Source organism: Squalius cephalus (assembly GCF_949319135.1).
Source record: "Squalius cephalus genome assembly, chromosome: 22".
Lineage (NCBI taxonomy): Eukaryota > Metazoa > Chordata > Actinopteri > Cypriniformes > Leuciscidae > Squalius > Squalius cephalus.
This window is the reverse complement of record NC_137143.1, coordinates 12,956,756-13,028,844: the sequence shown is the minus strand read 5'-3', so window position 1 is coordinate 13,028,844 and position 72,089 is coordinate 12,956,756. Positions and strand designations below refer to the sequence as shown.

Sequence of the window (72,089 nt, the reverse complement as noted above, 5' to 3'; positions counted from 1 at the left end):
GAGGGTTACGGTCCGGAGGAGAGAAGTTGGGTACCTGCTAGAGACATCCTGGATCACTCCCTTATCGATGATTACAATCGACAGGTAAGGTTGGCTGGGGACGCCAGGAGGCGTCCCTAGGGGAGGGGGTACTGTCACGGTTCATGAATCGGCTGTCTCATTTCTGATGTGTGTGTGTGTGTGTCTGTGTGGGTGTGGTTACTCATTGTGTTAATTATTGTCGCCAGCTGTGTTCAATCCCCGTTCCCTTTATATGTGCAGTAATTCCCATCTCATGTTGTCAGATCGTTGTGGCTTCCCCGGTGTCGTGTCCTGTTCCCTGTGTACTGCTCTCATCTCCTCGTGTGGATTACTGTCTTCGTGGACCCGCTTCGTCGTGTTTCACGCTGTCTGGATTGTTTATTGTTCCTGGTTCCTGAGCACGCCTTCACCGCACACCATCACCGGGTTGCCCACTGAAGTCCCTGCGTCATCTCGCCATCAGAGTGTTTGTTTCCCCGACCTGTGTATCTCTGACCATCTTCATTAAACATTCTTTTACTTGCAATTGTATCCGTCTCTGTTTCACTACACTGGGGCTCAGGTCAGGAAGCAGACAGACTGGTTAACCGACCGTCTGCTAGCTGTCTCACGTCACCCAGGTCAGATAAATCCCATCACATAGAGCCTCTTTCACCTAGATATCATCATATAGAGACTGTGTCTGTTCCCCGAATTAGGACATACAAAAAACTTCCAAACCCATCTAAGGGTAAAAATTGAATTGATGTTCAACAAATAAAAAACAGATATAATACAAATGAGCAAATGATAAAGCTTGGGTTGCTGAATATTAGATCCCTTACTTCAAAAGCACTTATTGTTAATGATATGATTACAGACTATAATCTAGATGTGCTGTGTTTGACAGAAACCTGGCTAAAAACAAACGATTACATTACTTTAAATGAGACCACCCCGCAAGATTACTGTTATAAACATGAACCTCGTCTGAAAGGCAAAGGGGGAGGTGTTGCTGTAATTTATAGTAATATTTTTAGAATTACTAAGAAGTCTAGTTTCAAATATAATTCTTTTGAAGTGTTGGTGCTTAATATAGCAGTATATAGTGTAAATGATAAATCACGTTTGAGATTTGTGCTGCCTACTGTATACAGGCCACCAGGGCACCATACAGACTTTATCAAAGAATTTGCTGACTTTCTATCAGAGTTAGTACTGGTTGCAGATAAAGTCATAATTGTTGGTGATTTTAATATATGTAGATAACGAAAAAGATGCATTGGGATTGGCATTTAAAGACATTCTTAACTATACTGGAGTTAGACAACATGTGTCAGTCGTAATCATACCCTAGATCTAATATTATCACACGTAATCAATGTTGATGCCGTTGAAATTCTGCAGCAGAGCGATGACATCTCAGATCATTATCTAGTCTCGTGTAAACTTCATTTAGCCAAGGCTGCAAAGCCGACTCTGTGTTACAAATATGTTAGACCTATCACTTCTGCCACTAAAGATTGCTTTATTAATAATCTTCCTGATCAGTTTCATCATCTCAGCATCCAAGATATCTTAGAACTCGATATTGCGACAAAAACTTTTAACTCTCTCTTTTCCAGCACTTTTAGACACAGTTGCTCCGTTGCGCTTAAAGAAGATTAAAGAAAATAGTCCAACGCCGTGGTACAACGAGCACACTCGGGCCCTTAAGAGAGCAACCAGAAAAATGGACCGCAACTGGAAGAAAACAAAACTAGAGGTATTTCGCATTTCATGGAAAGAGAGCTCGATTGCATACAAAGCTGCTTAAAAGGCCTTAAAAGCTGCTAGATCCACTTATTTTTCAACCCTATTAGAATAAAATAAACAAAACCCTAGGTATTTATTTGAAACAGTGGCTAAACTAACAAAAAATAAAGCTTCAAGCCCAGAAGGTTTCCAAGCAGCACAGCAGTAATGACTTTATGAACTTCTTCACTTACAAGATTGATAATATCAGGGAGAAAATTATAACTATGCAACCGTCTACTACAGTATCGCATCAGGCAGTGCATTGTAGTGTCCCTAAGGAAAAATTTGATTCATTCATTGTCCTGTCTGCTTCGCTGCCTGCTGTGAGTGTGTTTGCTTCGGTGCTGTAAGCTCCGTCTTAGCCTCGTATTTCCTTGTTTTGAACCATCATTTACTACAATTTCTAGTTGTTTATACTACTACTAAATACAGCTTACCCAACATCTCAGATTAACCTGACATCGCTAGCTTCCGTTACTACTAGCACAACACGCTACACAGTAAAAAACACAGTGTCAAATTAACACTTAAAGTGTTCATTTTAACACTACTCCGGATCATATATGGTCCCAATCTATCTAGTGTAAAAAGTACACTGTTTGTAGTGTTGAATTTAGAGTGTTAATTTAGCACCTTTCAGTGTAGAAAAATTACACTCCGAGTGTAAAGTGTTACACTTACAATTGTTGTTCAAATTTTACACTATGGGGTTTTAACACCCCTGGTGTTGATTTAATTCCATTGGATTACACTCATTGCATTACACTATAAGTGTTATTATTAAAGTATTCTGTTCAGTGCAAAAAAAAATTACACTATTATATATCAAGAGTCTTCAGACAGATGTATAAATCCAAAGTTTATTAACAAATGGGCAAAATGGCTCCTTTAAAACATATGCCAGATGTGTAAAGGTCAAATTATCACATTCACAAGGTGTTGCACAGAAGGAAAAAAGTCAATAAAACGCAAAAAATAATCAAATTTGCCTAGACATGAACAAATATGACAGGTAGATTTGAACAAGATTGCAGAAAAATACTTGTTGACAGTTGTGTAGCATCCATGAATGCAGTTTTCCACAATACAATCAACCCAAATGGCAATATTTTTAGGCAGACAATAGGTCCAAATTTACCTTTTTGATGATGACAAGGTGTTGTTCAGCTTGAAATGAGGACATCTTTCCAGATCTCTTGCAGCCTTGTGGTGATGGTGGAATCCAATCAAGGAGGAGACAAAATGATGCAAGATCGCTGCCCCATTCTAAATAACAGATGTGACAACTTCAGCAATAGATAATCTTATTCTGAACTATAGTCTAACCTGAATCATCAGTTTCATCACCTTTTACAGCAGATTCTGCAGTCAATCAGGTCCTTGAAGGTCTTGGGAGAAGCCTTTCCAGGAACTTAGCTGAGGTCTTCCAACCAAAAAAATCAAAACAAACAAAACAAAACCATCATCAAACAGTTACATAGCATAATGACAACCATATCTCTCTCAGGAACCATTCTGTTCAGATGATTGTGTAGTCACACAGTAGTGCCGGTCACACCTGGCATTAACATTCATCTTGGGTGAGGCACAAGTGAACAACTCGAAGTACAGGTGTAAACGCACCCAAGACACATTGAGATTCAATTGTTCTGATGAGGTCTAGAACACATTCTTTTATTAAAGGGTTAGTTTCACTCAAAAAAAATTTATTCTGTAATTTACTCACCCTCATGTCGTTCCAAAACCTGCAAGACTTTCTTTCGTCTTTGAAACACAAATGAAGATCTTTTTGATGAAATCTGAGAGCTTTCTGTCCCTCCACTGACAGCTACGCAACTACCACTTTGATGCTTCAAAAAGTTCATCTTAAAATTAATCCATATGAACCAAGCAGTTTAGTCCACATTTTATTTTTCTTCTGTTTATGTTTGTTGATTAATGTTTATATGCGAATAAAAGTCTAAATTCAATCTCATCACAAAGCGATTGAGTCTCTTCCGAAAATTTGGGCTAAACCGCTCAATTCATATGGGTTATTTTTTATGATCTCTTTATGAACTTTTTGAAGCGTCAAAATGGTAATTGTGTGGACTGTCAATAGAGGGACAGGAATCGCTAAGATTTAAAATATATTCATTTGAGTTTCGAAGATAAACGCAAGTCTTTTCATGACATGAGGGTGAGAAATGACAACAATTTTACACTTTTGGATCAACTAACCCTTTAACTTTTTGTTATAGTGATTGATGTGTCATCATGAATTATGGCAATCAAGACACATCAATCATCCAAGACACATGTAAATTCCAGGTCTGAACAAAGGCATTGTGTGGTTGCCCAGTTAGGTTTAAATTTGTAAATTAAAATTAAATTTTACATTCGTCATGTAATAAAATTTGTACTAAACAAAGAATAAAATATAATGACACTCACAATTCTGGATTCATCTTCAGCATTCTGTTGCTTTCGTCTTCATGTCTGTTGGTTGCTTTCTGTTGCAATCTCATGAGAGGCGCTTTCTTCACTTGACTAGTCGAGGCCAAATCTATTGAAAAAAGATTTGAAAAAAATATGTCAGTTGAGGCTAATATTTCCAAAATTCAGTAATGCAATACAATTTAAATTATGGCTGTAAATATGGTCAAATAATTGTGATTACCCTTTCTATAAAGCATGGGTTAATAGCCACAAAACCTTGTGCATTGTTCACATGGAGGCCTGAAACAGTTTAAATATGCATTTAATCTGATTATTAAATATATTTATATAATTTGAGTAAATTGAGTGATAAGGCATCTTAAATTGAGCTTGGTGTACTACATTAGATTTTAAGACATTTAGAATTTATTTTACCCATAATTTATTAATGATATTCATAATGTGAACAGAAAATACAGATTCATAATAATAAAATACAGACAGATAAATAGTTAGGACATAATTTATCCCAAAATAACATGCAGTATGAATTGATAAAGAATGATTTCAAGCTTAAGTAAGTTACCTGTTTGCTCTGCCAGTGCTTTCGCAAAGTAGCTTACCTGTAAACTGAATTGGAAGACAGACGGATTTTTCACAATGTTTGAATTTAACAGTCATAAAAAAACTTGATGGTAGTAGGTTTGTCTTGACTCTTGATGCAGATATGACGACATGATATTCAGTGCTAAGAACAAAATAGAGATTATGTAATTCACACTTAAACAAAGGGGGAATAAAAAGTTTTTAAACGCTTCCCCACCTCAGTCTACAAAAAGACACTTAACGTAAACAAGCTGTTAATAATGCGCATGCGTCACAAAAACGGAATTCTTAACGCGTTCATGTATAACACAGCCACTTTTATACACACAAAACAAATATAAAATTACCATTTGAAGAATTCTCTCATCTGCGCAGAAAAATAGCCCAAATGGTGCTGCTTCCTCATGAACTTCAGTGCCAGGCTTGTCGTAAACCCAGGCCTCGCCGCGACTGGAGGCGGGAATGCTTAACGTTACTTTCATGAAGGCTGTCAACAAACCAAAATGAAAGAAGCTAAACATATATATAACAAATTATAAGCACATTCCAACACATTTATTTTAAACGTAAAATCACCTTCATCCAGGAAATCAAATCGGCATGAGAAACTTTCACATTCTTCTGTAACGTTACATCTCTGCATCTCATGAACTTGACGAGCTTCCTTAGTCCTGACAAAAATGCGCAGTTAATCATTTCTAAATGTGTTCACCACCATATTTTACTAAAAATGTTGACAAATGTATTAACAATTTAATTTTAGAAAGATAAAAGCAATTCAACCTACAGTCTCGGTCGCATGAAGAAAAAATGGCGTCGTCGTCTTGTGAGGCAGCAGTCATCGAGGGGCGGAGTTAATATAATTTGGCGCGTTCTTTTGCACTTTCAGTGTACAAATAAAATGACACCCTGTAACTACACTGAAGAGGAGTACTTTTTAACATTGTAGATTGTTAATTTAACTCTTTGGGAATTAATAACTTTTAACACTGCATTTTTTACACTGCCGATTTTACTGTGTAGTAATTCGCTAGTCTGTTAACGCGCCACCCGTGCGCTCAGCTATTTTTATTTATTTATTTATTTTTCTCTTGCGCGCCCGCGCCTTTGAGTTCATAAAAAGCTCAGGTGAGTAAGAATCACTCAACAAACACGGTGAGTAATGTCTTGTCCTGTTATTGTCACCTGCACTTCATGTCACATGTTTAGCATAGCCTTCTCTGTTGGCAATATAGGATTTATATGTGATAAATGCAAGGAGACAGTTAGGCTAACGGAGAAGATTTCAGAACTAGAGACACGCATCCAAACTTTAATTGAGGATAGTAAGAGTGCTAGAGCTTTAGATGCTTTGGATGCGCCTAGCATAGTGAACTCTTTACATGATTCGGTTCCAGCTGAATTAGTGCCTGCGCAGCCAGGCAAATGGGTGACAGTGAGGGATCGCTCTAGTCGCGGATCAAAAAACCACTCTTCCGTTCCGATTACCATAACAAATCGATTTGCCCCGCTCAGTGAAACACCCACTGAGAGTTCTGTTGATTGTGCCCTAGTTATTGGCGATTCTATTACATGGAACGTGAAAATAGAGACACCAGCCACCATAGTCACATGTTTGCCGGGAGCCAGAGTGCCTGACATCAAAGCAAATTTAAAAGTGCTGGCTAATGCTAATCGTAAATTCTCTAAGATCATTATCCACGTCGGCACAAATGATGTTCGACTCCGCCAGTCGGAGATCACCAAAATTAATATTAAAGAGGTGTGTGAACTCGCAAGTACGATGTCAAGCACTGTAATTTGCTCTGGCCCCCTTCCTGTTCGCAGGAGTGATGAGATAGTTAGTAGATTGTGTTCTCTTAACGGTTGGCTGTCTAAGTGGTGTCCGCAAAATAATATAGAATTTATAGACAATTGGAAAAGTTTTTGGGGCAAACCTGACCTGTTGAAAAGAGATGGTATTCATCCCTCCTGGGATGGTGCTGCTCTTCTCTCTAGTAATATGGCACATAGTCTTAGAGCTCAAACATGACAATCTGGGGCTCAGGTCAGGAAGCAGACAGACTGGCTTAACCGACCGTCTGCTTGCGGCCTCGCGTCACCCAGGTCAGATAAATCCCATCACATAGAGCCTCTTTCACCTAGCTATCATCATATAGAGACTGTGTCTGTTCCCCGAATTTGGAAATCCCAAAAACGTTTAAACCCATCTAAGGTTAAAAATTGAATTGATGTTCAACAAATAAAAAACAGCTATAATACAGATGAGCAAATGCTAAAGCTTGGGTTGCTGAATATTCGATCGCTTACTTCAAAAGCACTCATTGTTAATGACATGATTTCAGATAATAACCTAGATGTGCTGTGTTTGACAGAAACCTGGCTAAAACCAAACGATTACATTACTTTAAATGAGTCCACCCTGCAAGATTACTGTTATAAACATGAGCCTCATCTGAAACACAAAGGGGGAGGAGTTGCTGTAATTTATAGTAATATTTTCAAAACCACTAAGAAATCAAGTTTTAAATATAATTCTTTTGAAGTGTTAGTGCTTAATGTAAAAATATATAGTATAAATGATAAATCACGTTTGAGATTTGTGCTGGCTACTGTATACAGGCCACCAGGGCACCATAAAGATTTTATCAAAGAATTTGCGGACTTTCTATCAGAATAAATATTGACTGCAGATAAAGTACTAATTGTTGGTGATTTTAATATACACATCGATAATGAAAAAGATGCATTGGGTTTGGCATTTAAAGACATTGTAAACTCTATTGGAGTTAGACAACACGTGTCAGGACCTACTCATTGTCGTAATCATACTCTAGATCTAATATTATCACATGGAATAGATGTTGATGCCGTTGAAATTCTGCAGCAGAGCGATGACATCTCAGATCATTATCTAGTCTCGTGTAAACTTCATTTAGCCAAGGCTGCAAAGCCGATTCCGTTTCAAATATGTTAGACCTATCACTTCTGCCACTAAAGATTGCTTTATTAACACCCTCTGGGGTTCTTCGGGTCCAAATGGACCCGAAGCGTTTAAATAAAAAAATGTAAAAAATCATAGCTTCATCGGAATGGTCCGAAATTTGGTGACTTTGTTGGTACTTGGTATATGAACACCCAAAAAAATTGGGGACAGGATTTGAATAGTCTAAGTGGTTGTAAAAAAAATAGTCACACTCAGGACCTTCGGGTCCAAATGGACCCGCCATAGGAAATGAATGGGAAATTGGCAAAAATGTGACAATACAGAGTTTTTTTGTGCGTACAATCTACAAATCAGCCACGATCCAGAAAAAAAGCACACAACAGTGAAGGGGTGAATCTATAAAACATCAAGAGTGCAAAACAGACACATCCACACACACACACAAACACACTTTTATACACATACACACTAATAAATTCAGATTACAAAAATCTGTTTTGAATTTTTAAAAATCACAGCTTCATCGGAATGTTACGAAACTAGGTGACTTTTATGGTAGTAGGTATGTGAACACACAAAAAATATTGAGGTAATGATCCAAGCATGCTAAGTTGTCGTCACACTTCTGCTCTTTGGTCAAAAATGACCCCATAGGAAATGAATGGGAAACTGTCAAAAATATGAAAACACAGAGTTTTTTTGTGCATACAATCTACAAATCAGCCAGGATGCAGAAAAAAAGGACTAAACAGTGAAGGGGTGAATCTCTAAAACATCAAGATTGCAAAACAGACACATCCACACACACACACACACACACACACATACAAACACACTTTTATACACATACACACTAATAAATTCAGATTACAAAAATCTGTTTTGAATTTTTAAAAATCACAGCTTCATCGGAATGTTACGAAACTAGGTGACTTTTATGGTATTAGGTATGTGAACACACAAAAAATATTGAGGTCATGATCCAAGCATGCTAAATGGTCGTCACACTTCTGCTCTTTGGTCAAAAATGACCCCCATAGGAAATGAATGGGAAATTGTCAAAAATATGAAAACACAGAGTTTATTTGTGCATACAATCTACAAATCAGCCAGGATGCAGAAAAAAAGGACTCAACAGTGAAGGGGTGAATCTCTAAAACATCAAGAGTGCAAAACAGACTAAATCTGTTCAGGCAAAAATCACTAGAATTCGCAAGCCTTTCTACAGAGAGCTGTAAATCCACTAGTGGTAAAAATGTGCTATTGCGTGATAAAAATGCTCAGTGTGTCCACCAGTTGGCGCCCATCTCATTTCAAAAATTGCTTTCATGAGGCCTAGGCTTGACTCTAAAATGAAATACAGCTTTAATAAAAATAAAATAAAAATTATATATATATAAAAAAATTATATTATATTCAATGGGAAAAAATGGGTCATAATTATTGCATAAATATTAATTATAAATCATAAAATTATCTCAAAACACCAAAAAAGAAAAGAAAAAATATTATAAAAATAAAGTAAATAAAAAAATATTATGATTTTTTTTAATATATATTAATCCCGCCCTCCGGGTCCATTTGGACCCGAAGGTCCCAAGTGTGACTGTTAAACGAAGGACCCCAGAGGGTTAATAATCTTCCTAATCAGTTTCATCATCTCAGCATCCCGGATAGCTTAGAAGAACTCGATATTGCAGCAGAAACTTTTAACTCTCTCTTTTCCAGCACTTTAGACACAGTTGCTCCGTTGCGCTTAAAGAAGATTAAAGAAAATAGTCCAATGCTGTGGTACAACGAGCACACTCAGGCCCTTAAGAGAGCAGCCAGAAAAATGGAGCGCAACTGGAAGAAAACAAAACTAGAGGTATTTCGCATTTCATGGAAAGAGAGCTCGATTGCTTACAGAGAGGCCTTAAAAGCTGCTAGATCTGCTTATTTTTCAAACCTATTAGAAGAAAATAAACACAATCCTAGGTATTTATTTGAAACAGTGGCTAAACTAACGAAAAAGAAAGCTTCAAGCACCGAAGTTTCCAAGCAGCACAGCAGTAATGACTTTATGAACTTCTTCACTTACAAGATTGATAATATCAGGGAGAAAATTATAACTATGCAACCGTCTACTACAGTATCGCATCAGGCAGTGCATTGTAGTCTCCCTGAGGAAAAATTTGATTCGTTCGTTGCTATAGGAGAGGAAGAATTTACTAAACTCGTTAAATCATCTAAATCTACAACATGTATGTTAGACCCTATACCGACTAAGCTACTGAAAGAAATACTTCCAGAGGTCATAGATCCTCTTCTTAATATCATTAATTCATCTTTGTCTCTAGGATACGTACCAAAAACCTTTAAGCTGGCTATGATTAAACCGCTTGTTAAAAAAACGCAACTTGATCCTACAGAATTAGTCAATTACAGGCCGATCTCGAATCTACCTTATCTGTCAAAGATATTAGAAAAAGCAGTGTCTTCACAACTGTGTTCCTTTCTTGAAAGAAATGATATCTGCGAGGATTTCCAGTCCGGATTTAGACCGTACCATAGTACTGAGACTGCCCTCATTAGAGTCACAAATGATTTGCTCTTATCATCCGATCGTGGTTGTGGATCTCTATTAGTGTTACTCGATCTTAGTGCTGCATTTGACACTATCGACCACAACATTCTTTTAAATAGACTCGAAAATTATGTTGGCATTAGTGGAATTGCACTAGCATGGTTTAAATCATACTTATCTGACCGTTATCAGTTTGTAGCAGTAAATGAAGAGATGTCTCATCGATCACAAGTTCAGTATGGCGTACCACAAGGCTCAGTACTAGGACCGCTGCTGTTCACTCTGTACATGCTACCATTAGGAGATATCATTAGGAAGCATGGCATTAGCTTTCACTGTTATGCCGACGATACTCAGCTGTATATTTCTTCAAAACCTAACGAAACTTACCAATTCACAAAATTAACAGAATGCATAGCTGATATAAAAAATTGGATGACTCGTAATTTCCTACTTCTAAATTCTGAAAAAACAGAGATTCTAATTATTGGACAAAAAACTTCCTCACGTAATAACCTAGAATACTATCTAACACTTGATGGCTGCTCTGTTAAGTCTTCGTCGTCGGTTAGGAACCTGGGTGTGCTCTTTGATACCAATATTTCATTTGAAAGTAACGTGTCTAGTATCTGTAAAACTGCATTTTTCCATCTTAAAAATATATCTAAATTACGCCATATGCTCTCAGTGACAGTTAGTTCATGCGTTCATGACCTCAAGGCTAGATTAGTGTAATGCTCTACTGGGTGGTTGTCCTGCACGCTTAATAAACAAACTACAGCTAGTTCAAAACGCAGCAGCTCGAGTTCTTACCAGAACCAGGAAGTATGACCATATTAGCCCTGTTCTGTCAACACTGCATTGGCTCCCTATTAAACATTGCATCAATTTTAAAATATTGCTGATCACTTACAAAGCACTAAATGGTTTAGCTCCGCAGTACTTAAGCAAGCTCTTAACGCATTGTAGTCCTTCATGTCTATTGCGATCTCAAAATTCTGGCCAGTTGATAATACCTATAATATCAAAATCGACTGCTGGCGGTAGATCCAGCTCCTATTTAGCACCTTAACTCTGGAACAGTCTCCCTAACATTGTCAGGGAAGCAGACACACTCTGTCAGTTTAAATCTAGACTAAAAACATCTCTTTAACCTGGCATACACATAGAAAATTATACATTCCTATTATTTAAATCAGTTAAATAATTATTAGGCTGCATAAATTAGGTCAGCCAGAACCTCGAACACTTCCTATAACACCCGATGTACACGTTACATGGCATCTACACTAATTAGTGTAGATGAAGAATGGCATCTAGACTAATGTTAGTCTTTCTGCTTATTCCGAGGTTTACTGTAATCAGATGGATCCAGGGGGGTATCCAGATCAGATGGTGGACCTGCACCTTGACACGACCACAACATATGATGTAGTCAGCCGGATCCGGGCCGTATCCAGATCAGATGGAGGACCTACGCTTAGACACGACCACAACGCATCCCTGAATGTCAGCAGAAATTGTGTCAACTAGACTCTCCCCTGTGAAGGCACTGATCCTCAACAAACCCGTCTCCACACCCACGTGATGACTCCGATCTTCAACCAGATGGAACTGGATAATATTCTGATTGTTCCAAATCCAGTCTGACTTCTGACCTTTAATGCTGCCTGAATCATAATCATACTCTGTTCGCCCTACTGAGCCTGGTTTCTCCCAAGGTTTTTTTCTCCATTCTGCCACCTGCTGGAGTTTTAGTTCCTTGCCACTGTCGCCTTTTTCGCCTTTTTCCGCCTTTGTTGACATTGGCTTTTGGCTTGCTTAGTTGGGGACATTAAGTTTAACATTTAAGTTAATATTCAATAATAATATTGATCTGCCTGAACTGACACCATTATATGAGAACTGAACTGAATGATGATATCACGGTTTTCTCCAGACAGGCTATACGTATAAATGAACTAAATTAATAACTTTTTTACAATAAAAATGAAACATCACTGAACCTACTCAAGCTGGACTGTGACACTATTTTCTTCTGGAAACAAACTTTGTTGCATTATTTTCCTGTTATCTCTGTAAAGCTGCTTTCAAACAATATGTATTGTAAAAAGCGCTATATAAACAAATGTGACATGACTTGACATGAAAGACACAAATAGCAGAATTACCCGATGGTACTTGGATGCAGCCCTTTCGATTTGTTGTACAATACAGTGCTATGCATAAGTTTAGACACCCATGCTGAAGTTGACTAAAAAGAGGAATAAAAAAATCATCTTTTGGAAATTGAACTTAATGCCTTAATTAAAAAAAAAAATAGGAAAAATCCAACCTTTAAGGACATCAATTTTCTTTGTGAATGAATAATGTATCGTAAATAAAGAAATAAATAAAGAAATGTTCTTCCTTAAAATACAGGTCTCAAAGCACAAACCGGTCTCAAAGCACAAACCGCCTCCATCAGCCACGCTCAAAACTTCGCACCATGGGAGACCGAGCCTTTTGCACTGCTGCCCCTCACATCTGGAACTCCCTCCATGAACATCTGCGAGAACCCCAGTCTGTGGACTCTTTTAAAAAAGAGCTTAAAACTTTCTTGTTCAGGCAGGCGTTTTTAAGCTGTCCTTAGGCTTTACTAATTTTGCCCTGCTATATTTTAGTAGTTTTCTGCCTATATATTTTAGCACTAGTTATTTTATTTTTGATTTTAATTAGTTTAATACGGTCTCTGTAGCACTTTGAGATTCTTTTATGAAAAGTGCTTTATAAATAAAATGTATTATTATTATTATTATTATTATTACTACTATGCATCAGTGGCGGATCTAGAAAATTTTGCATGGGGGGGCAAAGGGGTGGCAAGAGGTCTTGGCAGGGTGGCAGGGGTACATGGAATCCCTATATATGAATTGCTTTAAAAAAACAAACACAAAAACACTTTTAAACTACAGTAGTTATTGTTTAATCATGCCCTTACACACTACAACGTTTTTTAATTCACAACAGGAATAAAGCCCAGTGTTCAAACAAAACAAAACTGTGCATCTTTTAAAAAGTAAAAGTATAAAAAGCAAAATGAAAATATAAAAAAAAGTACAATAATTGTGTCCAAGATGTCCAATACTCAAATGACCCATGATTACCCATCTTTTTTAGGAAAGCTTAAGGCGACGGTTGGTGTGCTTTGCAGCGAAACGTTTCACAAACTTATCTAAATCTAGTGCTTTTGCACGCTGTTTCTCAATACTGAGAACAGCCAGATTTCTCAGACGGTCATCTGCCATGGTTGAGCGCAGGTGAGTTTTACAAGCTTTAAAGTTGAAAAGCTTCGCTCACACCCAGCAGTACTCACTGGCAAAACAATAGCGATCTTGCACAGGCGAAAAAGCTCAAAGAAAACCTCTTTAAAAGGCACCAAGAACGTCACAAACTCAGTCAGACTGGACGGGTTTACTTTGCCATTTGCTCTGTTTCTTTCAAGAAGTCTTTTTGCCTGGTGTATCTCAGTTTTCAAGTCTTGCAAGTCAGAGCCATATTCCTCAGCCACTAACAAAACCAATTCTTCCTTTAAGAAGTCATTGTTTCATGGATTTAAAGCTTGTATACCCCTCATTATCTTGCTGCTAGAGTTTGAAAAGCGCCTGTCCACTTCACTGATCACTGAGTCTATGATGGGAATGAATATACCTATTCTAAAGGCATCTTTGCTGTCAACATGTGTTTGCTGTCCAAGTGTAGATGTTACAAGAGTATCATGTAGTCTCCTAGATGTGTGTTTGGTTCTTTTTGATTTGACAATGGTAGAAATGTTGCAACCATTGCATGTGTCAATTGCTGTACTCCACAGTTCATTAAAGCTCTCCTCTTTGCGATAATCTTCCAATGTCTGTCTGAGGGTTTCAGTAAGGTCAACTGCTTTGGTAAGGTCCACATTAGTTGACTGGAGCATCTCAGATAAAAACTTGGTTTCACCTAGCACTTTTCTGAAGACTGCAAGGAGCCCTATGAAATTAAAATCAATTTGAGAACGTAGTCCTCTTGCATCTACAGCTCTCTGTGGATTGGCCTCATCTGAAATTTCATCCAGCACTCTTATTACTGCAGGCAGCCTGTCCATAAGGTTTCTACATGCAGCATAGCGACAGGCCCATCTAGTGTCACTTAGCCTTGGAAGTTCTCGTGGTGCCCCACCACTGAACATTTCTTTTTGAACATCCATCCACTTAATGTGAACATATGAGCCTGACATGAATGTGTACAGTCTTTCCAGCAAAGTGAAAAAAACATGCAGCTTCTGGGACATTTTTTACACTGTCCACAATGACAAGATTCAAACAGTGTGCCCTGCAGTGAACATAAAATGCATATTTGGCAACTTCCTTAACCCTTGTTTGGACCCCAGAGCACCTGCCACTCATTACTGCAGCCCCATCATAGCCTTGGCCCACCAGATTCTCTCTGTATTCCAGTCCATACTTTTCCAGACATGAAATAAGTTTCTCTGTCAAACTGGCTGCATCTAAGTGCTCTGCTTTCTGGTACTCAAGGAAGCTCTCCTGAACCACACCATTATAATAATATCTTACGACCAGAGACAGCTGCTCCTTTTTTTGAATGTCTTTAGTCTCATCCGCTAAAATAGAAAAGTGCTCACTTTCTTTAACCTCTTTTATAATTTCCTCTCTAACCATTTCTGCTAAACACTCCAAAATCTCTGAGTGATTTTGCTTGTGTATTTAGCATTTCTGGGACCCTGTGACAGCCGTTTTTTCACTAAGGCATCATGTTTACTCACAAGATCTAAAATCTCCAGAAAATTTCCCCTGTTTTTTGAGTTTTCCCGATTCATCATGGCCACGTTGGGAAATATTCTGAGTGGCTGTCAACAGCAAGGTTTCAGCCAAAGTTTTAATGTACTTTTGATTTTCGATTACTTGTTTCTGATTTTCATCTCTCATCATTCCCAAGACAGTTGTATTTTGCTTGGCCATTCTTTTGAACTCACTCCATGCAATCATTGCATTCACATGTGTGTCTGATCTGCCATGTACACTAAACCCACTGTCTTTGGAAGTGGCCTTCTTCCAGTTAGAATAGCCATTTTCTGATGTGAATACACTGTTTTTTAAATGTGCAAAATGTCTGCATGCAAAGCAGTAAGCTGCATCTTTAGACATGGAATATTCAAGCCATGGCCAAGAACTGTACCACTCCCTGTGGAAGCTTCTTTTTGCTGCTCCATGTTGTGTCTTTGGGAATGTCTTTAAATCAGGCTGCACTGCTGCATCACCTTTGCATTTTGATATATCTTAAAAAAGAAAGAGGAGAGTGCCAAATATAATTATCTAATACAATTGAACAGTACATGGACATAGCCAATGCATATAAGTGGCATTACATATTATCCTACTGAACGGCAATTTATATGGAATAAGAATAAAAACATACCATGTGGTCCAGGGGTAATTGCAGGTCTACCCTCTTCCTCTCTATCATCTTCCTCCTCCTGATCACTCCCTGCCTCTGTCCCTCTCTCTGAATCTGGAGCCTCCTCTTCATCCCTCACTGATTCTTCTTTTTCCTCATCTCCTTCACTTATTTCCTCTTCTCCGTCACTTATTTCCTTGTCCCCTTCTGTCTTCTCCTGCTCTGACCCTCCTGGTCTCTCCAGTTTACTGCCTTCTCCTTCATTTCCCTCACGCTCTTCCTCCTGTGTACTACTTTGAATTTTTTTTGCAAAAAAGCTGGCAATATCCCCACTTTTAGCCTTCCTTTTCATGGTTAGGCTGAGGCTCCAGCTACTTTCTTCAACTACTCTTGTCTGCAAACGTCAATATGTGAAAACCTCTGGTTATCCTTGTATTACATTACAGTACACTGTAGGGCCATGTAGTTAATAAGTAGCCTATATAACAAATATAAAATCAGAAAGATTTATCACACACACCAGTTATGTTTAGACTACTTAATTCTATTGTATTTGTTATTTCCCCGGTTGTAACCTGGTTTCATTGCTGTGATATCTGAGAGGAATTGGATTTAATAGGACGGCTTAGGCTTAGCTAATCAAATGATCGATCTCCTAACTGGCACTGTATTGTGTGTTGTAACGTAACAGCCCAAACTAAAATTGGGTATTTTTATTTAAAGTAATTAATTAATTATTAAAGCGATTTAAGGGAATAAAGAAAAAGAAAGGCTTGTTGTATTAGTGAAATAATTGTAACTATTTGCAACTAATATTTTATTTTTAATTTACATAAATGAATCAAGGAAATTATAGCATATTTTCAATTCAAAAAGGCAAAATTTAATAAATAAATAAAAAAGTTGAACTTTTCTATTGTAAAACAGTCAAATATTAAATTATCTACTTACATTTTACCAGGCATTTGTTAACTTATTTTATAATTTTGACATTGATGAGCTAGACCGCTGAACTTTTAGTCTTCCTAACAACAAACAGAGCGTTGCGTAATGTAGTGCATCAGAGCAGCATCAATAATAATATCAAGTGAATCTCTTATCTGCATCTTAAGTTTATTGCCAATAATAATGACAGGTTTGCGAACGTGAACTCGGTGAGCTCGCGCAAAACACATCTTCAGCACAGCGACTCATTTAAACGCCTCTGATTGGCCGATGTGATCAACAGACATGTCTGTGATTGGCTACAATGCTCAACGTTGCAAAAGCACGTCAAAAGTACCTTCAATGCAAAGGGAAAAATATAAATAAAAATGTAATATGCACTGTTCATGATTAGTTAATCGCGGCCGCTGTAATCTTATTCACATTTTTTTTCTGATGAATTGTTTTGCTCTGTGAGAAAGACAATTTAACAAAATATTCGGGGCTTTACTAAAAACTTTCGGGGCTTATAAGCCCCATTAGCCCAGCCCTAGCGCTGCCCCTCAATATTTTATATTTTTTATTAAGCTGTTCTTGTCTTTACTAAAATCAAAATCAGGCTAATCAAAGGGAAGAGTGCTCTTACAAATCACGAAGGAGCGATTTGACCGCTGATTTTGCCTAACGTAATAGACTCGCTGTTTTTGCTGATGCTGAATCGTCTTTAGCATTTACATTCATTACAAATGTAACTTTAAGTTAAACGTGTGTTTAAACTACACCTGGGGAAACTCACTTCACCTTCAGAGGATCTGTCCGGGGCAGCTCAGTCTAGTCGGGTTGCAGGGCCACCGCACCGTTCTGCAGACTCGCTGTGTGTATGAGCCAGACTGAGCGAACGCCGCTCTGCACGTTTGAATCAAGGACGTAACTAAGTATTTGAGGGGCAGGGGGGAGGGGCGAATAATACATTTAAAATTAAAAATTAAATTGTTCACTTTTGGTAAATGTATTGGACATAGTGGTGGGTTGTTTTTGTAAGTAGCCTACAGTTTTTGGATCATCAAAGTTAGGGGGGCAGCTGGGGGGGCAAGGCTCCAGAGTGGGGGGGGCACCTGCCCCCCCTTGCCCCCCCTCCCCTCCTAATTGCGTAACCAGGTGTTTCTGATCACCACACCTCAACGGTGCGAGAGGACAGCTGCCATCCTGATAATTCATTTGATATAGCCTAATTGAGTAAACAGCTATGGAACCAGAATTGGCTATTGTCATTTTTATGTTTTATATTTTACTGGAGGACATGTTGAGGATGTTTCAGCCCCAACGCTGCCGGATCGTATTTTCGGTTTAGCCCGGTTTGAATATAAAACCCAATTGAATATAAAAAAGTCCAGTATTTCTCTTGCTCGTCATCGGCAGCTGTCACAGTTGCCAGGCGACAAGAACAATCCTCCGTAGGCTAGACTGGTCCGAGCGCTTCAGATGCGCCCTTTGATATGGGACGGAGCTGTAGTTAGCAACAATTTGTTAATATTGTGACAATAGACCTACATTTTGTTACTTTTAATTTTCGGAGTGAAAACAGTCTCAAAACCTTCCACAAATGATGTTTTATAAACAAAGTTCGGGGGGTACTCTGGGTTCGGGCCGAATACCGAGCCTGGAGCCCTCTCCTCGGACAGCACGCCAAATACGCATTTATTCTAAATGACTTATTTAAGTGTGAACTAGTGAAATGCACGCGAGAGATTCTCTCTCTCACACACACACAGCGATCCACGAATGCACGCGAGAGATCCACATGTGTGCGCAGCAATCCACAAATGCACGTGAGAGATCCACACACACGTCAATCATGCATTATTGTCCTTACTCGCATTGCTTTGCTCACAACACAATCCACAACTTTGCTTTATCTGTACCTGTGATTTCAGAGTCTTTTGCATTGGTGTTCTGCCTTAAGAATGCCCCTGAATATGCGCTTTTGTATCTGTGGAATCTTTTGAGACAGTCGTTCCGCGGCCCTGATTCACAAATGCACACAAGCCTATCTGTACCCAACTACCCATTAAGCTGCAAAGATGCTATATGGTGTCTTCCTCCAGAGGGCGCTAACCGGCCTTCGAGCTGAATCTCCCAAAGGGCTGGATTCATTTTGTTTTCTGACTTGGCGAGACAACTGAAGTATAAAAATGTTTCACTAAATATCATACTGAAGAGTAAAACCAAAACCCTTTTTTATTCTTCAACGTGAAATCAGAATAGGCTATATAGCCTATTAAGAAAACCATTCAGATAACAGGAAAGCTTTAAAGTATTTCTGTAACTGTTGGCAAACTACAAGGCTGTATGTTTTCTTTTGTTTATATTATTGTAGTTCTGAATGTACTTTGTGGTAATGTAATAACCCCTCCCCTCACACACATATATTAAATGGAAATTAATATATTTTCAGCAATTACCTGTGTAATTGTCGCAACATTATAATAATGTATAATTTGTTTTCAACCAATGTCATAATTTAGAATTATAAATCGCATTTAGTATTATTTAGTGATTTATTTGGTAAAAGTAAAGTGCTTTTATTTAGAAGTTTTCCGCGCAAGGTTTCACGTGTGTGAGAGAGTCGGCAAGCTAACAGCAAGTGAAGCACGGACAATTTAATGCTTTGATAAAAGTGTTAAGGTTGTTATAGTGGATGTCAGCGATCTAAGGAAACCTTTATTCCCTTGTGTACAGCATGCAGCCAACGAGGTATGCTGTTTTGTGTCTGTATTTTACTTTGGTGAATGTTATTTTACATGCTGCGCATGTCATTGTATGTTCATATTAAGCTAATGCAGTCTTTATTTCCTTGTTATACTGTATGTTTAGTTTTCACGGTGGACATGGAGAATAAGCTTCAAATAAACCTGTTGCAAGAAAACCACTTGTGTCTGCCAGTGCTTCGAGGGAATTACAACCTGTATGTTCTTTCCTTATTTTTAAAGAAAGGATGAATGCTTCCACATAATTTAACCAACAAAGTAAAATATTTCTTTCAAAAGAATCCACAAGTATTACCCTCAAGTAAACAATTCTCATGCAAACCATTACATGCAAAAGTTTGAAAGTGAGATTTGCCTCAGTTGCTCCTTTTGTGGTGAATGAGATGAACCAGTTGTTCATCTTTTTTTGATCTGTCTATTTACTATAATGCTTTAGCAAAATATTTCAAAGTTTATTAAGAGTTAGATAATAAAAGTGGGGAAAAAGTATATTATTTCAACCAACTAATGAGGATGATATACTCAATTCAAGGCAATATTTATTAGGCTGCAACCACAACACAAAAAACACTTTAAATTTAATGGTTCATTAATTGCCAAACATGTTTTTTCAATCTGCGTAAACAGGAATACACTGTAAAAAAAAAAGTGTAATTTTACAGGTAATTGTCTGTATTTTTTTTTTACAGATTTTTACCGTTTTGTCATTATACAGCAAATATCTGTAAAATAAAAGGCATTTGCTGTAATTTAAAGGTCCACTGTTAAATTTACAGGTAATTGCTTGTATTTTGATTTACATCAATTTTACTTTTTTTAAAAGGAACTTGTCTGTATTTTTACAGAGTTATGTGTAATTTTACAGAAATTATTAAGTAAAATTTTACAGATTTTTTCTGTGAAATTAGAAAACAAAGAAAAGAAGGTATACCTACGGAAATCTGCATCTATTCAATATGTTTTCCTTACAGATTATTAAGCATGTGGGGGTTAAAGTGAGTTTTTTAAGGTTAAATAATAGTATTTGTACATACAGTACCCTACATAGGCTACAGTAGGCCTGTATTGAATTATTTTTTATTTCACATTTTATTTTATACTCATTTTGATCATTATTTCATTGTCTTATTCTCCCATAATTTCATGTATATTTTATGAATAGTTTATAGCAGTTCTTTCAGTAGTAATCGTGTAAATAATAGTGTTTTTTATAGGTATTGTGTATTGAATTTTATTACTATATTACAGGACACTCTGCTGACAGCACAGGTTGAAGATGTTTCTGTTCAAAGGTTCCAAAACATGTAGCATGCATTCTATCCTACTTTACAATTATTTGTAATGTCTAGCATGTTGTGTTGTGTGTGGACGTGTTTATGAAACTGTTGGTAGCCGGGTCACGCTCTTAGACCACAGCCTGCGAGGTTTAATAGTTTTGGCGGTCCGCGGCGTTCTGCTCATCAGTTTCAGCGGCCCATGGGCAGGTTGCTGACAAATGCCTCAACAATTTCCCACTTGTGGTCCATGCTCATTTTATTCATGAAGTTATAGTTCATCCTTAATTTTAATAACATTTAATGTATTTTCTTAATAACAACAAGTGAAAATTAAAAAGTGATGGTCAGCAAACCAGAAAGTGCATCATATTCAGTTTATTAACTTGCCATGAATTATTACACAAATGTTCAGTAAATGCAAGAGGTATGCCTAAGCTAAATATTGTTTTGACAGTGGCATCATAAAATGCTTGATATGACTCATACCATATGGAGGCTACAGTAGCCTAGCTAAAGTGAACGATAATGCTAACTAACGTTGCCATCTCCCTGCAAAACTCACCACAACTTTGTAGGTCTTGTCCCTCATGCTGGCCCTTACAAAACCCACAAACTGACCCTCGGACACGCTACACTCAACTACATGACCCGATTTGAAGTGGTTTTCACCCCTTTTAACACTTTTGTTTTCCTCCTTGAAAAAAGCCATCATGGCAGCCAAGGAGATCATGATTGCACTGATAAATCTACCGTGCAAAAAACGCAACAAACACAGGTTTTTTTTTTTAATGATCTTCAGTCTTCACGGACTTTCGCGGGGTTTAACCAGACAGTTACACGAGCTCCACCAATCAGATGCATCACTGTGGGATTGTGGGATTGTTCAGGATTGTGGGTAATGAAGTACTTCTCCAAGACATCGCGAATAAAAGGCATTTATCCCAAAACAAGGTTAGTGCCCCATGAACTTTTGGCGGTTATATGAGCATATATAATCTATATATAATCTCTATAGAGCATCACAGTCCCGCCCACAGCCGGTGCCGGAAGTAAAAATTCAATACAATTTCTCCATTGACAGTTGGGGTATAAGCCATAAAAACGTAACCGGTAGACTTAAAACCAGCTACGGCAGTACTAAGCGATTGTATATGCTCATATAACCGCCAAAAGTTCATGGGGCACTAACCTTGTTTTGAGATAAATGCCTTTTATTCGCGATGTCTTGGAGAAGTACTTCATTACCCACAATCCTAAACAATCCCACAATCCCACAGTGATGCATCTGATTGGTGGAGCTCGTGTAAACCCCGCGAAAGTTCGTGAAGACTCAAGATAAATAGAAAAAAAAACAAAAACTGTTGCGTTTTTTTGCACGGTATCACTGATGTGACATTTGAACCGAGGAGTCTTCATATATGGTATGAGTCATATCAAGCATTTTATGATGCCACTGTCAAAACAATAGGCATACCCAGAGCCATAGAGAGCTCTTCATGCATTTACTGAACATTTGTGCAATAATTCATGGCAAGTTAATAAACTGAATATGATGCACTTTCTGGTTTGCTGACCTTCACTTTTTAATTTTCACTTGTTGTTATTAAGAAAATACATTAAATGTTATTAAAATTAAGGATGAACTATAACTTCATGAATAAAATGAGCATGGACCACAAGTGGGAAATTGTTGAGGCATTTGTCAGCAACCTGCCCGTGGGCCGCTGAAACTGATAAGTTAAGCAGAACGCCGCGCGGACCGCCAGATCTGCACCCGTGAGCCGCGGACCGCCAGCCATGCTTTCCAGTCTATTTACACAATTACTACTGAAAGAACTGCTATAAACGGCACAAGAAAAAGTTCGCGTGGCTGTCGTCAGATTTTAAAGTCGCTCTAAAGGCTCTTTCGCGGTTGTGGCTTCAGTCGACTTCAGTGAGGCGCGGTGGTTTATGGGATGAGTAGTTCCTTCGCTCGGAAATGAAAATATGTACACAGTCTTGTACCTTTGACTTTTTTTGGATTTTCTCGCCGTTTTTTCACTCGAAATGATATGTTGTATGCCTATGAGTTCAGCCGTAGCTGGTTATCCTCAGACATGCTCTAAAACTCTTTAGATACGGATTTTCGAAAACGTCAATGGGAGAAATGAATGGGAAATTTACTTCCGGCACCGAAGCGCTCTCGGGCTGTGGGCGGGACTGTGATGCTCTATTCGCCGCCATTAATTTTCCGCTGTTTACTCCCGCCCACAACGGTTAATGTTAGCTGATCAGTCGAGTTTGGGCAAGCGGGAGATTTGAATTCAGTCTACTCTCGTGAAGTGGATTGTATGGAAGCCCGTTTCCGCCACGTTGAGTAAAAAAAAAAGATTCTTTAAGTCATAATAATGAGAAACTTTCTCATAATAATGACTTAACATCTCATATGAGAAACTTTCTCATAATAATGACTTAACATCTCATAATAATGAGAAACTTTCTCATAATAATGAGAAACTTTCTCGTAATAATGACTTAACATCTCATAATAATGAGAAACTTTCTCGTAATTATGACTTAAACATCTCGTAATAATGAGAAACTTTCTCATAATAATGACTTAACATCTCATAATAATGAGAAACTTTATCATAATAATGACTTAACATCTCGTAATAATGAGAAACTTTCTCATGCAACATGACTTAACATCTCATAATAATGAGAAACTTTATCATAATGATGACTTAACATCTCGTAATAATGAGAAACTTTATCATAATAATGAGAAACTTTCTCGTAATAATGACTTAACATCTCATAATAATGAGAAACTTTCTCGTAATTATGACTTAAACATCTCGTAATAATGAGAAACTTTCTCGAAATAATGACTTAACATCTCGTAATAATGAGAAACTTTCTCGTAATAATGACTTAACATCTCATAATAATGAGAAACTTTCTCATAATTATGACTTAAACATCTCGTAATAATGAGAAACTTTCTCATAATAATGACTTAACATCTCGTAATAATGAGAAACTTTCTCATAATAATGACTTAACATCTCGTAATAATGAGAAACTTTCTCGAAATAATGACTTAACATCTCGTAATAATGAGAAACTTTCTCATAATAATGACTTAACATCTCGTAATAATGAGAAACTTTCTCGAAATAATGACTTAACATCTCGTAATAATGAGAAACTTTCTCGTAATAATGACTTAACATCTCGTAATAATGAGAAACTTTCTCGTAATAATGACTTAACATCTCATAATAATGAGAAACTTTCTCGTAATAATGACTTATTTTCTCGCACTTCTACGCATGCGCAAAGCAGCGGAGCAGAAGGGCGTGCCACACTAGCGACATCCGCTGGTCAAAGCCGTGTAAATGCATCACAGCAAACTTGGCACGCTCTGCAAAACAGTTGTTTTCATTAAAGTCAGTTTGATCTACTAAGTGCAATCTGTAGTATCATTAAATAACATCATCAGTAGGCCTATCTTCCATACTTTTCCATGCGCACGATAAGGTGTAAAAGTGGAATGCAGAAGCAGGACGGTTACCATGGTAACGAAGGACGCCTGCTTGTGCACACCGATGGAAATTGTAAACATGAATTTACAAAACTATCAGATTAAAGTTGGAATATTACATTTATTCGTCAAGTTTAAGTGTAACACATATGTGTGTTAATATAACACGTATTTTGCAGATGCTTCTAGGATATTTGATGTGCAGGTTCATCTGGAAGATATCAATACAGAAATCACCTTTAAGATTATGACTTTGGGGACATTTAAACATAAGTGGGCAGTGGAATGGGGGAAAACGCAAGGTCGAGACGTGTTTTTAAAAGCTGAACTTCTTTTCAATTTAGAACGCCGTGTCATGCGCAAGATTGCTGCAGAAGAGCGAGCGCAACGTCCGTCTAGTGCGCGTTTGCCTAGAAAAGCAATGAAAAAGCGCGTTCTGTATGAACGGACCCTTACACAGATTTCCAGATGAAGTGTTCTTAAACAGATTTGGAAAGGTGTGCTGTCATCCCTCCGTCTATTTGAAATCCATGGATCACCCTTGTATTGCTGCTTGTTCATACACAAAAATACAAATGAATATTACAAATGAATAAAAGACTAGTATGGAAGCCTGTCTCATATACTAATCATTTATCTTTAATGTTATTCACTGCAGAGCGTGCCAAGTTTGCTGTGATGCATTTACACGGCTTTGACCAGCGGATGTCGCTAGTGTGGCACGCCCTTCTGCTCCGCTGCTTTGCGCATGCGTAGAAGTGCGAGAAAATAAGTCATTATTATGAGAAAGTTTCTCATTATTACGAGAAAGTTTCTCATTATTACGAGAAAGTTTCTCATTATTACGAGATGTTAAGTCATTATTATGAGAAAGTTTCTCATTATTACGAGATGTTAAGTCATTATTACGAGAAAGTTTCTCATTATTACGAGATGTTAAGTCATAATTATGAGAAAGTTTCTCATTATTACGAGATGTTAAGTCATTATTACGAGAAAGTTTCTCATTATTACGAGAAAGTTTCTCATTATTACGAGATGTTAAGTCATTATTACGAGAAAGTTTCTCATTATTATGAGAAAGTTTCTCATTATTACGAGATGTTAAGTCATTATTACGAGAAAGTTTCTCATTATTACGAGAAAGTTTCTCATTATTACGAGATGTTAAGTCATAATTATGAGAAAGTTTCTCATTATTATGACTTAAAGAATCTTTATTTTTTTACTCAATGTGGCGGAAACGGAGAGCCCCATTAAGTTATATGAACTTACTCCTTGTCTTTAACTCCAATTGCAATGGTAAGTTGTAGAAATTGAACTAAAGTGTATAAGTTTTCTAAAATTAAACTTAAAGTTATACATTATGTTGACTACTTGTGATTTTTGTCTGGCTTGTAAAGTTCATTTAACTCGTGGCTGTAAGTTACGTTGGGGGAGGGGTGATACAGAGCAAATACCGCGAAACACAGAGAAGTTATCGCCATTTTGAGTTGACGCAGCTGCCAGCAGGAGCCATTACGCGAATTCGTGCTGAAAAACACAAAATATCCGTGGAAGGTAAGTTTTTCTTTTTAATTTGTAATTATAAATGAAGGACATTACATTTTAATTATTGTAAGCAGCACATTGACCGTGCTCTGCGAATTTAATTACACCATGGTGTTTTCACATGGTGATGATCGTGTTTGAGGGGTAAAAGTTAGGCCTAACGTTATGTCTAGTGTAGGACTTAATGTGAATTAAACAATCCGAAAATACTGCTGCAGGGTTTTTCCGGCCTAGAAAATTAACGTTATGTGGTCACATTTCGTGTTGCCTATAACGTTGCTACTGCTGTCAACAAAACTCAGTCAAAAGATTAGGCCTGTCGCGATCTGATCTAATGATTTAGTGCTTAAAAATCTAAATATATTCCATAGCTTAATGTGATGTAACGTTAGAGACGAATATTGACATTGCTTAATTCAAGTTCATGGAAACTCGTCTTCCCTCCGCTGCGGCTGTCGATTCTCTAACGTTGCTTTCAAACGGCGCGTCGCCGTTCGGTAAGTTAACGACATTCAGCATGTTAAAACTATGACAATATGATATATTCCTAATACAAGGCTCGAAATTGCGACCATATGGTCGCATATGCTCCCGAAATTTAATCTCTGCGACCTAAAAATATATTCGGGAGCGAGTGCAATAGCTGCTAATGGTTGTGGCAGGACCTGTTTTCAGGGAGCTGATTATCACGCGAAATTTAAAAGGCTTAATAAGAGAGATGATGAAATAAGGTTTTTAATAAGGCATTTAATTTTTTGGTCGGCCGCGAAAGCAAATTTAATCCCGCCAAGGCCTGTTTTGATCGGTAAGTGACAGATGACTGACTGCTGCGCTTGTGACAGCCGGGCGCATTACTGAAAGAACGAGCAGAGACTCCAGAGAGAGAGAGAGAGCCCCGGCCGCGCGCGCGCGCCCTCTGACCGTCTTCAAACTGTCTTGCTCTCTCTCTTGATTTTTAAAATGTTACTGGATTTATTTGTATCTTTGTAGAGATTAGTAATGCAGTGCAAAGGTGCTTAAAATATTACCTTCCATCTGTATAATAAAACTGGGTATATTAGATTTTAAGTATTACTCTGACCTTAATTGAGAACGTGCTATACATTTTTTCTTAATTTTCTTCTTCCTCTTGACAGATTTCAACCGATCTACTGCAGTCATTCTTAAATGGACTAGATGCCTTGGTGCCAAGTCTTTTAGAGCTGTACAAAGTAGCTGTATCTTCAAGCAGTAGGTTGAGCCTTAGCAGTGTTCTGCAGTGCCTTGATAAGGAGGTATGAATAACAGTGGACTAATTATTTTACATTTGATTACTTAATTTTGGTTTCTAAAAAGTACTGATAGGCCTACCTGAAAATCACTGATTATTTCATTATTATTATTATTATTAATAAATTATTTGTTCTTTTTTAATTAATAACTGTTTACTTGTTTTGAATAATCTTTGAAATTGATATTTGACCCTAATCAATATTTACTAACATAGGGATTCTAATTTGTATAATGCTAGTCACTCTGTCTTGTTTACAATTGTTCGTAGGACACAAATCAGAACAGAAGAACAGCTGCCTTACTTGGTCTTCCACACTTCTTTACAGAGGATACTTCAGATATAATCAAGATGTGATGTAAGAAACTATATTTACACATTGTTAACGCACTAATGATACTGAATTCATTGCAGAGTAGTAGGGATGGAGAAAATAATGATTCACTTAACTGTCATGATTTTGTTTTTGTGATATATATATATATTTTTTAATAATAAATAAATAATTAATTAGCTTCATTTTAGTCTTTGTTTATAATAAATAATTGCCCATACAGTGGCTTTTAGCCTAATTTGTGCTTCTCCAGTGGCTTGTTTTGACTTTAATCCCAGCCTTTTAGAGCATATATTGAAATGAAGTAAAATCATGATATGGCTTAGTGCAATTGTCATTCTTTTATTGGACCATTTCTATCATTTTATAGACCAAATCTATTACATGCCTTTTGAATTAGGATTGATACTGTCCATTTGTTTAAAGGTTCATGGTGAAACCCTGGATGTCATTATGAAGGGAATGCGTGCTGGACTACTGATTGGACACGAAGGTGTCCTGAATGATGCATTTCCTCTTGATGTCTCCAACGTGGCTGTGGTGGTAGAAGAGACAATTGTTCTCCATAATCTCAGAGACATACCCACTGGCTTTGCTCTGTTAATGGGCACAATCTATTGCCTTAACCTTGAATATCCCCGCAATATGAGGTACTCCTTCGAATTCCTGCAGAAAGTAATCATGAAGATTAAAACTGACCACTGTTCTGCCAAGATACATGGACTTCGAAACAAACTGCTGAGATATCATTTATAGACTGGTCTCAAACCATACATCGGAGGGAACATGTTGATATTACGGACCATTTCAAGTAAAACCCAAGTACTGCTGAAAAATATCAGAATTATAAATGCTTAGATGTGTTTTTAATGCAAGGTTGTTAATTTTGAGAATTTCTGAAGCTTTTGCTGAGGGGACACTTAATGTTAATTTGCATTCTGTTCTTTAATTTAGCTGATTCTAAGTTTTTAACTAACTGCTGGTGTTGTCATTTACAGTTGCAAAGACTCTTTGTTTCTATAAGAAAGTATGTGAAAGATTAAATGGTTATACAATAGGTAACATAATGAAACTGTTAAATAATAATCCTTTACTTAAAACCTTTTTTTCCTAACATGAATTTTGATATTACCGACCATTTCAAGTAAAACCCAAGTACTGCTGAAAAATATCAAAATTATAAATGTTTAGATGTGTTTTTAATGCAAGGTTGTTAATTTTGAGAATTTCTGAAGCTTTTGCTGAGGGGACACTTAATGTTACTTTGCATTCTGTTCTTTAATTTAGCTGATTCTAAGTGTTTTTAACTAACTGCTGGTGTTGTCATTTACAGTTGCAAAGACTCTTTGTTTCTATAAGAAAGTATGAAATTTTGTAACATAATGAAACCGTTTAATAATAATTCCTTACTTAAAACCTGTTTTCCTGACATAAATTGTATCATAAAACCAATGTTAAATTTATGCAACATTGAACTATTACAATAAAACTACTACAATACAAATATTTTTGAGCAGATGATTTGTTGATTATGAGTTTTCAATAATGTAACCTAGTAAGTTGTCTTAACTTGGAGAATCAAGTTGAAACAACATTTGACAAAGTTGTTTAAACTCAGAGAATCAAGTTAAAACAACGAATGTTCATTAGCTAGTTAACTTGTAAAACACAACATTTTGAGTTGAAACAAAGAATATATTTAAGTTGAGTTAACTCGTGTTTTTAAGGCAGCAGGTGAACTTTCGTTTCTAAGTTTAACAGACTTGAAATGTTTTACAGTGCTTCCATAGGATTGTGAGATCAACAGTGGTTCAAAGCAATCGTATTCGTCAAGAGCAGCTCTGTGAGCAGGAGCTGTTGTCAGTCAGTCCGTTTGATTTCTTCGGAAATAACGCCCTTTTCAGTGAGCCTTTTTTTTTAAAAAAATTTAATTTTAATTTTTTATATATATAAAGAAACAAAAGTCAACAAATAATTAATTCTCAACATGAAAACACGAAACGGAACATACACCAGAGGAAAGAAGAATAAAAAATAAAAATAAAAAATAAATAAGAAAAACAGACAAAAATTACAATAATAATAATGATAATAATATAAGAAAAGATAAGATAAGCGAATAAATGAAGGAGATACAATCAATTAGAGCATGTTAGGAAAGTACAATGTGGCAAAATTTAAAGGGGGATTTTAAAGAGAGCACAACAAAACAATGTTTTCCTTGCTTTGTTCTTCTCTGAAACAGAAAGCGTTTGAAGGTATTGATGGAATTCGTTGAGAAAAACTTTGAATAATGGCTTATTATTGGAAAATTTACATTTATGAATATGAAATTTTGCTAGGAGAAGTAAAAGATTTATAAAGTAAAATTCTTTCTCAAAGTTTTTCTCCGTATTAATAAATCCAAATATAACATGTTTCCAAAATAAGGAAAAATGAGGGTACACAAAATCAATAATATACCTGCAAAAGTTCTTCCAAAACATTTTGGTATAGCTACAGTCCCAAAACAAGTGTACAGTAGTTTCATCTTGTGCATTACAGAAATCACATTTTATATCAATGTCAGGTTTAAACTTTTTTTAGGTAACTTTTCACTGGATAGTTTAAATGAATTTAAATGAATTTAAATGAGACTTCTCTGACTTTATTTACTATAAGGTATTTATGTGGCAATAACCAAACTTTTCTCCAGTCCACAATATCCACAAAATTGCTCCAATAGGTAATTACATAAGCTTTTCAGTGAGCCTTGTTCGTCACAGCGAGCGGACAATGACATCATGCCAACCGATCACCGGCTGAGGTAAGAGTTACTAGCAGTTACATGTGAACGATATTTTATATTACATATGTGTTAAGTTTACAGTTTTCAAGCTAACGTTAGCATTCTTAAATGGTGTTCTGTCATAACTGGCGAGAGCTGGAGGGCAAAACACTGAAAATGCAGCATGCGTCTTTACATTTTCCATCTGTTTTAAGAAAGATCAGTTGAACCCACATCTCAAAAGACCTAAAACAAGCTTTCGTAGACTTGTTATACATATCAAAGTCCGTTTAATTGTGTATAAAATCTCTAATAGCCTACGTTAACGTTAATACGCGATAGTATCTGTCAGTAACGTTAAATCAATCTCTTAAATGGCGGGACATTTTGAAACACTGTCTGGAAGCTGAAAACTCTTCTCTTAAAAATATCCTTGGTTTTAATTATAGTAAAATTATAGTAACCACGTTTTTGGCGGATTTTTATTACCATTTTTAATAACCACAGTTATACTACAAATAGGCCTACCATGTTTTTATGTTTGTTTTTTCTTTGTGGTTAAACCATAGTTAATTTTCGTAAGGGTTAACGTGGCTATTAAGACTGTTAAGAAAACGAATTCAGTAAATACTGTACTTGATGATACAGGAAAGCACATGAGACTAGAATATGAACACAACATGATACATTGCATATTCTGGCTGCATCTGCTTGCCAACACGTAACGTTAGCTATAGAATGGATATATGTGCATATATTAGGCTTATAAAATAAAAGTTGATAGAATGTTTGTGTTCTGATGAAGAAATGAACTTATCTACATTTTGGATGGCCTGGGGTCATCATAGTAGCCTTTTTCATAAGATACTTGTGATCATTGATTATGAAAATTGCATTGATCCAGATGAACAGACAGTTACACCCCTAGGTGTCTCAGCTCAAAACATCACTGTTAGCCTTTCTCAGCTTCCAGATCATAGACAGCTAAGGTTTTGCATTGTCCCAGTGGAACATATTCTGACATGTGTAAATGTAATACTGAGTTGTTAAAAAAAATTTTTTTTTTTTTTTGTGATTTCAGGTCAAGTGGAAAGCAGAATGACCATGGCAAACAAGGTATGGGAAGAAGTAATTTAAAATATTGTAATGGCCAAGTCTTCTGATTCCATGTGATTGCACTAAAATTGGCAGAACATCTCATTTGTTTTATACTATATTTTCCCATGTGAATATTCATTTGATCCTTGTGAGGCCACTGTAGCTGCACAAGGTTTGGTTTTGCTACAGTAAGACCACGATTGTGTTAGATTCCACCCATCTATTTTTTTTATTTTTTTTTGCATTGTAACTAGGCTCTGTCATTTAGAAACATGACTTTTCCTATCACTTAATGACACATATCTCTACCTTTCATTCCAGCCAGAGGATCTGATGGTTGCTGCTCGCATCTCAGCCTACCTGATGGAAAATTCTTGCTGGATGAATGACCTTCAACTCAACCTTGCCAAGACAGAACTGCTTATGGTTTCAGCCAAACCATCCTTGCTGTGTGATCCTGCTGATTTGCCTTCTACAACATCAGAAAGATCCGGTCCTTCCTATCGGAGCCACACAACTCCTTGTCTAAGCTCTTGTTCTATCCAGACTGGACTATTGTAATGCTCTCCTGGCAGGCCTTTCAGCATCAGTCAAACCTCTGCAACTGATCCAGATGCTGCAGCAAGACCTAAACTCACTGCTTCAGATCTATGTGTCTCCAGAAGCTTGTGTTCTGCAAGTGAACGGCGCCTTGTGGTCCCATCATCCCAAAGAGACTCAAAATCACTTTCACTGACCTTTCCCTGGACTGGTCCCTGCTGGTGGGATGACCTTCCCAACTCAACACATTTTCAAGAAACTGCTAAAGATCCATCTTTTCATAAACACTTGACCCAATAATACTAAATTTTTGTTTTAATAAAAAAAATAAAAATTGTGCACTGTGCTACACTAACTGGGACTTGTCACTGCACTTGTTGCTTCTATTGTTCTCTTAATTTTAAGTCACTTTGGATAAAATGTAATTGTAAATGTTTAAAATAAGTTATATTAGAGTATAAAGGTATACAGCAATTGTCTTTTAATGTGGATATTTTTACATGTTCTAAATTATATACTAAGCTTGTATCATTCACGTATCTTGATGTTCAGTGTTTGTTTAATGAGTAATACTGTAAATGTGCAGGTATTTCATACTTGTACGTTTAGTTAATTTAACAGGAATTGACTGTACATTTGCTATTAAGTACTTAATTAGAGATTGGTCAAAGTTGTGAAACTGGATCTGCAAAAATTAAAACTGTAAATATACAAACTTTGTATTTGAATTTATGTACTTATTGCATTTTTATACATAACTTCATAGTTATTTTACACAGAAAAACTATATATTAAAAGATAATTACTATAGATCAGGGTTCACCAATCTCGGTCCTGGAGGGCCGCTGTCCTGCAGAGTTTAGCTCCAACACACCTGTTTGAAAGTTTCTAGTATGCCTATTGAGACCTTGATTAGCTGGTTCAGGTGTGTTTAATTGGGGTTGGAGCTAAACTCTGTAGGACATCGGCCCTCCAGGACCGAGATTGGTGAACCCTGCTATAGATAAACAGAGCATTATTATAAAATAACTTTATAAAACCCTAAATTTACAGTTTAACCTTAAAGTTAACCCTCAGACGGTCCTCGGTCATTTCTGACCGAAACATTTTCTGTTTTGAATTTCTAAAAATCACAGCTTCATCGGAATGTTATGAAACTTGGTGACTATTATGGCATTAGGTATGTGAATACAAAAAAAAAATTTGAGGTCATGATCCCAGCATGCTAAGTGGTCGTAAAAAAAATAGTGACGATTTTGGTCTTTCGGTCAAAAATTACCGACCCATAGGAAATGAATGGGAAATTGACAAAAAAAAACAAAAAAAAATTTCTCTGAATTTTTGTGTGTACAATCAAACAAATCGGCCTCAATCCTAAAAAAAAGTACACCGCTGTAAAGGGGTGACACTCTACAACATTATGGCCCGGTTTCACAGACAGGGCTTAGACTAAGCCAGGATTAGACCATAGATCAATTAGGACATTTAAGTAATTTTTATAAACATGCTTAGAAAAAAAACATTACCGATGTGCATCTTAAAACTAAAAAGGCACTGATATATTTTTAAGATCAGTCAGTGCAAGTTTATTTCAGTGGAAACAGCTCAGACTTACATTTTAGTCTAGGACTAGTCTTAAGCCCTGTCTGTGAAACCAGGGGCAAGAGTACAAAAAAGACACACCCACCCACACACACACACATACACGCACACTTTTATACACATAAACACCAATAAATTTTGATTACAAAAAATCTGTTTTGAATTTTTAAAAATCACAGCTTCATCGGAATGTTACGAAACTTGGTGACTTTTATGGCATTAGGTTTGTGCACACACAAAAAAAATTGAGGTCATGATTCGAGCATGCTAAGTGGTCGTAAAAAAAATAGTCACACTTGTGGTCTTCGGTCAAAAATGACCCCCATAGGAAATGAATGGGAAATTGACCAAAAAAACAAACAAAAAAAAAACAATATTTTACATAAAGTGTTATAATTGAATGAATTGCATTTTTTGCTACAAATTCTGTAAAAAAAAAAAAGTAAATGTGTCCATAAACAGCTGGGGAATTCACATGCCTCTCCATAGAGAACTGTAGATGCCATTCTACGGTTCTACGCTTTCTCTCCATACTCTCGCCAGATGGTGCTAATCTGCTTCAAAAAATTTTTTTTTTGAAGGCCTAGACTCTATATTAAACTAAAATACTGCATAAATAATAAAAAAAAAAATACATATATTTATATAATTTTTTTTTAATTAATTTCAATGGCAAAAATAGACCATAAATATTGCATAAATATGAATAAATTCAATAAAATGATCTCAAAATACAAAATAAATTGCATTGGTTTTACTGGGATGGAGGAAGTTTCATTTTTAGGCCTCCGGTCACTTCTCTCCCAGCGCTCATACCTGTATTTACATCCTGTTTTCGGTCAAAGTCCATAGTAATCGATTGTCGAGTTCACGCGCATTGGTTTAGTACCTATGATCATGCGTGTGAACTCGACAATCAATTACTATGGACTTCGACCGAAAACAGGATGTAAATACAGGTATGTGCGCTGGCTGAATAAACATAATTTTTATTCATATCTTTCACATCTACTGCAGTCAGATTGACCCGCGTTCACTCTGAAGGAATCACTCACATGACCTGTGCACTTGTAATGACACATCAAGGATGTTAAGAGGCTAAAAGCAGGTTTAAAACTTGCCCCATTGAAGTCAACAGGGTTCAAATTTTAAAAAGAGGATAACACTGTGTAGGCAACACCGATTTTTGTCGTTGTTCTCTGTATTGACAGCACTCCAAATGTACAAAAAAATTAGCTCAATGTTAAAATTGACCGGAGTTCTCCTTTAAGTTGTTTCAAACCTGTATGAGTTTCTTTCTTCAGCTGAACACAAATGAAGCGCATATTCAGGGGAATTCTTAAGGCAGAACACCAATGCAAAAGACTCTGAAATTACAGGTAGGCTACAGATAAAGCAAAGTTGTGGATTGTTTTGTGAGCAAAGCAATGCGAGTAAGGACAATAATGCATGATTGACCTGTGTGTGGATCTCTCACTTGCATTTGTGGATTGCTGCGCGCACATGTGGATCTCTCGCGTGCATTCGTGGATCGCTGTGTGTGTATGTGAGAGAATCTCTCGCGTGCATTTGTGGATTGATTTGTGTGGATCTCTCGCGTGCATTTGTGGATTGCTTTGTCTGAAGACGAACGATTCAGTGTAATTGTTGTTCAATGCCGCTTTATTAAGGCAGAGAGCTAACCGCTATTCACGCACTTGAACGCTGGTGCAACGGAAGGTTTTTTTTTTTTTTTTTTTTTTGCAGATCTCCCACGCCCCACACTTTGAGAACCACTGACTTAGAGCATTACAGTGTCTTTGGATTGTGGGGGAAACCCAGAGTAAACCAAAGCCAACATGGGGAGAACATACAAACTGCACACAGATTGACCAATGCTTGTTAGCAATTGAAAAACAACAACAACAAAAAAAAAAAAACTGTAAAATATTTTAAAAAGTGTCTTCAGTGTCACATGATCTTATGAAACCATGGATACAAACAGTATCCAATCCAACCATAATCCTATTGTGACTAAAGGCAGTTTCATGTAAGAATCGGGTGTAATCAATCAGGGTGTGACGCTATTCAGCTCCTGATTCAGTCGTGAATCAGTATATCGTGTACACAAATTCGGCACAGGTAAGGACCCTGGCACACTACAAATTGGGACACTGATGACTCTTCCGGTGACATGACAACGTTCTAATTGTACAACATCATTACTGGTATTTATGAACAGCAGAACTGATATATTTCTGACATTTTTTTAAAAATGTTATTTGTTATATGTACATTGTGATAAATAGGCTTCTTTGCTTGTTACATATACGTGCAACATTTCAGCTGTAAATAAATTATAAATGTTAGCTAGATGTTCATCTAGCGATGTATGTTTATGCTGAAATATAATGGTTTGTATTTTAAAAAACATCAATCGTGTCATTTAGTGAGTTGGCTCACGTGATTTATGTTTCCCGCTTCAGAACTTCTGTTAAGGGAACATAGAGAGCATCAATGCTCCCTGTTTTTCACGGTGCATTGTGGGACTTTTTAGGCAGAGAACGTTTCAGTGCACTGAAAGGATTTTGCTATTGAGTCATTCCTTAAAATGGCCAACTCCCTAATGAGTGCCCTTGACTACTTAATTAGGGAGCAGATTGAGACACACCCTCAGTGCTAATAGGTCTGATAGGTCAGATTGTGGCATTGTAACACTTAAGAAAGAACTGACTGGTTACACAGTGATCTAAGAACACTTTCAACTAGGCAATAAAAAAACAACTACTCAGGCAGTAAATAAGAGAATCAAAAATGAGTTTGATTTAAAAATAAATACACAACTAGGAGAATTATTTTCTTTTATCAAAAATTAATAATAGATACAATTCTGTATGCTTTTCAAAAAGGAGAGTTTGCAACACTGAAATACTAAATATCATTGATAATTGTAAAAGAGCACAGAAAGGGAAAGGCTACAGACCTTTTTCTGCATGTTCTCAATGTAGTATCTCAGATTTGCAACATATGTATATTTGTTTTCCCCCAGAAAAGCTGTTCTGACAAGTGACTCAGACTTTTGGCAATTTGACTATTATGTGCAGTCAGCTATACAGAATTTGTTGTAAACAAATCTGACCAAATTCAGCACAAAGTTCTTGCTAAAACATTTACTGGATTCCAGTCTCTTCGCTGTCATTGTGAACGTCCCATTACATTTTCATTCAACTAATAGTATCTGAAAGCAAATCCTTCAACAAATCAAAACAGTAATATTCATGCAGTCATTGTAATATTGGTAAATATTAAATGAACAAAACATACACTATGATATTTACTTAAAGGATGGGTAAAAAAAAATGACAGGAGTTGCATCATTGGGTATTCTCTCTTGACATGAATTTCAAACAGAAGATTATACAGTAGTCATTCAGAATCAACGTGCACAAATTCCATTAAATAATAGGATGTTTATCAAAAGGCATTTTAATCTCATAAAATAATATATATTTTTTAAATGATAATAAAGAGGCTCTAAAGCAGTTTTTCCAAAATATGTTTTAGATTTTTTTTTTACCATTTGATAAAGACAAGCCCTGCTAGTACAACATAGCCCAGTGTAAGAAACAGCACCTTCAGTAGCCTGTCGTGTTTATCCGCCAGCTCTTTTGAGAGGATCTCAAAGAACGTAATGAAGAGGAATGTGCCGGCTGCCAGGCCCTGAAGCACTACAGATATAATACTTTCTGCTAAGTGCTGGACCGTCTCAATACCCATGCCAATCCCGATGCCCAGAGGAATCATTAGGCTTACTGTTATGCCCAGTTTACAGGCATCTCGTAAGGGGACTCCTGCCTTGGCTACACTAACCCCCAGTGCCACAGATGCTAGCGTCTCGTGCATGGCCACACCAATGAAGAGGCTTCCAAGCTTAGCCCCATCTTCCTGAAGACCCAAAGCAAGACCCTCAAAGATAGAGTGAGCGGACAGTGCTAGCACCAGACTAGCTAATCTCAACGGCCCAGCACGTTTCAGCTCAGAAGGATTGAAGTGTCCATGGTGATGGGAATGGTGCTGCTGGGTTCTGGCTGCAACCTGAGCGGGAGCAATGAATGGAGCATCATACTCTGAGTCGCTCCCCACTTCCGAGCCACCAGCATTAAATGTCTCCAGGTCGATAAACGAGGGCTTCTCCTTGCGGAAAGTAAGCACAGTCTGTTCCACAAATACTGTGAGGAGAAATCCAAGCATCATCATGGTCTCTGCCAGCGGGTACTGACTGGTGGACTTTACCTCTTTCTCTTTCAAAATGTCCTCGACCTAAAAGAAAAAAAGCAAGGTAACATGCACAAACAGTAATTTGATTCCTTATATCCCAGTGATGATAATTCTGTTTTTACAACTAACTTTGGTAACATAACAGATAAATACAATTCTTAAGGGTCTTGAAGAGATAGTTTACCCCCCAAAATAATAATAATAATTCTATCATCATTTACTCACCCTCATGTTGTTTCAACATCATGAATTAATTTATTCTGTGGAACATGAAAGGAAAATGTTAAAATGTATCTGCTCCTTTACAATTAATGGGGACTGAAGCTTACAAGCTTTTTGCAAAGGCACCATAGAAGTGTAATAAGTTCTCACAAATATTGTCATCTAAACTGCTTTTATGGCACTTTTGCATCTTTTTAAACTTTAAGCCCCATAAATTGTGAATATGAATTCTTGAAAATGCTTCCTTTTGTGTTCCACTGAAAAAAACTAAAACGTCTTTGAAAACAACCTGAGGGTGATTCATTTTTTTATTTTTATTAACAGTCAGAGTTGACTGTTACTTTAAGAACTAAAATCACGCTCGATAACATACCTTTTCTCTAACTGCTGGTAGAAGGGCATTGAAGCAGGTGGCCAGAAAAACACCTCCTCCAAAAGAGTTGCTTAAAGCAACTACTCTTCTGTACCTCGTGACTTTATCATAGTCCATCTGCATCACCCTCACAGGAATAAGGATGCCCCCCAACATGAGGGCAAACACCCCAAGCAGGCAGAGGATTTTAGCTACAGCTAACTCCATGCTAAGGAGGTGGACTGCGATCCCACTACAGCAAGCTATGTACCTAAAATAAACACCGAAGAACCCAAATCCACTCTTCTTTCTAGGCACCCTGAGGTCAGGTTATGGACAACATCCCTAAAAGAAATTTTACAAACGTCAGTCCAGAGTTTCACAAATATCTTAATCAATGGGAAACATAATTTAATAAATTTCAAACCAGTATTAGCGCGACAACAGTTATCAGGCATGTATAGTTAGTAGATTAATTTGCACCTGACAACCATTGCTATTGTTTATAAGGTGACTGACGATGTCAACATATTAGCATGCTAACTCTGACGAGCTACTAGCTATCGAAGTAGAAAAACAAGCCCTCTATGTGGTGCCTGTATTAAGCAAACATGTTAACGACGAAGTACCACATTACATTAAGATGTGCCAGTCTTTTGTTTTACGAATTTATATTAGTAAACTGGGGTCGTTTAAAGTTCAAATGCTTAGTGCTAGTTAAACACTGCACGCACATACATTTATTTATTCATTCTGTATTACTAGATTTAAATCGCCTTCATCGAACAGTGAAAAGCAAGCAAATACTTCACGTATGCATGAAACGAACCGGTTTTTTTTTTTTTTTACCAGTTTTTGTTCCGATACTTCCTGCTGCTGAACGCTGAAGCGCCTGTTCAGAGGCTGCGTCTCAAAACCTATTTGAACTGCCTAGCTAGTAGTACACGTTGCAAGGCAACATAAGCGCGTTTAAAACGCCCCCCATTTTAAATTCGAATTGTAAGTATTTTGCTACCGCTAAGGTTGCAAAGACTGCTTAAATATTATAAACGTTTCTACAATGGCACAAAATTATGTCTATAAGCAGCTCGCTAGGTTTTTGAGACCCTGACCGTGATCTTACAAATGGCAAGTTCTTTTAAATACACCGTCACACATATCCAAGTTCTCCAATATGGACAAAAACATTATTTTTTTCTTTAATTCAAAACAGACCAGAACAAATTTGTCATGTATATGTTAAGTTAAGTAAAGGTGATTTTAACAAATCTCATTGGTTGCAAAAATGACAAGCATTTATGAAACAAAGCTTCAGCTGCAAAAACAAGTCTTATTTTAAATCTGATATTTAATTGTCCATGTTTAAATTGCACATGTTCCTTGCCAACCCCTTTCAGTTCAGACAGAGACTTGTCATAGGACAGATGAATCACTGAGGTGTTAACACAGCAAAACTGCATAATGTCCATGTTGCAGCAATTCATTACATCACAAAAAGGATTATTACTTGTGAATATAGTGTTAACCCAGTGTGATATTTCATTTGATCAGACATTTCTTTGAGTCCAGTGCCCAAATACAATGAGCACATTGTGCACTGATGACCACTCCCAACAGATAGGGCAATGTGGGGCAGTGGGAACACATGCAGTATTTATAGATGAATAAACTTGGTCTTGTCCCTGGAGTTGTAGGAACAAGGTATATCTTAAAAAATAAAAGTAGCCGCCTATCTTCCACAGGTCCACCAGGTCATGAGCTGAATTCTGCGCAAAATAAAATAAGTGATGTTAAGTTCTGAACAGATATACTGTATATAATAAGCTGTTGTTTGAATATTAAGTGATGTGTGGTACCATGGAGTGTGTCAGGGTTCATCATTGCCTGCACTACTGGGAGGTCGACTGCGCATTTGACTCCTCAGCTGCTCGATAAGCTCAGGGTTCTGCTGCTGCATTTGCTGTGCAAATTGCTGACCACTATCACATGAAAGAAAATCTCCAGGTCAGCCCCACTGAATATGACCTTTTAGTTAGGAAGTATAACGGTAAAATATGAAATAGAGCTGCACGATTCTGGATAAATTGAGAATTACGATTTTATTTACTTTGTTAAATAGAAAACACAATAACATGTAATTTACTAGAGGTTCTGACAAAACGCTAATTGCTACAGTCCATTTAAAAATTATTAATTTGAATATAAATATATAAAACACTGAGTTGAAATATATATACATACATACATATACATACATACATACATACATATATATATACATATATATATATATATATATATATATATATATATAGTACTGTGCAAAAGTCTTAGGCATGTTAATACCCCGATCTTATATCTTTTAGATATTTATATCTTTTGCTGTAGTGTGTCAGTAGGAAATATCAGTTTACATTTCCAAACATTCTTTTTGCTATTAATTGTAATAATCCAGTGAGATTTCAGTATGCACAAGGAATCTGACAACAGCCAGGATGATCTGATCTCACCATCATCAAGTCCGTCTGTGATTACATGAAGAAACAAAAAAAAACTGAGACAAACTAAATCCAGAAGAACTGCAGGAACATCCTGCAAAGCTACAGTACTGTGAAAAGTACTGGCACTTGTGTTAAAATGCTGTAAAGTGAGAATGCTTTCAAAAATAAAAATCACAAATTGAATTTATTTATGATTTAACTTCTATTAACTAATTCAAACCAATATATGGTGTAACGACCCTTTGCGTTTAAAACAGCTTTTGTCCAGGTAAACTTGCGCATAGTTTTTCAGGTAGCTTTGCAAGAAGGTTTCTTCAAGCATCTTGGAGACGTTCCCACAGTTCTTCTGGATTTAGTCTGTCTCTGTAGTTGTTTCTGTTTCTTCATGTAATCACAGACGGACTCGATGATGGTGAGATCAGATCATACCGGCTGTTGTCAGACTCCTTGTGCATACACAAATCTCACTGGATTATTAGAATTAATGGCAAAAATAATGTTTGGAAATGTAAACTGATATTTCCTACTGATACAGTACAGCAAAATATATAAATAACTGACTTAAAACCATTTTTTGGGGGGGGGGTATATATATACACACAGTGGGGAGAACAAGTATTTGATACACTGCTGATTTTGCAAGTTTTCCCACTTACAAGGCATGTAGAAGTCTGTAATTTTTATCATAGGTACTCTTCAACTGTGAGTGACGGAATCTAAAACAAAAATCCAGAAAATCACATTGTATGATTAAGTAATTCATTTGCATTTTATTGCATGACATAAGTATTTGATACATCAGAAAAGCAGAACTTAATATTTGGTACAGAAACCTTTGTTTGCAATTACAGAGATCATACGTTTCCTGTAGTTCTTGACCAGGTTTGCACACACTGTAGCAGGGATTTTGGCCCACTCCTCCATACAGACCTTCTCCAGATCCTTCAGGTTTCAATACGGAGTCTCAGCTCCCTCCAAAGATTTTCTATTGGGTTCAGGTCTGGAGACTGGCTAGGCCACTCCAGGACCTTGAGATGCTTCTTACGGAGCCACTCCTTAGTTGCCCTGGCTGTGTGTTTCAGGTCGTTGTCATGCTGGAAGACCCAGCCACGACCCATCTTCAATGCTCTTACTGAGGGAAGGAGGTTGTTGGCCAAGATCTCGCGATACATGGCCCCATCCATCCTCCCCTCAATACGGTGCAGTCCTACTGTCCCCTTTGCAGAAAAGCATCCCCACAGAATGATGTTTCCACCTCCATGCTTCATGGTTGGGATGGTGTTCTTGGGGTTGTACTCATCCTCCTCCTTCCTCCAAACACGGCGAGTGGAGTTTAAACCAAAAAGCTCTATTTTTGTCTCATCAGACCACATGACCTTCTCCCATTCCTCCCCTGGATCATCCAGATGGTCATTGGTAAACTTCAGACGGGCCTGGACATGCGCTGGCTTGAGCAGGGGGACATTGTGTGCGCTGCAGGATTTTAATCCATGATGGCATAGTGTGTTACTAATGGTTTTCTTTGAGACTGTGGTCCCAGCTCTCTTCAGGTCATTGACCAGGTCCTGCTGTGTAGTTCTGGGCTGATCCCTCACCTTCCTCATGATCATTGATGCCCCACGAGGTGAGATCTTGCATGGTGCCCCAGACCGAGGGAGATTGACCATCATCTTGAACTTCTTCCATTTTCTAATAATTGCGCCAACAGTTGTTGCCTTCTCACCAAGCTGCTTGCCTGTTATCCTGTAGCCCATCCCAGCCTTGTGCAGGTCTACAATTTTATCCCTGATGTCTTTACACAGCTCTTTGGTCTTGGCCATTGTGGAGAAGTTGGAGACTGTTTGACTGAGCGTGTGGACAGGTGTCTTTTATACAGGTAACGAGTTCAAACAGGTGCAGTTAATACAGGTAATAAGTGGATAAGAGGAGGGCTTCTTAAAGAAAAACTAACTGTGAGAGCTGGAATTCTTACTGGTTGGTAGGTGATCAAATACTTATGTCATGCAATAAAATGCTAATTAATTATTTAAAAATCATACAATGTGATTTTCTGGATTTTTGTTTTAGATTCCGTCTCTCACAGTTGTAGTGTACCTATGATAAAAATTGCAGATCTCTACATGCTTTGTAAGGAGGAAAACCTGCAAAATCGGCAGTGTATCAAATACTTGTTCTCCCCACTGTATGTATGTATGTATGTATGTATGTATATATATATATATATATATATATATATATATATATATATATATATATATATATATATATATATATATATATATATATATATTCAAATTAATAATTTTATAGTTTATATAAAAGTTTTTTATAGTTTTATAAGTTTTTTAAATCACTTGTCAAATAATCTTTATTTGAAGCCTCAAGTTTCTTTCAAAAGGTGAATTTGATCGCTATTTTAGACATCAGTGTTTATATCCAAACTATAAACTTATCCCAGTATTTCTGTGATCATTGTAATTATTTTAACACAGAAACAATGATACCGTATGATTGAGAAGACTGTTTGTGAAGCTGTCTCATACCTATACATTGACAACTACTCTGAGTGAACGGCCAGCGAAAACACAGATTTGAATGTTCCCTTTGATCGATAGACAGCCAAATCGCTGTCATTCAGGAATAAGATTGCACTTTGAATTGAGATTGCAATCTTTCAATGATTAATCGTGCAGCTCTACTATGAAAATAGCAAGATAGTGGTGTTAAAACTTACGCCTGTATGAGGCTGGAGAGGTCACCACCAGTTGTTGCTGTTGTTGTTGTTGTTGTTGCTGTTGCTGTTGCAGCTGCTGCTGCTGCTGCTCCTGGCGAGGTGGCACCACCCATAGGACCGTAAGTCCCAGACATCATACCTGACATTCTACACAGGCAAAGAAACAGCTGATAAATTGCTGAAAATGACAAATTAATGTCAATGTTAGGTTGGTACAACTGTCCAGACATTATAAAGAAGAAAAAGGCCATTCTTAAAAAGAAAAGCTTGTTAAATTGCTTGACATATACACACTTTATTAATATCTGAAAAAAGTTTTTGAAAAGATCTGAATCATGTTTTCTGCGTTAACATGAATTATCTTGAGCCTGCTGAAATGTTTATATATATATATATATATATCAGACAAGTAGTATTCTCTGTCTTGTCACTTACAAAAAAATGTAAAAAAATTATATATATATATATATATATATATACACACACACTTAAAAAAAAAAAAAAAAAAATATATATATATATATATATATATAAAATTGTGTGTATATATATATAAAAGACAGAAAATATTACTTGTCTTACCTTATTCTGATTTTATGATACACTCAAAATATTCCACAACAAATCCTTTAAATGTAATATAAAAATAAAAATGAAAGTAAGCAGTGTTGGGCTCACGTAACCCTCTCATTAGAATCAAAATGTTTCAGCATTTGCGATGTATTTGGATGCTAAACTATTCTTTATTATAGGCTTTGTACTTCACCTGTGTTCCAATATCGACGGAAAAAATCATCCTCTTCACACACGCAAAAATGTGCTTGGAAACATCACAGTGGAGCGATGCTTACCGTGAATGGTACAAATTGTACTACTGACTATTTAAACAGAGCAGTGTGATTTTAATATGTTAGGTTGACTATTTTATTAATATATTTTATTAAGACTATAATGGACAGGCTGTGATGTCAAGATTGCAATGCTGGAGTGTGTGTGTGTGTGTGTGTGTGTGTGTGTGTGTGTCTGTGTGTGTGTGTGTGTGTGTGTGTGTGTATTTGCTCTGCACCATTATCAATGTCCGTGCGGACAAACATATTTTACTTTCGTTTTTAAGTTAGCGATTCAAAAGCCCCCAGCGGTGTCACACGTCGATTAACCGGTGGGGAAATATTCCCAGAGTCACATCCCTAACATATTTATACATAAATACAATAGGCCTACCTGATTTTGAACACAAGAGGGCAGCATAACACTATGAATGACTTGATTAATTTATTTTTTGGACTAAAAAACTATTCTGGCTGTTTTTAAACTTAAACATAATTCTTACATTAAAAAAACAAGAATAAAATGGGTTTAGTTGTGATATTTGTATAATTTAACAATTACATTTTTAGAAGATGAGGCTTTTAGTATTTCCTTTTTTGACATTCCTTTTATCCCTCGCCATATCAAAACCGTTTGAGATATTCAATATCCGTTCACAATTTAGCATCTTTAATGTATTTTCATCATGTTGAAAAAGTTTGGTGTGAATAAAATAAGCCACTTAGCAGGAGTGGGTAAAAATGCAGAGGCTGAATTTTCAAATAAATTCACATTCAAACCAAAATATCTGACTTCCTGTTGGTCAGAGCTAATGACTGTAAATTAGAAAGTTGTCCGGCTCGATGAGACCAATATACGTACTGATTTTTGTAATTGTGGGTAAAACTAACCCCCCCACTTTTGTCAAAAACATTTTGAAAGTGAAACACTTCCTGCTACCAGTTGGTGGCACTATAACTTTGACTCACAATAGTTACATCCATCTGATCGGCCTCTTACCACGAACACACTGCTGAAGTTTCATCAAGATCAGTTAATGTATGCTGAAGTTATACCACTTCTTGTTTCTCTTTTCTCGCCATAAATTCGTTTCCTCACCACGGCCAAACCGTTCGAGATATCAAAAATCCGTCCGCAATTTAGCATCCTCAATGTCTTGACTTCATGCTCACCGAGTTTGGTGGGGATGGGATGAATTTCCTAGGAGGAGTATTTCACATTCCACAGCAAGCGTTTTCCAAACAACCCATAATAGCCAACTTCCTGTTGGGCTGGCGTGAAACTTGACAGAGGGAAAGTTGTTCAGCCCGATGAGATCTATATGTGTACCGAGTTTCATATTAATTCATGCAAGCGTGTTTGATATATGGACCAGGTTTTCAGACCCCGTTCAAGGGGGCGCTGTTGAGCCCCCCTGCCACGCCCGTTTCTGAAACTTTTCACATGTCTACTGGCTAATAAATGTGATGTATCTGTCGAGTTTCATCCAATTTCAAGCATGCTAAGAGTCTCAAACGCATTCCGAAAAGAATATTAAAGTTTGATGCGTTGCCACGGCAACAGTATCTAAGATATCAATAATCCTTTCACAGGTCTACATCTGCCATGTGTCTACATTATACACAAAGTTTGAAGCAAATCGGGTAAACATAAGAGGGTGACTTCAAAGAATTTTGAAAGTGACACACTTCCTGCTGCCAGTTGGTGGCGCTATAACTTTGACTCACAATAGTCACATCAATGTGATCGGCCTCTGAAAACGAACACACTGCTGAAGTTTTATCAAGATCAGTTAATGTATGCAGAAGTTATAACACACTTCCTGTTTCTCTTTTCTCACCATAAATTCGTTTCCTCGCCACGGCCAAACCGTTCGAGATATCAAAAATCCGTCCGCAATTTAGCATCCTCAATGTCTTGACTACATGCACACCGAGTTTGGAGGGGACACAGTGAATTTTCTAGGAGGAGTATTTCACATTCCACAGCAAGCGTTTTCCAAACAACCCATAATAGCCGACTTCCTGTTGGGCTGGCGTAAAACTTGACCGGGGAAAGTTGTTCGGCACGATGAGATCTATATGTGTACCTAGTTTCATATCAATTCATGCAAGCGTGTTTGATATATGGACCAAGTTTTAGAACCCCGTTCAAGGGGGCGCTGTTGAGCCCCCCAGCCACGCCCGGGTACCAGCTTCAGCCCGGCCCTCATGGCCGTGGGTTGTGACCTGTGTGCAAAGTTTCAAGAGTTTGAGCACGTTAAGGGCCCCAAAAGCCCCTGAAACCTTGAAAAACAAGATTTAAACTCAAAAGACACCCCCCCCCCCCACACACACACACACAGAGACGCAGGGTCAGAGAGAGAGAGAGAGAGGGAGAAAATCCACATTCAAATCAAAATATCTGACTTCCTATTGGTAGGAGGTAATGAATGTAAATTAGAAAGTTGTCCGGCTCGATGAGAACAATATACATACCAAGTTTTAAGACTATGTAAAACTAAGCCCCCATTTTTGACTAAAGGTGGCGCTACTGAGCCCCTCACCACGCCCGTTTCTGAAACTTTGCACATGTCTACTGGCTAATAAATGTGATGTGTCTGTCGAGTTTCATCCAATTTCAAGCATCTTAAAAGTCTCAAAAGCATCCAAAAAGAAAATTAAAGTTTGATGTGTTGCCATGGCAACAGTATCTAAGATATCAATAATCCTTTCACAGGTCTACATCTGCCGTGTGTCTACATTATACATATAAAGTTTGAAGCAAATCGGGTAAAAATAAGAGGGTGATTTCAAAGCATTTTCGCCCTTTCAGGGCTTGGGCCCTAATAATAATAATCCTACTGAAAACAATAGGGCCTTCGCCCTTTCAGGGCTTGGGCCCTAATAATCCTAACGAAAACAATAGGGCCTTCGCCCTTTCAGGGCTTGGGCCCTAATAATCCTACCGGAAACAATAGGGCCTTCGCCCTTTCAGGGCTTGGGCCCTAATAATAATAATAATAATAATAATAAACAGAGCAATTCCAAGAGGGTCCTCACACCATCGGTGCTCGGGCCCTAATTAAATGGTCCGCTGTAAAATCAGCGTCCCCAGCGCCCAACCAAACACATTTTTGCACATGTGAAGGACGCCGTTTTATGTGGATATTCGAACACCAGAAGTACAAAGCACTGTTTACATAATGAATACTAGTTTAGCAACCAAACGTTACACGGCAAATATGGAAACGAATGAGAGCGGTGAGCCCATTGCCATTTCAGTTTCACTTTAGATAAATTAATTTTGGCTTGACGTTTGTATGTTGTTTATAATGAACGCCGCTATAACCTAATTTGTGTTTTATTCTATAGTTTAATATATAATTTTATAGCAACTTATTTCTCATTCTTGTTCTGTTTGGTACTGTTTAATTTAAAGGATTTGTTGTGGAGTGAGGGGAACTAAAATAACCTAGGCTATAATGTGTATGTTTGTAAATGTTTCGTTTTATCTACCGGTATTTAATATACATATCAATTAATGTAAATGTTTGCAATTACAAGGTTAACAGGTGTTTTTGGAGTAAGATGAGATTAATTCCTCTTCTTGGCCGGTTACGTTTCTCAATGTCGTAAATCCCAAGGCTTCTAAAACATGAATTTTTAGGGCCGTGAAATTTAAATGACGATTGTTTTCAGCCACCACATTTATCAACGTACGATCATGATTCTACATAAGACTAACGGTGCGTGTCCACTGGCACGGTGCGAGCGGAGCGGAGCGAGCGTTTTCAATTCATTCCTATGGAAGTCGAGCTTCACGCTCGCGCAGTGCATTTTGGGATTGACAGCGGACCGGAGAAAGCGTTGAGAGCGACCGAGAGCGTCAAAAGGTTGGGCAGTTGCGAAAAACGCAGTCGGCAGCCAATTGCTGTGAGGTTCGGGATGTGACGTCTGTTTTGAGAGTTTAAAAATATGCAAATTGTGCTGGAGTTTATGCGTAAATCATTTAGTTTACAAATTAGACGCTTTGCAGTTGTTATATGTTAAAGATTTTATTTTGGATGTGTTAATTGTGATTATATTGGCTGGGTTTATAAACGTTTATAAAATTGAAAGGATATCTTTGCTTGGTGCATTTGGAAACAAAGCTTGTCTATTTCTAAATGTAATCGCGTGCATCACTGATGATTATACTGTCCGTGTGTTGAAAAAAACTTTGATTAAACACACTCGCAACAGACACACCCCAAAGCGGAGACGGAGACAGCAGCATATACGAGAGGTGACTCTCTCGATTAATACTAATGCTCGATAAACATCTAAAAAAAGATGGCCGCCAACGGGTTTCGAAACTTTCGCCTCCGGATTTCGGCTCTGACGCGCATAAATTTCGCTTCAAACTTTTGTTTTTACGCGCGTCAATTTCGCTCTTGACGCGCGAATTAACACAAAGTGGTCAAGCGTATAACTAGACTATAAATTTACGCGCGTCAGAAGCGAAATCCGGAGGCGAAAGTTTCTAAACCTGTTGGCGGCCATCTTTTTTAGATGTTTATCGAGCATTAGCATTAATCGAGAGAGTCACCGCTCATATATGCTCTGGAGAGCAGAAACAGCTGCGTAGGGGACATCGTCTCTGTACTCGGGTCCACCAGACCCTCCGGAGGGTTTCAGGAGTTTCACAATTTGCTCCAGGAGCTAGGTTTCGTGGACCTAATGGTGAGGACGCTGACGAGGACAGCGTAGGCCGTATAAGGCCTCGGTCTCGAGTGGTCGCTGCCTGACTGCCCGCGCTGTACAGCCCGGCGCGAGGTTCACCCTCGCCTGCACCCACCTAATCTGTCATTTATTTTTGTTTTGATAATAAATGGAGCCAGCCTCCAAAAGTGAAACCTGTCCTGTGATTTTTTTTTTTATATACACTAAATTATGTTTGTTTTCTTTACATTAGATTAATAATGTTTCATATAATCTAGAATAGATATGGAATAAATAGCATTCAATACAAAATGAGTATCTCTCATATATTGAAATCGAGTTTTTATGTGAAAGATTTGCTTTGTTGTGCATTTTAGTCATATTACAAAATTTATTGAGGCGAAACATAAAATAACATTATAAACTGTCACTTCACCACGTGACAGCAGCAAGCAGGCTCCTGATTGGTTAACGCGGCGCGAATTGACGCAGAAGTTCAGATTTTTCAACTCGGGCGGCAGACGCGAATTTGAGTCAAACGCGTGAATGCACAAAAAGCACTAATAAAATCATTCGCGCTTAACGTGCCAGACGTGCCAGACGCACCATTCGCGCGAACTTGACGCGTGAATAAGGCATATTCGCGTCTACCGTGCCGCGCTCTACGCCTCATTTTTTACGCGCGTAAAGCCTGTTTTATGCTTCTGCGTTGAATCGACGGCGTACTCCCGCAGACCCCTCTGCGTTGCCGCGAACCCCTCTCCGACCCCTCCGCCGTAGCTCGACGTGCACCTCCAAAAAATTGTAACGACGCGTCGAGGCGACGCAGACCGCAAGGGCTGTGATTGGTCAGATTATGTTATGTTTAATGTTCACAAGATGTTGTATGAGAGCAGAGAGCAAGACTAAACATTTGCATCCTCGTACTGATTCAGTGCACTTTTGTAAATATTTGTAAATAGTTAATTTTCTTAGATAATGTTTTATATTACGGTTAACTTATATTGTGTTTTATATTGTGTGTTTCTTGTACCTATTACTCTTTTTTTTTTTATTGTACTTAAACCTTTGCCCTTTGTTCTTGGCGTGCTTTTTTACTCATTGCACATTAATAGATCAACGGTTGTTTTGAAAAAAAGTTTATTTACATTTGTTGTTCAACGTCGATTAGCTCCAGCTGCAACAACCATAGACGGGCAACAACACTCTCTCTCTTTCGCTCGCCATTGTCGGAAATGAAAAAGCGGAACCGTCGCACGGAACCAAAACAAACTAGCAAAGAGATTCGCGAACCACACACCCCCCTAGCGTTCTGGCGGTAAAATGCACCGCGATGCAACGCAACCCGACGCAGAACCATAAAACGGCCACGACGCCGTAGGAGTGACGGCGTAGCGACGCCGTGGAGTTGACGCAGAAGCATAATGAGGCCTTAACGCGTCTTTGCATTGACTTAACATTGAAATCACTTGCGCCTGACGCGCCATTCGTGTCCGGTGTGAACGCACCATGATAAATGAGGCAGTGTTTCTCCTGTTTGTCAGCACTGTTTCATCTGGCTTTAAATTAGTTTAAATCAAGAGACATTTGTGTTCATCACTGAATTCAAGTGCTTCTCAATGAATCTCACAGCGCTGTTTAGTATTCGCGTAACGTAAATGCATCTACGTAAATGTAAGCTGCGTTGCCATTTGAACTTTGATCTGAACGGATAAATGGCCCAGCCTTGTTTCATTCCGCTTTTGCTGCATAAACATTATATCAAACTATTGCTGTTTTATTATTGTTTTATTGAGGAAAATTATATCGAGATTGTTTTATCGCCCAGCCGTAGTTTTAATTATATGAGAATAGGGAAGCCCCAGGGCTTGACATTAACTTTTTGAGGCACTTGTCCTTCGGACAAGTAAATTTATGTTTTACTTGTCCATGCACAAAAGTCACTTGTCCGGGTAAAGATTTATAATTTTATAATTTATTTATTTTTTTGTGTTTTGCTAATGCAGAATTCGAACAAACCATTGAAAGCATCCAAACACTATCAATATTAATAAAATTCAGTTGAAACAGTAGAAAGGAACGTGTCCCAAGAACAGAGTTCCCCTTCAACAAGAAATAAGGATCTCCAGACTCCATAATACAAAGTAATACTTTGCACGCTGGTGTGCAGTGTATCACCAGAGGAAGTGGTGACTCTTGTAGGTATCCTCAGTATTTGCAAGCTAGCTAGACAAGCTAGCTAGACTTACTGTATACTATATCTAAAATAATTTTGTAGACATAGAGATGCACCGATTACAATTTTCTAGGCCGATTCCGGTTTTTCATTGAGTTTGACCTGCTGATTCCGATTTATTTTTTTTCTAACCACTTTACAGCACACACAAATATTTATTTTCGATCTTTTCTTTAACCCTTTCACGCATAAGTTTAAAATATTCTAACTGACACCCCCACCCCCCACCCAGAGTGAGTTTTTTCAAGGCGAACGTTCCCTTTAATGTTTCCATGGCGACGCGTCACGCGATACACAGCAGCCACAATAATACTGTATGACAGATGTGTCGCTTTTATTTCGCTTTTCCATTTTTATTCAAAATATTCACAAAATTGCTTATGTCATCAATCAGCCTATCTGATATCCCGATTCTCAAATACGTGTGAGTGAGTGTGTTTGGTTGTTTAAAAACCTTTATAAATAATCTTGATCTATAACATGAGATGGGCGCCACAATGTTGTCCTGTCAGTCGGATTTACAGCACGTGAATTCATCAGTTTCTCCCGGAATAAATGCAAGAAAGTGGCCGGTGAACTGAGAAGAATAGAGTAAATTTATAGTTACTTACACTATGTTTGTCTGATATGAATAACACATGTCGGCAAATTATATTTGAATAGATTGTTATTGCTGCTTCCACAGACATCAGTGTGTATTTTACAAACTCCAAATGTATTGTTTTACTCGTGCTTATGTGTATTTAAATATCTGAAACCTAAAATAATCATTATGAGGTTGAAAACACTGCTTAGTTGTAATATATGACAGCGCTGAACGCGTCCGACTCTGGCTCAGCGCCAGCCAACGCGCGAAAGCACAGTTTGAATCTGGCAGTGATGCGACGTCTCAAATCGGTAAAATTAAATCTGTAAAATTATAGACGTAAGTTAATGAGTAGAGTACTGAGTAATGAGTACTTCACATAACGTGAAGTACCATGGCATTTTATTTTGTTTGAAATTTAACTTGTCCAGTGGGACAACTAATTTTCTCTTCCACTTGTCCTACAAAAAAATCCACTTGTCCCGGACAAGCGGACAAGCCTTAATGTCGAGCCCATAATTGGAATCACTTTCAGAACATTTCTTCCAGCTAACGAACGATAAAATCACTAGCCGCGTTTCCATTACCCTTCAAATTGTGCAATTTGAAATTGCGAATTGAAAATACGCCCAATGGAAACACAAAGTTTACGCTTGTATGAGGTGGTTTTTCAGGCAATTCGAAAAAGAAATATTCCGCAAAACTGCAATGGAAACAGTGTTTGTGCATTTACAGGTCACCTGACGTAGATGACGCGGTATGTTTGGACAGAATACGAGACAGTTCTTTATTAAATAAGTTTTAGTCGCATAACATCGGTTAATGGAAACGCCATCATTTCCCAATAGTTTTTTTCGACATTTGGGAAAAAAATAAATAATAAAAAATAAAAAAAATAAAAATCGCAAAAGTTTTGCGCAAATCTGTAATGGGAACGCGCCTACTGACAGCCAAATCAGAATCCACCTGAACTTTAAAGAGCTCTAGCATTTAAAGCTGCAGATGGCATGGCTGCAGTGTGTAGTAGGGCTGCACGATTTTGAGAAAAAACCTAATTGCGGTTTTTCTGACAAATATTGCGATTGCGGTGCGATTTTCGATTTTTTTGGTTTTATTTATTTTAAAGCTTGAGTAAGCAAACTGTACTTTTTATGTAATAAATATAACCTTATTGTAAAGTGTTACTGATTAGTTATACACCGATTCAGACGTCTCCTGAGTTCACTGTTGGAAAGATTAGTTGTTTTAACCATTCATTAAAATGAATCGGTTCAAAGGAGTCATTAGTTCGCGAATTGGACGTGTCATGCGCGTTGTGTGATTATCCCAGCAGTTAGGACATGGACATCCAAGATTTCTGTCAACACAGAAAACATTTCATCACTGGATATTTTTTTCGTTCAATTAAAGAGTTTTTTTTTTTTTTTTTTGTCAGTTAAATGTCCGGAACGCTTTTCAGTTAAATTTATTTAGCACAATTCACACCCAGCGATAATTCAGGAAAAAAAAAATAATCTCCGAATGATCCACATGAAACTTTGGTCTTCCGACCTTTTACCACCGTGTCGATTTATTTTGATTAATATGTGCGAGGGAGAGAGAGCAAGACAGCGCTTAGTTTGGAGACGGTGAAGTCTTGTTTACATTTTCGCCTGGCTCCGAAGAGAGAGAGAGAATGCGCGCGCGACCGGCTCTCTCTCTCTCTCTGCTCGTTCTTTCAGTTAAACATGCGCCCTGTCACTCACAAGCGCAGCAGTTCATCTAATTACTCATCGATCAAATAAGACTTTGGCGGGACAAAAATTCACTTTGGCGGGCGCTAAAACAAGTTCAATGCAGAAAATTCATGCGTGAATTTAACTTAGTAGGCTACATGACCATGCACTCGCACAAATGCGACCACATAAAATTTTAACTCGCACATTCTCAAAAAATGGTCGCATATGCGACCATTTTGGTCGCAGTCTGGAACCCTGGTGTCGGTGGTGATTTTTAAGATGCTGGTATAGATTGGTAGTGTTTCTTCTGGATCTGGCCACGGCACGTCGACATATTTTAGCACTCTTTTGCTCCACGTCGTTCTTCGCGAAGAAAGCCGGTGCACTGCATACAACCTTGTAACTTTCCATTGCCATTTCTAATTGGCCAGCAAGCCAGGAACGCGAGATTCGACCATTTTGATTGGCTAATAGGTTTGTCACTCAAATGTCAGAGGCGGGGGAAAAAACCTCAGACTCCTGAGGTTAGGTTATTGCGGGAGTTAAAACCTCAATATCGATGCGATAAAGGTTAATCGTGCAGCCCTAGTGTGTAGTTACACGTAGATGTATAATAAATGATGTGCTTTAAGTTGTCTACTTACAATTGTTGTACTTGTGGGTTGTTCATTAAATTAGATGCCTAAAGAGAGTGACAGTGAGTTAGTGATGAGCATAAGTAAGCATTAATGATGAGCATTTTAGATATATTTCTACTCGCCATGTTCATGAAGCCAGGGTTACTCAGCAAACCAGCCAGGTCGACTCCACCCAAACCCCCTGCCTATCAAAGACAAACACATGACCTTAAGATTCTCTATATTACACAAAGTGACAAAAATTGCCTGTTATCTGGGGGGTTCTGTGGACTCACTGGGCTGGACTGCGTTTCCTTCATCTTCTGTTCTGCTATTTGCAGGTTGACTTTGTAGGTGTCATTGTCAGGGTCCAGCTCCAGTGCTTTCTTGTAGTAGCACACAGCCTCTGAGTATTTGTTCAAACTTGCAAGAGCAAGCCTTGTTTTTATGTAAAACATAAAAGAAAAATAAATGCCACATCAACATCCCTTAAAGGGTAACTCTCGCCAAATTGCATCCTAGGCTATTTTTGTTAATCTACCCGAGTCAAACATTTGTGTAAAAGCATAATTAGAATGGAAACGCCACTTTTAAGATTGTATTTTCTTAAAATTTATTTTGGTTTTAAAGGTTTTGCACTACTCACTTTATCAGTTAGTGTTTCTGTCTGCCGGCATTTTGTCTCCGAATCATACAGACAATGTTCTCAATGCTCAAGTTCATGTGTAGAACCCCTGGTGATACTTCGAGCAAAGTTTCAGTTTCATGTTGTGTCGAGCCTTCTTAGTGTTTTAAAAATAGCGATTTTGATGCTATCATAGTCGTGCCCCTAGCACTCCCATTCAAAAGGCAATTTGACCGAAAACGAAAATACGGCCAAACTTAGAAGTGGCGTTTCCATTCTAATTATGCTTTTAAACGAAAGTTTGCCTCGGGTAGATTAACAAAAAGACCCTAGGTTGCAATTTGGCTAGAGTTACGCTTTAATATCGGAGTAATTAAAATCAGGGTATCTTTCGTTTTTTTTTTTTTTTAAGGCTTTTTAAGACCTTTTTTAAAACCTGCACAAATAAAATTAATACCATTCAGAACAAACCAATTCAATCACAAACTGCAAGTTTTAAATACCCTCAAGACACGTTTTATACATTATGTTTTAAAATTTGTATATTAATACATCCGAATTAGAGGTTGAGTGATATTAAATTTGATACAATAATGATGTATAGAAAGACAGATGACATACTATTGCGCCAAGTGTATTAAAAATTAATAACAGAATGTATTTAATAATGTTTTTAGTCTTTCCATCCTGTGATGGTGTGGCCCAGAGAGAAGCCACACTGAATTAAATGCAGATACAGTTTGTTTTGTAACCAAAATACCAATTATAACAAGAAAAATATTTTATGCAGAATGCAGGATGTTTTAGTTGTAAACTAGCCTGAAATACACTGGGACTCTTATTTTGAAATGTATATGCTTTTCTACTTCCAGGTGCTGATTCAAAGAGATAAAACATGCACTCGAAAAATATTTAATCAAAATAGTTTGATTAAATACTACAAGGGCACATGAATTTAAAAAAATAATAATAATGATGTGCATGGATAAATAATTTAGAATAAATACTGCAATATTCCATCAAAAAAATATAACTTTCAATTTTGATGTGAAATAACATAACCTTCTGAAGTTTAATGATCACATTAGACCATATCATAATTACTGTTTTTCTTATACCATTTCAAATATTTTAGACTTTTTCTGACCTTAATTTCTTTTTGAAAAATTTTAAGGTGCGAAGAAATTAATTCCCATAGATGTAACCTTAACAAAAAATCAATTGGCATTAAATAATTTCTATGAAAGTGTAAAAACTGTGCTGTACATTTTAACAGGATTTTTTTTTTAAATTACCCCATCCGTCCATATGCTTTACTGTAGTTTGGATCGATTCCAATGGCACGTTCACAGTCTTGAACAGCTCCAGCATAGTTCCCCAGTTTGCTATAAGCCGCAGCTCTAGAAAGTAATAATAAAAGAAAAATCAATCAAAAAAGTTATAAATACTATCAAATATTAATTTAGCAGCAAATACAGTAAACTCAGGTCACACATTTGAATTTCCATGTTTTTGTATTATTATTATTATTAATTAAAATAGAATTAATTTAATAAAACCAATATTTAAAACTTTTTAAATGTACTGCATGTAGTAATATGCAAGCATACGTTTCTAACAATTCTGTTTCCTGCTAAACCATTTATCATGTTTTAGAAGTAATAATTTAAATTAAAGGGATGGTTCGGAGTAAAATCAACCTAGGGTCCTTTGCACCATGACCTCAAGCCATACAACCCAGTTCCGATGCCCAGTTCCAGGAATGCACTAATATTTTGTTGGTAGTACCAGTTTATAACAATTATTAGTTCACACTAAGTTGTCAACACTTCGGAAAAAATAATAATTCGTCGTTACACTACATCCTTATGCATCGCTTTCTGCCAGGACTTTTACGTGCTTTTCTCAACTTAGTGAAGTGACGTCAGTGTCTGGGTTAGCAGTAGCATGAGCCGTCAGGCACATAAACTTCTGATGTAATTACAAACTTTCCAATGCCTCGTTTTATGAGTACAGAACCTATTTGTACTACTGTAGAAGTTTGGTAGCCTGGCTCCGCCCTCCTAGCCTGGTAATACCAGACTCTGCTATAGAGGTCTGCGCGGGTCTGTTTTTTAAGTCCCGCTCCCGCCCGCTCCCGCTGGGGTTATATCCCGCACCCACCCGTTCCCGCTATATATACACTATTTGTTCACCCGCTGTCTGCTTAGAATAATTTTCTTCCCGACCCGACCATCCCGCTTTAATATAGATCTCCCAGAATTTCACATGTACATTTTCACAGAGAAAATAAAAATGTAGTCTGCACAAACATTTTTTTATTATTATTTTATTCGCCTTGTCAATATACAAAATTTAACATTTTGCTGCAGACAGTAGGGGAAAAAATATCGCAGCGAAAAAAAAGAAGAAGTGTAGGCTATTATTTTTATTCGTATTATCAAAATTCGTAACATTTTGCTGTTAAGAAAATACAATCAATGCATGACAGAAAGAACAGTTACTGGTCCGTGCGTGCAGCGTGTGCATAACGGTCCTGAGTAACCTACAGGGCAGACTGTAGCCTATACCGGGTGGTCGATAAGATTAAGATTAGGTAAAGCGAAGATATGCTGTTCTGAAAGAACGTCGGCGTCGGGAACGTGATATTGAATGACCGACCGCTCCCGTTCAAATTACACCAGAGTTACCGACCGCTACCGTTTTTTAGTCGGAAATTTAATCCCGCGGCGCAAAATATCTGGTCGGGTGCAGACCTCTACTCTGCTACTTCACTTTGCTTCGTAGAGAGAGTCTGGAATAGCATAATAGAGAAGTGTTTTCTCTCTCGCGGGGGGGCGCTTGTCTGAAGTTTAAAATCATTGGTTACCCGTAAGCCAATCACATAACGTTTGGTTATGGCGTGTGTTATGCGCATGCTCAGCCGCATCTAACTTCCACTGTAAACACATGTATGATGCAAAAACTAAACCATCGAGCGAAATACCGGAGTGAACATGGCTGTGAACGACTTTTGCAGATTATGTGAAGTAAATCTACGCAAGTACGCATCCACCACGGTACAATCAGCGTCTACATCACGGCTCTCAGCCCGCCCTCTGTTCGTTGATTGGCCCGGCTGTTTTCAGGCCGGTGGAAAACTGAAAGATACGCTGCTATCTCAGACTGACTACAGGAGCGAAATGAAATTAGCGGAAGTAGGAAGTCTGACGTAGTCAGGCTACCGCCCTCCTACGTACTTCCGCTCAATTTCATTTTACTTCAGTACTACGTCTGGGACTGCTGTATATACTTAGGTTTCCAGAAACCAATTTTTTGTAGGACCAATCAGCGAACAGAGGGAGTGGCTGAGAACGATGACGTTGATGTAGTGCGTCAGTTTGAGTTGGAGTAATGGCAGCGGAGAAAGATGTGAGAAAAGCTATTCGGTCCGTTGTTGCAAAACTGCCGAATATACAGAAGTTAAAGCCGGAGCAAGAACAATGTTTGCTAAGTTTTGTTGGTGGCCATGATGTTGTGGCCCTCCTCCCCACGGGGTTCGGGAAAAGTTTGATTTTCCAGCTCACTCCACTAGCACTAGAAGTGCCAGAATTCCATAACTACTAGAACTGCCGCAAGCGGTCATTTTGATCGCTATTCAAAACTCTATATCTTTAATGATAAATCCCCTATTGAGAGATTAATGCATTTATTGTATTAGGATGTCTTTTAAAAACAAAACAACACCAAACTGTACATTTAAACAAGTTTAATTATAATTTATAAATAAATAATATTCGTAGATGCCCTGTAGGGTTGTGCCGATAGACGATAGTATCGTGTATCGACGATAGACAGAGATATCGCCGATGGCAGATGCGTTTGACGATATCAATACGATAATTGGCTCGTTTTCCCATTAATGTATTATTATTATTATTATTATTATTATGAAGCTAGTATAGTTATTAAATTAATTAGGAACTACAATTATATTTGCCTTGCCTAAATTCATAACGACATCACCACATAACCACACTTGCGACATCACCGACGCGCGTGTATGAGGACTCCTCAAAGAAAATGTTTTTAAAACAGACTAAAAAACTACACCCCACAACGAAATTTAATTGCAAGGTGATCCATTCACAAATTGTCAAGAGTGCTTGTTAACAGATGCATCATTCTTATACAGAGCCAAGATGAAGACGCGGCATCGTTGTTCGTCAGTATTTTGTTTCCATAGCACATTAACAAAATATTTAATGACACTAATAACACTAAAAACAATACAATTACAAAACATTAATTATAATAATAATATCAATAAAATTATATAGGCCGCCTAGGCCTAATAAAAGTCTTTAGTTCACGAAGCATCTGTGAAACTCTGCCATCTGTGAAAATCACAAGCAACTTCAAACTTGTTTAACAAGAAATATTCTTCTAATTTTTTCACTGTCAATAATGTAAGTCCACAAGAGAAATATTAAGCCAGTAAATTAAGATAGTTGCTGTAGATTTTTGATTTTGCCTCTGATTTCTCCTGGCATTTAAAACCCGCGTTATTTGGGCTTATTGAAGTGCGGTGCGCATATGTGAAGTGCATCCAGACAGAGAGAGAGCACTGGTAGGAGGACATATATCGCAGACTCCGACTCTTTCTTGACCCAAGAAATTAAAACGTGTTCTCATCTCGTGCAGAAGTAGCCTACAGTCAAAATGCTGCATCTGTAACGGCATGAGAGGTAATGTGTGTCCGTAAATTTCCCGCTGACATGTTGAAATACTCCCGAGTCAGATACAAGAATGATTAGGATCTTTTTTTACCTCACTAATACCAGGAAATAACCTGATTTAGCCTATTAATAAACACTCCACCTTTGCTAGCAAAATAGAAAAAGATTCTCATTTAAAACGAAGTAATAAAACAAGCAAATTGATGAGTAAATAAGCAAGTTAATAATCAAATAAGTAAGCCCCGCCCCCCTCACGATAATATCGTGTATCGCCGATCTCACAGGCTGACGATAGGACGATATGAAAATGGAGCATATCGCCCAACTCTAATGCCCTGAACAAAATAGTAGCCTATGTTTTCATGTTTCCACTGTTTGATCGCGCCCGCCGACGCCGACACACACACACACACACCATATTCCAGCATTGCAGCCTGTTCATTATAGCCATAATAAAATATAATAATAGTCAACCTAACATAAAAATTCCACTGCTCTGTTTCTCAGTACTAGTAGGCTACAATTCGTACCATTTTATGCGTGTGAAGAGGATGATTTTTTCCGTCGATATTGGAACGTGAGTGAAGTATAAAGCCTATGATAAAGAATAGTTTAGCATCCAAATACATCGCAAATGTTGAAACATTTTGATTCTAATTAGAGAGTTACGTGAGCCCAACGCCGCTTACTTTCACTTTCGCTTATAAAGCATTTCATTTTGGCTTTAGTTATTTTTTCATTCTTGTTCTGTTCTGAATATCATTACATTTAAATGATTTGTTGTTGAATATGTTTAGTGTATTTTTTACCACATTTTATTGTTGCGTATTTGGTATAATAATACCGTGAAATTCAGTGCGGTCAATATGACCGTTTATGGCCGAAATAGGTAAATATGTTCATTTGTTTTTTTGCCTTGTGTAATTTATATGAAAAACATTTTAAATGAAAATACAGACACTTTTAGGAAAAGTCAGGTACCAGCAGGATTGTAGGCCTATTTATTTTTTCAACAAAGTTATTGCAGATATAAAATTCAAAACGGTCAAAATGACTGCCATGGCAGTTCTAGTGGTGAATGAGTTAGCTAAGGCGAACGATAGGGATGCAAAGCCGATAGTTGTTGTCGTCTCCCCTCTTGTTGCACTAATGGAGGACCAAGTGAAGGAGGCAGAAAAGTTGTTTCCATATCGCGCAGTAGCCTGGTGATCACTGTACAGCATTTGCGGCAGATCCGAAACGACCGCAGCGGCGTATTGTTAATGATTAGACCCAGCTTCGACAGTTGACTAAATACATCACTGTCCTTAGTGTCAAATATACATTTAGAATTTGTAAATGTTTCCGGCCGGTTTCGGCGCATGACATACGTCACGACCACACGTTAGCGATTGGCTATGGCAGATCCTGAGTGACTCTGGGCAGATCCAGAGTGACTCTGGGCAGATCCAATAGTTTTGAACTTTAACAGAGAACCCGCCTACAAGGAAGTAAACGTTTCTCATTGGAGAGAGGCCAGACTCTCTGTACAAATGAAATGTACGAGAGTCTGGTAGAACCAGGCTAGAAGTTTGGTACCATTCTGGGCATTATTAGTGGGATAATTTACTAGATACAAATTTGGAGCCATTAGCGCCTGCACTAAGCCATCCGGCTGATATCTCGAAATAAGCTCTAACTTTAATAATGTTCAACCAAGGGAAAAAAGGCTTCGGGGGGGGTGTTTGGCTCGAGGTCATGGTGCAAAGGATCCTAGGTTGATTTTACTCCAAACTATCCCTTTAATAAAAAAAAAAAAATTAAGTATCGTGAGAGTACTGTATTGTGAGATCAGTATTGTGTAATGAACAAACAAATCATGACGTGTATCGTTACACCCCAGTAAAATAATGAAAATACTACAGCATTAAAAATATATATATATTTAATGAAATTGTGCAAGTACCTGTTGCAATAGTAGACAGCATTTTGAGGATTAAGCTGGATGGCTTTAGAATAGAACTCAATGGCTGCACTGAAGTTCTCTACCTTCATCTGATTGTTACCTGAAGGAACATACATGCACACTTTGAGTGAGAAGACCACATGAAGCACCCTGAAATGGTAAAGGTGTTATGTTCTTACCATCTGTTTTAAGATGCTCTGCCTCTGCTAACTGCTCCTCTGAAGGTAAATCACTGGATGAACTGGTCTTATCTTGTGTTGCACCAGTCTGCTATATATATCAATTAATGAGAGTGCATTCAGCGCTATAAATAAACATTTAAAAACAACATGGTTTAGATGGCATCCAAGAACAGCTTTTACCTGTTTAGTTGCTGAGGCAAATACTTCTGGCAGAGACTGACTGACTGCTAAGCTCTGGTCCTCTACAGAGATGCCAAATGCTGTCTCCAGGCACTGAATGGCAACTAGATAAACGGGCAAATTAGGACATGTTAATTATGAACCAATAACATAACAGTGTCCACTGTCCAGCGCTGATTCTAGCATTGAGGTTTTACCTTCTAAGCTTTCTTGAGCATCTGATGACAGTCCCCCAGAGGACAGCTGATCATGGAGAAATTGGATAATGGAAAATGCAAGACGCTTTGTGTCTGCCATTCTGTCTTGAGGTTTGAACCTCACCAAATAAATTTGTGAAGCAAACCTAAGAGACAAAGTTAAGTGTTATAATTACTGAATACAACATTATAGACAGAAAGTATGATAATTGTTTGCAAATCAGTTTGACAAGAATGATGGAGGTTTAGTTGATTGTGAGATCATTCTAATGTTGCAAGATATATTCAAGTTAAAATTTCATTTTCTAGGTTTAATCCTTTGACTAAACGTCCTCAGTTATCAACTCTGTACACTTGATTCAAATGACAAATAATAGCCGATGTAAGACACTTACAAAATAACTAGCTTCAGATCTGTAACCATTGATGTGAACGTGCTAAACGGAATATTCTAGCACACAATAGCTATTAGCTCATGCTAACAGTTTATATTGGTTTACAACGTGTGTGCTAATTCTTTTAGCATTAGCTTTGGTACGCTCATGTGATTTAAAATCAAAACAAAAGAGGATTTAATGAGGATCGAAAGCGAGCTAGATGCCTGTGAGTTTTACCCTACTGTTATTCAAGGTATTACTTGTTTGTGCATAATTTTGAATGCGTCTTTAACTCAGACTCACCAGTTGTCTATTCTCAAGGATCTTTAGCCAGACCCAGTAGTATGACGATTAATGTGTGTGAGCCCGCAAGGCTTCCGTAACTCTCGTGACGTCGCATGTTAAGTTATCGTTCAACCCTTGCAAATGGGTGTATTTCTATGAAGGTAATATCAGAGCCATGATCAGAGCCCGTCTAATATGATGTCATAAAGAATCGCATGCGCAGGGTAAGATTTGTGAAAGTGATAATTTCATTCCTGTAGAAGTTCTATATGTTCTGTAGTTTATGTCTGATTATTGTCAGATACATAATCAATAAAAATAAAAAACATTGGAGGATTTAAACTTAAAAAAAAAAAAAAAAGATGTGTGAAAGTGTACATAAGATTGCAAGCGTAAATTAAATTTGCATGCGCAAGAGAATGATTTGTAAAGGTGTAAATCACTTTTCAAGTGTAAGAAAAAAAATATTTGCAGCATTTTACTGTTATTCGTAAGTGTATGTATTGTGAAACTGCAGCTTGCTAACGCAAAATAAATAGGATCTTACACTTTTGGCACGTTTTTTTCGTACAAATACGGTGTTACGGATCAACTGGGGATCATCATGTTAACTGGGGACCATAGGCTGGGGACGCGCGCGTGCACGCAGATAGTTTTACCTGGATTTCCAGCAGATGTTGAACGGTGCCAGATTCGTCACAGCGAATCTTTCACTGAGCAGATTTAAAAGCTTTCCACGTTATTGGTAAATGTTTGTATCATATTAGGACACTGTTGTTTACTCTGTCGCTGCTCTGCTGAATGTTTCAGACGCATTGTGTTTTAATTTCACGACACAGACCACGCCCACATTATTTTGTTACTCGTTTCAATGAAATTGAATATCTGAAGACAACTGTTAGTAGATTAAATAAATTATGCTATAGACATTTTGTCTTTGCAGTGCATGTATATTCGCAGATTATTGTTATGATGCCAATTTGTGGCTTAATTTAAATTGAGCAGCAATACTGCTGTGGTAAAAGGGATGTCAAGCATTTATTTATTATTTATTTTAATGTTACTGAGGAATGAGTTAAAAGATAAAGCATACAGTAGGCTACACTCCATAAATGTTCCTAAAGAGTGTTGAAAATTGAGAAGCCATAGTTTATGGATCCAGTGAATTACCCACAGCATTTATTCAGGGGAATGTTCAACAAACATATTCATTAGCTAACAGGTATGAAAGTAACAATAAAAAAAGGAAGAAAAAAAAAAAAAAGGAAAAAAATAGGCAAATGTGCATGCATGCAGGACAGCTGTATTTGCCAACAGTGGAAGATCTGACCACACAGTCCCACCTTCCACATTCTGAACATTTAATCTAAAGAAGGGAGAACAAACTATAGACTAAGTTACATGTTAATGAAGAACAGTTACTTGTTTTGCAATGTATATGTATACATTTTTCTTACCCATTGGCCAGTTTGGCCTTCATACCTATGCTGCTCTCCATCTAATGTAATCATGTTATATTAGTAAATAAATGTCACAGTTGTATTATCTTTTTAAGAACAATTTAACACACCATCACCCTTCATTGTGAAATTTTCACATCTCCTCTTTATATAATCACGCTCCTTTCTTGAGCAGCGATCGGGATATTGGTTATCCTGCAAAGTTTTTGATTTGTCTAACTTTAATTGCATCCATTTGCTGTGGCAGTATATGGCCTAACAACAATGACACTTCATTTATAGACCTTTTAATCTGTTCCTAATGGTTAGCAGACAACAATAATGAAAGCACATGATGTGATGGATAACAAGTAAAGATAACATGTTAATGAGATTCATGGTACCAGTCAAATGAAGAGAACTGGCATAATTTAAATTTATATTACATAAAAAGATTGTGTCATATTTCTTTTGTTAAAGAGGTCAGCAAAAAAGTAAACAATAAAGCATTTCCTATTGTTTTAGAGAGGGTCATGCTATGCATGTAAGGTGACAAATGATTAAGAGGTTGGTGACAGTAGGCCTATGAGAATATTAGCCATAGAGAATATCAGTATATATTTGTAATAATTCATTATCACTATATCATATATTTTGCTTATTTCAATAATACAATTTGTGGTTGCCTTTAAGGTGGACTTTAATCACTAAAGACAAAGTGTTTTCTACATGTCCAATACAAAACATTAGATACACAACATTCAAGTTCATGCTCCTACTGAGCATAATGTACATTTACACATTTGGCACACTTCTATCCAAAGTGACTTACATCGCGTTTCAAAGTACACATTTACATTTATCAGTTCTTGCTTTCCCTGGGAATCGAACCCATGACCTTGGCGTTGTAAGCACCAATGCTCTACTGTTTGACACAATGCCTAAGTTAATATTACTATATATTTGAATTGAATAGAATTGTTCTGAAAGAAGAGTCAAAATTCGTTTTTATTTATTTATTTTTTATTTTATAAATCTGTTGAAAATGTTACAAGTTCATGAGATAATTAACTTAAAGGAGCTGTATGTAAGAAATCTATTTCAATTAATCATAAAATTGCCCTGATGTGTCACTAGACATTAAGAAATCATGTTCATTTCAAATACTTATATCACCGACAACAGTAGTATGGCTAGGATATTGTCATTTAAAAAGTGGACTTGCAGCCCTCAACTGATGTTGATGTTGTCATTTTGTGTTTTGGCCTGACGCGCCTCCCTCCACCTATCGACCAATCACGAAGTCAGTAGTGTTTCGGGATCCGGGTTGCCAGCTTTGCTCTTACCTACCCTAACTCTAGTCGGATAAAAATGTCTAACGTTACTAAATCAAAAAGACCTCGTTATAATTCAGAAATTCTTCGTGACAAAGTCCGAAATAAAACCAGAATTTGTATTGGAGATGCTTTTGAAAGATGGAGACGGCTGAAAACGGAGAAGAATTTGAACACAGACGCCAACGTTGCTAATTTTCTCCTGGACAGGTAAGATTCATCTATGCTTGGCTAACTTGTACTTGATGTCAATGGACATTTCATATATTCATGACAGTCGAACAAAGTTATGCATGTTCGTGCAAAGTAACGTAACGTTAGCTCACATGGACGTATGCTAACATTAGCAATGCATTATAGGAGCCAGTTTCTCTGTACTTATGCTGAGACGCTGAGGAAAACAACATTAGCACGCCCATTATGGCAATTTGAAACGTAATTGAGACAGAAGCCTAACTTTACCTCAGAAAAAATGATTCGTCATTCGTTCTTCACGTATATCGTGGACTAAGTTACACATGCTGCAAGTTGACCTGTATGACCATTGCTAATGTAATTTAGTTACTGTAACAATATTTTCTGATGGGACTGAAAACAACCCTGTGATAGCCATTGGTGATATTGAATTTGCCCCGCGTTATAATTGCTGTGGCAAATGTTTTGGTTATTTTTTAGCCTACTTGTGACAAAAACTTTAGTACTTGTAAATCTTTTTTTTTTTTTTTTTTTTTTTTTCGTATTGAAAAATAAGGAAGTTTTATTTTGTTGTTTATATGGTTTTTGTTTTGTTTTACTATTATCCTTTTTTTTCCCTGATTTTTTTTTTAATTGTAATTGTATTTATATGTTCAAAATAAAGAAATCAAATCAAATAAAATATCAAATCAAAAACGCTTATCTCTTCAGCTATTATGGCCCCAGCACTTACTGTGAAACAAAACCTACTGTGTACGTCTCGTCGTCACTTGCCATTGGAAGCTCATTGAAGCAGCCTACGTTTCTGCTGAATCCTGCAGCTTATCTGGCAACCTCGAGTCAGGGGGTAGGGGGAGGGGATACACCGCTCTACAGTATTTTTAAAGTGATTGCAGTACCAGTTTTGGCCACAATCCTACATACGGTTCCTTTAATGACCCTACGTGTATAAGCATAGCTGCTTTATGTCCAGGGAAAATGATACAGAGGCGTCAGAGCTGGTTGTACAGAAAAGAGATCTTAATATAATCAGCAGAGTAAAATAAGCTGATAAGTGTTTTTATATAAAAAATAATAGATCCATTATAAAATTAGGCTATATGCAGATCAATAAATGCAACTTGAAAAAAATGTAAATGACTTTGCAATTTATGTTTCTTTTAGGTAGCCTAGCTACTTTAATTTATCTACTGTCTGTTGTTATTTGTGATTAGAACTCATGCCAACACACTACAGAAAATATGATACACTAATGTTGAGAAGAAGATTCTTACACGTCTTCTGAAGTGCACTGACAAGTCTGTTCATCCAATGAAACCGAATGCCCCATGTTAACATATGCGTGGTTTCTGAGCTTGACACTTAAAGGAACCGTATGTAGGATTGTGGCCAAAACTGGTACTGCAATCACTTTAAAAATACTGTAGAGCGGTGTATCCCCTCCCCCTACCCCCTGACTCGAGGTTGCCAGATAAGCTGCAGGATTCAGCAGAAACGTAGGCTGCTTCAATGAGCTTCCAATGGCAAGTGACGACGAGACGTACACAGTAGGTTTTGTTTCACAGTAAGTGCTGGGGCCATAATAGCTGAAGAGATAAGCGTTTTTGATTTGATATTTGATTTGATTTGATTTCTTTATTTTGAACATATAAATACAATTACAATTAAAAAAAAAAATCAGGGAAAAAAAAGGATAATAGTAAAACAAAACAAAAAACATATAAACAACAAAATAAAACTTCCTTATTTTTCAAAACGAAAAAAAAAAAAAAAAAAAAAAAAAAAAAAAACGATTTACAAGTACTAAAGTTTTTGTCACAAGTAGGCTAAAAAATAACCAAAACATTTGCCACAGCAATTATAACGCGGGACAAACTCAATATCACCAATGGCTATCACAGGGTTGTTTTCAGTCCCATCAGAAAATATTGTTACAGTAACTAAATTACATTAGCAATGGTCATACAGGTCAACTTGCAGCATGTGTAACTTAGTCCACGATATACGTGAAGAACGAATGACGAATCATTTTTTCTGAGGTAAAGTTAGGCTTCTGTCTCAATTACGTTTCAAATTGCCATAATGGGCGTGCTAATGTTGTTTTCCTCAGCGTCTCAAGTACAGAGAAACGGGCTCCTATAATGCATTGCTAATGTTAGCATACGTCCATGTGAGCTAACGTTACGTCCCTGCTGAAAAAAACAATAGAAACCATTACAGAATTGCTAATGGTTTCCACTACAAAACCATTACAAACCATCAGCCGTTAACCATTAAAACCATTACCAAGTGGAGTCCATTACGTAGTGTGTTTTGGGCCATATTCCATTAGGATTTATTGGTTTTAAGGGTTTCCATTACAAATTTGTATTGGTCATGTATTTTAATGGTTTCCATTACAGTTTTGTATTGGTTCTGATGGTTTCATTACAAATTTGTATTGGTCATGTATTTTAATGGTTTCCATTACAGTTTTGTATTGGTTCTGATGGTTTCATTACAAATTTGTATTGGTCATGTATTTTAATGGTTTCCATTACAGTTTTGTATTGGTTCTGATGGTTTCATTACAAATTTGTATTGGTCTTGAATTGCACATATTTAATGGTTTCCATTACAGTTTTGTATTGGTTAATATTTGTAGGTTTAATGCATTTAGCTGTTAATAATTAGGACATTAATTATAGTTTTTAATTAATTAATTTGAATTATTATTACAATTATACACAACTGATATAAGCTGCACACCAACTTTTCAATAGCTTACAGCTCAGGTTTTGTTTAGCAAAGAATGAAGAACATGCACCTGAAATAAAAATGATATACAGTATTAAGACCTGCTTTTTTACTCAACCCAGATGGAAATAAACATCTGACACAAAACATTAATATTACATTTTTATTATTTGATTCACAGTTATTCTTTTACATTGTGTGGCTTCACTGGGGCTGAATGATTAGACCTGCAAAAAGAAGGAGAATTCATTAGGACAATGTACCTCTTAAACCACATTACCAGTGCATAAGATTATCCATACATTATATTTTTAAATATATTCATCCAACATCTTTGGGCGTACTTTGAGCAGATTCAAGATCTTGCCAGCTGTGAACTTTGTCCACTAGTCATGTAATGTTCATAGCATTACAGTCATCTGTTATTTAACCTTCTCCAGGTGTAGGTTTTAAATTATAAAACAGATAGTTCAGGTTAGGGATGCACCCCGAAATTTAGTCAAGTTGGCGTTTTTGCTCTTAAAAACAGACGCCCATAATAGTATCAAACTGCAGAGCCGCAGCACTATTGAATGGGAAAGAAAGCTGGGTCTCGAGCAAAAAAAGCTGCTCAACAGTTACCCAATGATATGATGAAATGTAAAAGTACAAAGATATTATAAGAAAACATTACTATTACATTAACAGGTTTTTTCCTGGCTCAAAACGAGGCGGAGGTGGTAAAATCCTGATCATGTATTTTAATAGTAAGATAATTAAATTAGCATTTTTCGTAAACCATCATATACTGTATTTCCCACAGTATTTTTGAGGGTGGAGCTCAGTACCTCTAGGGGGGTCTGGGGGCATGCCTCCCCGGGCAAAAATTGACCAAAAAATGAACACATTTTTTTTACATTTTAAAGATAAATTAATTAATCTGGTGCACCCGAATCCGCTGTTAAAAATAAATATTCCACCCGCCAACCGCCCAAAATATGATATTCTCTGATTTAGATATCTGCATTTGATCATCACATTACAATTATTCAATTCTCAGTGTTAAGCATGATAATATGGTAACATATCACACTGAAGTAGGCTGCTTTAAAGTTAACATTTATTTAAATTAAAAGAAATTCTTCTTTTGGCAAAATTACATTTCCTTAATAACCGAATTTTATTAAATGTAGGCCTATGCTCCATCTTTCATTTCAAAATATTCAATTATCAATACATTCAATTAGAATAAGACACTAGGCTGTTAACAATCAAAACGTTGGGAAACACAGTAAGACATTTATATTATAAACTTCTTAGATACCTTTAGAGTTGCTCTATCTTGTTCAGGTTTCATCTGATTATTCTCATAAAATATAAAAGACAAATAAATACTAATTTTAGTATTACTTATTGAAAGCCAATTTCAACAGAGGTTGCTATTTTTACCAACTTCTTCAATGATTATATTTAATCTAACAAGCACAAATAATTTACGATATTGGTATTAGCCACAATGAGCTGTGAATTATGGGTTATCAGTATCGATCCTAATATTCCATTATATGTGTCCCGGTAAAACTAGTGTCCTCATAGACCAGGATTCTGTCAAACTAACACAACACACTGAGATTCTCTAGTCAAGTTAAACATCAGGAGCATGTACTTATGATGTCCTCATAAAACGGTGTCTTCATAAAACAGGTGCAAGACACACACATCCTGACACACTGTAATAAACACGCATGTTATGGGATGCATTAAAGCCATGAACATATTGTTTTATCATTCATACCTATCTGTGGTAGTGATATTGCAGGCCTCTGTGAAGTCAGGCTATGTAAAGACTATGCCATGTTATTTTACAGTTGATTACTCAATTTCTGTACCTAAATTAGACTTACGTGGAATATTTTTAATTTACATCTTTGTTACATTTTTTATAGTTATAGATAGTTATATTTTATAGAAATAGTTTTTTTATACTGCATTATGCAGAAAAAATTCAATATTGCAATATCAGTTTTTTGCAATATCGTGCAGGTCTATTTCCGTGGGTAATTTTTAACCTTTAATATTACCTTTTAATAATAAAACAAGTAAAATCATCACTTTAAATAACACAATGTATCTGCTTTATTAAACAGTTTCACTTAAGCATGGGAACACTGAACTCACCTTTATAATGATTGCTGAATCTGCCCTGGAGCTCATCTTTGTCTTTCTCCCGAAGTGTAAACTGCATGTCCTCCTCCAGAGGCTTGATCTTCTCCTTCACTGACTCACTTCAGGCATTATCTCATGTGTCTGCTGTCATAGAAAAAGGCCCTCAATAATCCTGACCATTGCATTTCTTTTGACATATTATTCAACAAGCTTAAACTTAAAGGTATAGTGGAGGATTTTTTTCTTCCGGATGGATCATCTATACTATTGGTCCTCCTAATTGTCAATCATTCTGGTGATATGTTTACGTGCTCGTCCCTTAGTTTTCGCTTTCTGCGCATGCGCACTTTCAGGTGTTTATGTGTGGTGACTAGTGAGCTACGGTTAACGCCATTCATTGAAGCTCGCCGTTTCACCGGGTCGTTTGAAAATGTTTGAGGTTCTCAAGAGAAAAAGTTTGTACGAACTGTATGAGAAGAAGAGAAAGGCCTCAGAAGAGAGAAACAAGATCAGAGTGTTTTTGGGAGATTGTTTCACACGATGGCGTGCGCTGAAAACACAGGTTGGGCTTCCCACTGATGCCTCAGTCGCAAGGTTTCTACTCGACAGGTAAAGTTTGGCATGCTATTTGGAGAAAAAGTGCAAATCTTCTTTTGGAAAGTAATCTTGTATGAGCGATGCCGACAGCAACTTGTAAACAGAGCGTGCACGAGGAGAACCTCGCACACGTTTATAGGCATTCCCTCTCGGGAGCAGGTAGAGTGTTGCGCATGTGCATTTTTTCAAAAAGTGGAGAGGGCGGTTCTTATCTAAAATTCGGAAAGAATTCCACTATACCTTTAAGACATAAACTGTGTTTAAGTGAATATAAGTATGAGTATTGTTTCAGTACCCATGCCTACATATGGGTGTGTTCATATGGATGAAAGCCTGTTGTGTTCGGTCTCTTGATTTGTGATAGTGGCAGCTATTGTGAAACTCACCTTCTTCATCTACTGAGTGTGGATGGCATCAAGGTCTTGTCCTGAAGAATCACAGGGCCAAACGCTAGGGATTATTTCATCTGATAACAAGAGCATAGCCACAAGTTTAAGAACTCTAATGATATCTTTACCCCCTTATATTGCATTGGGGATATAAATTCAAACATTTTAAAGGCTAAGAGTATGAGCTATGAGTATACTCATACTTAAGCTGGCCAGATATCTGTGAAAAATAACTTGCGTGCCTGAACCACATTTAGCATTTAAAAGTAAAAAGAATTTCAATATTTATCAGTAAAAAAATGCATACAAAATAAATACCCCTGAGTTGGACAGTATGGTGTCTGTCTCATTGGCCAACATAATTCAAACCAGACCTAGAGAAATAAAATAAAATATACCAATAACCATGATATCCTGTTATCATAATAGTTAAATTAATTATTATAACTACGACCATTATAACATTATATTTGTCGCCTATTATTTATCTGATTATTTAGCTTACATGCTTCTCAAGGACAATCTCACTGAAAAAACCTGGGGTTAATGATTTTAAAATGTGAGACTTCTTTCAAAAGCATAAATCTT

At 37.2% G+C, this 72,089-nt stretch overlaps 2 protein-coding genes and 2 long non-coding RNA genes across 6 annotated transcripts; 1 reads left to right on the top strand and 3 right to left on the bottom strand.

The window, feature by feature from the left end:
- Nucleotides 1-30,194: 30,194 nt before the first annotated feature.
- LOC307150372 lies at nt 30,195-32,053 on the top strand. Its single transcript, XR_013819709.1, has 3 exons — nt 30,195-30,223; nt 31,266-31,300; nt 31,604-32,053. It is a non-coding gene; the product is annotated as an uncharacterized lncRNA (long non-coding RNA).
- Nucleotides 32,054-35,166: 3,113 nt separating this feature from the next.
- Nucleotides 35,167-39,206, bottom strand: LOC307150361 (zinc transporter ZIP3-like). 2 transcript variants are annotated; one of them, XM_079857530.1, is made up of 3 exons: nt 39,105-39,206; nt 38,277-38,600; nt 35,167-37,723 (listed from the first exon to the last, which is right to left on the bottom strand). In XM_079857530.1, exons 2-3 carry the CDS (start codon nt 38,481-38,483, stop codon nt 36,977-36,979), a joined length of 954 nt encoding a protein of 317 aa, XP_079713656.1. In that variant the 5' UTR covers nt 38,484-38,600; nt 39,105-39,206; the 3' UTR covers nt 35,167-36,976. The 2 variants fall into 2 exon arrangements, with proteins under 2 accessions (XP_079713656.1, XP_079713657.1); XM_079857531.1 differs by having other exon boundaries at nt 35,173-37,723; nt 39,085-39,184.
- A 215-nt stretch (nt 39,207-39,421) lies between these two features.
- Nucleotides 39,422-62,764, bottom strand: sgta (small glutamine rich tetratricopeptide repeat co-chaperone alpha). Of its 2 annotated transcripts, XM_079857526.1 has the most exons (12): nt 62,685-62,763; nt 62,005-62,150; nt 61,808-61,911; nt 61,625-61,712; nt 61,446-61,545; nt 56,078-56,182; nt 54,454-54,595; nt 54,301-54,363; nt 54,185-54,222; nt 43,491-43,637; nt 40,112-40,234; nt 39,422-40,021 (listed from the first exon to the last, which is right to left on the bottom strand). In XM_079857526.1, the coding sequence occupies exons 2-11, from the start codon at nt 62,102-62,104 to the stop codon at nt 40,123-40,125; spliced, it is 999 nt and encodes a 332-aa protein (XP_079713652.1). In that variant the 5' UTR covers nt 62,105-62,150; nt 62,685-62,763; the 3' UTR covers nt 39,422-40,021; nt 40,112-40,122. The 2 variants fall into 2 exon arrangements, with proteins under 2 accessions (XP_079713652.1, XP_079713653.1); XM_079857527.1 differs by lacking the exons at nt 39,422-40,021; nt 40,112-40,234; nt 43,491-43,637 and adding an exon at nt 49,224-52,851 and having other exon boundaries at nt 54,141-54,222; nt 61,625-61,715; nt 62,685-62,764.
- A 5,755-nt stretch (nt 62,765-68,519) lies between these two features.
- Nucleotides 68,520-71,579, bottom strand: LOC307150466. Its single transcript, XR_013819731.1, has 3 exons — nt 71,499-71,579; nt 70,528-70,659; nt 68,520-68,597 (listed from the first exon to the last, which is right to left on the bottom strand). It is a non-coding gene; the product is annotated as an uncharacterized lncRNA (long non-coding RNA).
- Between the last annotated feature and the right edge of the window lie 510 nt (nt 71,580-72,089).

Bases quoted from the DNA above. Each gene is read 5' to 3' on its own strand.
- sgta (XM_079857526.1), bottom strand. From the start codon at position 62,104: ATGGCAGACACAAAGCGTCTTGCATTTTCCATTATCCAATTTCTCCAT. The intron at 54,364-54,453 runs GTGAGTCCACAG...TGTCTTTGATAG, and splicing joins AGGAAACGCAGTCCAGCCCA to GCAGGGGGTTTGGGTGGAGT. The intron at 43,638-54,184 runs GTAAGTAGACAA...TTGCCTGTGTAG, and splicing joins AACCCACAAGTACAACAATT to AATGTCAGGTATGATGTCTG.
- LOC307150361 (XM_079857530.1), bottom strand. From the start codon at position 38,483: ATGGAGTTAGCTGTAGCTAAAATCCTCTGCCTGCTTGGGGTGTTTGCC. The intron at 37,724-38,276 runs GTATGTTATCGA...TTTTTCTTTTAG, and splicing joins TACCAGCAGTTAGAGAAAAG to GTCGAGGACATTTTGAAAGA.